Here is a 68,244-nt window from a genome sequence, read left to right as displayed (position 1 = left end):
TTTCAGGTAATTTTTGTCTCGGCGTGGTTTCATAACCATTCTTATTTTCTGCCGATGTAGCTCAGGACGAACCTAACAATTGGAGTTAAATTGTCGGCGATGGAAGATGACTCGATTCTTGGTAGACTCCGATACCCCGATATCGCCCACTATGATTCAACTCAGGCTTGCCTAGAAGGCACTAGGGTCGATCTCATTGAACATATTATGGCCTGGTGTCGTAACACCGCGGATAGCGAGAATCGGCTGGCATTGCTGAGCGCTGTGGCCGGCGCTGGCAAGACTTCGATTGCGCACACGATTGCAGAACGATGTGCAAGGGAGCGTTCCCTATTGCTAAGCTTCTTTTTCAAGGCGGGCGAACAGTCGCGGCCTGATTGTCTGTTCAGCGGGATGGCTCGAGCGTTAGCAAAGCGCGATCAGGTTTATCGCTCCTCCATTATCTCTGCCCTTCAGGACGACCCTACACTCTCAACAGCACCATTCGCGATGCAATTCAAGAGATTGGTGGCTTCACCCCTCCTGCATAAGCCTCCACTTTCGGACCATCCTCTGGTGGTCATCATCGATGCTTTAGATGAATGTGACGATGAAGCATTTGAGTCCCTTGCAAATATTCTTCGGGAAGAAGTTCCTAAATTACCATCCCCCATAAAGTTCTTTATCACATCGAGACAATTCGATCGTGTCAATCGCTTCCTCTCATCCCATTTCCCTATCGATCGTCTTTCCATTGATCTCTTGGATGACGCAAACGTGCAGGACTGCGCTACATACATACGTTCCCAGCTGCAAACGCTGAAGAATTGTCATCCCGATATGCAGCATAAGCTTGAGGACGAGGAGAAAACGGTAAAGGGAATCTTGGAACAAGCAGGTGGCCTGTTTATTTGGATCAGTACCATTTTTCGCTACATGAGGAAGGCCAGCAAGGACCCTATTCGGACGCTGGAGGGGCTGCTCGGCACAGGGGTGAAGGAATCGGCGGTTTCTGCTGAGGGAATGATGGATCGGTTGTATTCAAGCATTCTAAAAAAGTGTGGTTGGGAAGATGAAGATTTTGGGCACGACTATCCGGTTGTGATGGGGGCAATCTTCGTTGCACAACAGCCTCTGTCTGTTGCAGCTTGGGATGCAATTTTGTCACCGTTCTTGAAGTCGTCAGTTCGATATACGTTGGCTGAACTTGCACCTCTCCTGTCAGGACTTGAGGATCCTGACAATCCGATTCGCATCTTACACCAATCTTTCCGCGACTTTATACTAGAACGGATCGATCCCCAATCAATCAGCCTTCGTTGCAGTCCGGTAGATGTGGGACAGGAGAATGCGAGAATTGCCCTCCGATGTACTGAGATTCTGAATCAGGATCTCTCCTCTTTAGAGGGCCTTGGACTGATTGAGGACTTGTACGAAAAGGATGAACTGCCGCGCATTCCCCCAGAGAAGTTATCCAAGCACTTGCATTACGCATGTCGTTACATAGTTTATCACCTCAGTGAAGTCCAGGAACGGTCGCAGGAGCTGGATAAATCAGTTTGCATATTTCTCAGTCAGGAAGCCACTCGCTGGGTTGAAGTCTGCGTAAGAATGGAAGGCTACATCAGCATCTCGATACTCCCTGACTGGCCTAAGGTGTGGATTATCAATTGTGTTAATTAAAAATCAGCTCACGTTTTCCTGGCAGTTGGTGGTTGACCAAAGGTCAAAAGATGCTATCCGCATGCTGGCCAATGTGCTTATCTGGCTCCAGTCGAACCTGCAATTCTTTTCAAGATTCAGGGAGGCATATGAGGTAGCAAAGGATTCAGTTGTACTTTGCCGTTGCCTTGTTTCCATGGACTCAGAGTCCTACACCCCGGAATTGGCCATGTCACTTGGCACTTTATATTTAGCTCTTTCGGATCTCGGACGGCACTTGGAGGCGCTCCCATTCATCGAGGAGAGCGTCAAACTCTGCCGCCAGCTCGTTGCTGTTCACCCAGGATCATACGCCCCAGATTTGGCTTTGTCTCTCAATAATCTATATAGCGCTCTTTCGAAACTTGGACGGCACTTGGAGGCGCTCCCATTCATTGAGGAGAGCGTCAAACTCTGGCGCGACCTAGTTGCCATTCACCCAGGATCATACAACGCAGATTTGGCTTGGTCACTCAACAGTCTATATATCGCTCTTTCGAAGCTCGGACGGCACTCGGAGGCACTCCCATTCATTGAGGAAAGCGTCAAACTCCGGCGCGACCTAGTTGCCGTTCACCCACGATCATACAATGCAGATTTGGCTTGGTCACTCAACAGTCTATATCTCGCTCTTTCGAATCTCGGACGGCACTCGGAGGCACTCCCATTCATCGAGGAAAGCGTCAAACTCCGGCGCGACCTAGTTGCTGTTCACCCAGGATCATACACCCCAGATTTGGCTTTGTCACTCAACAGTCTATATCAAGCTCTTTCGAAGCTCGGACGGCACTTGGAGGCACTCCCATTCATTGAGGAAAGCATCAAACTCCGGCGTGACCTAGTTGCCGTTCACCCAGGATCATACAACGCATATTTGGCTCGGTCACTCAGCAGTCTATATATTGCTCTTTCGAAGCTCGGACGGCACTTGGAGGCACTCCCATTCATCGAGGAAAGCGTCAAACTCCAGCGCGACCTAGTTGCCGTTCACCCAGGATCATACACCCCGGATTTGGCTGGGTCACTCAGCAATTTGTATCTCTCTCTTTCGAATCTCGGACGGCACTCGGAGGCGCTCCCATTCATTGAGGAGAGCGTCAAACTCTGCCGCCAGCTCGTTGCTGTTCACCCAGGATCATACACCCCAGATTTGGCTTTGTCACTCAATAATCTATATAACGCTCTTTCGAAACTTGGACGGCACTTGGAGGCGCTCCCATTCGTCGAGGAAAGCGTCAAACTCTGGCGCGACCTAGCTGCCGTTCACCCAGGATCATACAACGCAGATTTGGCTTGGTCACTCAGCAGTCTATATCTCGCTCTTTCAAACCTCAGACGGCACTCGGAGGCACTCCCATTCATCGAGGAAAGCGTCAAACTCCGGCGCGACCTAGTTGCTGTTCACCCAGGATCATACACTCCGAATTTGGCTTGGTCACTCAACAGTCTATATGGCGCTCTTTCGAATCTTGGACGGCACTCGGAGGCGCTCCCATTCATCCAGGAAAGTGTCAAACTCTACCGTGAGCTGGTTTCCATCAACCCAGGATTACACACCTCGGATTTGGATAGGTCACTCAACACACTACGCACCGCTCTTTCTAACCTCGGACGTGATTCCGGGGCACTAATCTGAACAACTTGGGTCCCCCTGAGACCTTGGACCTTCCTATTTCCCTTTTCATTGCATTCCCTTGTTTGCTACTTGTAGTGCACACAGCTCAGTTTGGGGGGTTGACATTGATTTTTGGTTTGGGACTATTGATGAAACGTTTACGGGTTTTCTACAACTTTCTGTAGCACGTCATAAGCTTCAATTGGATAGGTTATGTCCTGACACCACAATCAAGTAGTTCGTAGAACGAATGTCTGTGGAGCCACATTGTCATTGCATTTGAGTGAAGTGGGAAGTCCGAACCATGGGGTAGATCGATTATGATGTTCCAGTTTGACTCATGGACGTCAGAGAATGACAAGTAGTTGTTCGACTCTTCGGCACATATCCTCGACAAGACTCCACAATCTGCGCTCTTCGAGCTGACTACCGTTCAGTGTCTACAGCCTACTACCACCAATTCCGTGGCATAATCAATGCTGCCACTATATATACACTTTGGCAATATGACCCAGCTAGACCAACAGCCGCACTTCCGATCTATCTGCTCCTTCGAAAACCTGCTACATAGTTTCATCCCAATCATTTGCCTTGCTATTCCTGCCTGCATCTCTGGGAGGCTGCATTACCTTGATCTTTTCACCAAAGCTATCATCAGTCAATGGATCGTTCTTCCCTCCAACTCTTTCATATTGTCACGGAGCAAACCTCGTATGCTGGTATCATGACCCCGTGGTGGATAGTGTGAGCGAGCTTAAGAAGTGGGGGCGCACAGAGCTCTTGCCCGGGCTGCAGAATGTCACGGTCGTTACACATATGGAAATCTGATTACATGAGTATGCACCGAGTCACCATAAAATTGCAGCGTTAATTACTGCTGGTGCCAATTTTTGTGACATTCCCCAGCCCTCGTACCCCTTTGAATGTTTAAAGGTAAAGGTTATTATGACGCCTGGTCCTGTTTATACACGAACTACGTCGCTGACGTGTCTCACCGCATGTAAAAGGCGCACAAAGGGTAAAAAGAGGGGGGAGGCCCAAACCTCACTCCGCTGTCAGTAGTGAGATATTGCTTGTGTCTCGGCAAGCGTCTCTCGTCACCCCAAAAAGAAAAATCCACCACTTGTCACTCGGATGTCGGGACCGGTTGTTGAAATTCCAACATGAACATCTCTTGGCACCCCATTTTCATGTGCAACTACACCCCGACCCCGATGATGGTCGGGATTGCATCCAACTAGCTGAGCCATTGCCAAGGATAATACAGCATAATTTATTATTCCGCAGCGAAATATGGGCCATCTCAGCCAATAAGTCCCCAGGTAAAGAGAGTTTCGAGGAGGAATGCCTCTTCAAAGCTATTGCTCAGGAACCGCGCAAAAGTCGCTGCCATTCCGTGAACTACTTTTGAAAATGCCATTGCTCTTTTCCGCTCCTCGACTCAATGAATGGAGGGAGCAGAGCCGGCGACTCAGAATTACTCTCTCTCGGGAGTGTAGATGAGCAGTGCTATAATCCTACACCCGCCTCGTTTTCAGTGGCATCGTCACCTGTGTGAGTGGTGAGGTAGGCTGCGTCTCCGCCATTTCACCTACTGCACTTGCAAACGAAGCACTAGGGCAGTGGTGAGATCGCGACGCCAGTGATGAATGCCGACATACCAGTTGAAATAATCTCAGGGACCTCGAGAGTAAGGATTTGCCGCGTTGTCGCCGGTGCTCGGCCGCAGGCATGCCAAGAGGGCTTGGTTCGTGATCGTATTGAGCCTTGATTCATTCATAGTAGTTCAGATTCCTTGGCGCCTGCATTTTTCATGTGCGACTGAGCCTCGGTCTGATCCGGTAAACTACTGCAGAGTGTGCGACTAGATGGGCGCCGAAAGAGTGGTGTCCCGACAGCCCCGACAACCGCTGAGGTCTCTGAATTCGCAAGCAACCTGGATTAAATACACTGAGGTGGAGATCGGGATTCGAATGGTGGCGGAAAACAAAAACAACACGCAATCAGCGAACAGAGTGAAGAACAGGAAAGAGCCAAAAAAGTAAATACACGGGATGCTTCCTGCCAAAGGTAACACACCCTGGCACAAATTATTTATTGCTCTTTCCCTCTCGTCGCGCTCTTGTTGCTAATAGGGAAACGATGTCTCGGTGAGGTGAAAAATTCTCCATGACCACGTCGTTCAAGCAGCTTAATTGGTCGACTCTTCGTACTCGATAAATAGGTATGCACCCATTGGCATGTCGTGAGCCGATACGCGCAAAGGGCTTCCATGCATATATTCACATAGTGAGATGAGAAATCTCACGTACATGCGTGTGCGTTTAGCGTTGTCGATGCACACATCAAAGGTGTGACTATCATAACCGAGCCTTGTCATGATATATCCCCGACTATCCTGCTTATGTGGAAGGGTCGGGAACGCGTCTTTCACCTGAGTCGGTAGGTCATGTGGTGCTGCTCTGATCGTGTTTTTTGCATCCCACAATAATGTATTAAGCAGTGCAGCGTTCACACTCGGAGCGTAAGATGAGTATGATGGCTGCTCCTCGCAAGCAGCCGAAGGCGTCTGCGTTCCTGAATCATTAGTATGTAAGATGTGTGTACTGGACCAATATGCCAAGGCTCTCAAGTTTCACGAGGGCGGAATATTGGAATGACTCCGCAAACCATGAGGATTAATATGATGACTCGGGAGCTACATCCGAGAGAGATGTGAGAGACGAGGCGCGGATCCTCAGCAGGTGTAGAAGGGAAGTCATTCAAGCTCATCCCCAAGCTTGGGCAGGCCAGGGAATAATACCGAAGTATGAAACCGGGCTGACAGCACCCCATTTTCATGTGGAACCGCGGTGCCCCGATGGTCCGGATTGCATTCAACGAGCTAAGCCACCGCCAAAGACGATGAATCGTTCCGCAGCAAAATATATTACCGCCTAGGCCATCTGAGTCAAAAAGAGGCAGAGGCAAATATCGATAGAGTTGGGAGGAATGCCTCTTCAAATGCTGTTGCCCAGGAACCTCGTAAAGGTCGCTGCTATTATGTGAACTACTTTGCACACGTTGCTCTTTTCCGTGAATGTTCCTCGACCAAACGAATGGAGAGGCCGGCGACTTGGGATCACTCTCTCTTGGGAGTGTAATGGCTATCTCGAACGATGCGACGATGAGCAATGCTAGAATCCTGCACCCGCATGTCAAGCCCTGGGCCTCCAATGCTTCAGATCAATTGTCCCAGCCATCAGTGCCCCCATGGGCTAAATGTGAGGATTCCGCTTTCGCGTCTCCGGGAGTCAGCATTCGTATTCAGGGACCGTCTATTCCACAACTTGAATGTTGGATTTTCAGAACTCCCTAGGTCAGATTCGTTCTCGACCGTCATGCCTCTATGAAAGACCCAGGCAGATCGAATTCGAATCGGGAGACCATTCTATCACTTACTGGACTGTGTCGCTGAACGAGATCAAAAATGAACAATTTCTATCCCATCCGACCAATACTCGACTCGTAGTACCCGATACCATCGAATTTGAGATGTCTTTTCAAGGAAACCGAGAAGTCTGGTTTCACACAACTCGTCCTCATGTTTGATGTGTCGAGTCGAGGAATGTTTGTACATGAAACATCACGCGACGGCCCTGGTGTTGCTCTTCTCTGTATATCTGTCGCAGTAATCGCTATTGGATCGATGATGTTATTGTCGATTCTAGCCGCAGAGGAAAGGGCGAAAAACGACAGGGGCTGATTGTGATGAAGATTTAACGGTGGGAGGCCCAGGGCCGCCCCTTACTGACCCCAAAGAAGCGCACAATTGAACGAGGCGCTTACGATGCCCAGAGGTTTTATCAGCAGACAAGAAGACAATCATATAAATCAGCTAGTTGGGCATCGACGAGGCTGACGATAGAACCTTGACGGACCTATCTGCGCTCCATGACTCCCTGAACTCTCTGATCGCAGCAAAAAAGGGTCGTTCCTCTATTGGGGCCCACAACCGGGAGACGTTCCAGGAATGTGTCAGAAACGAAAGTACAAGTATGCACGAATCGTCCAGAACCTGCAAGCAACGGAGAGTACGGCGCAATATCTCGATGAGCGATCTTGCCCGTCCAGCAAGTGGAAGTCAATCCCGCATAGGCACGGATATCATTCGTTTGAACATGACATTAATGTGACCAAATCATCTTGTACGAGGACCTGCCATAAAATTGCAGCACTGTTACTGGTGATCAGGGTACATGTGCCTAGAGGAGTTTGTTTCCGCGATCGGTGTTTGGTCCTATGCCAAGAAAAAACTGACGAAGAACTGAGGGTGTGTTGCAGTGGTTTATTTAAATTTGGAACATTCCTTGGCACACGCGTTTTTCATGTGCGATGCTCCCGGGTCTGGTTCAGATTGCAGTCAACTACTGCTAAGGATAGACAATTGATTAGTCCGGTCCTTGTTTCCAATTACACATTACCACACATACATAATGTTCTGCCCAGAGTCCGGATCAACCAATTCGTACAATCCCACTAAACTATGCTTAGCTGAGCTTCGCTGGGTTAAGCGGGTGCATAGTGATAACACTTCACTTCAATATAACGCAAGCGACGAGCTGAGTGCGAATGCATATTCCACCCATCACCGTATATGTGCCCGCAAAGGAACACGCATAATACAAGTGGGGAACGGAAGGTGTCGAAACTAAAGCTAGTATTGTAGGTGTAATTATATATATTCACTGATTGGCAAGCGTTCAACTAATGCAATAGAATGACGCGTCCACAGGGAGACATCGGGGGGGACGGTTACGGAATGCCTGCAGAGGGCACTTCCAGGGTGTACTTAGTCCAAAAACAGGCGCTTAATGAAAAGAAAAGAACATCGAAGGCAGAGAACGACTTCAATGAATCGAGAGACGGTGGCGCTGATGACACAGTAAGATCCCACCGGCGCTTGCCGCTGAGCCTCACGGTGCAATCCGTTTCTTGCTAGCTCGTATGGAGTTTTTATTCGGTGCTCAGTCTGCTTGCATTTCTGAGGGGCCTGATTCCGGTCCTCATACACTCGATCGTTATGATCATCTGCCCCCCCAATAATTAAATGCCCACACGGATAGACGGCCCTGGGTATTCACTAGCTCAATGCATCCAAGTATCCTTCCATAATCGTACAAAGGCCTCATGGGCCTTGAGCATTTAGGGGTTCACCACGTGTGTTGAATGCCCAAAGATCTCTCTCCTCCATCCACTTATCAACATTGACCATCATGTCACTGCGACAAAAAGCTGAAGGTCTCAGGCGAAAGATCGATGAGATCATCGCAGCGGGAGGCGATATGGCGATACCAATTCTCACAGCCATCAACGTTGCGGCTGATATGTGCCCTCCTCTAAAGAGCGCGACTAGCGGCGCACTCTTCATCATTAGCGAGGTTCAAGTTAGTAATTATTCATGCTGGGTTCGCGCGAACAAAGGCTCATGGTTTGGGTCGGGTAGAAGTTCAAGGAGAATAATAAGGAATGGGAGGACTTTGGGAAATATGTTGTGGACAACGTGGCTGAAGTAGTTGCAGCCATAAAGTCCTATGATCCGTCAACGGAAGAGGCAAAGCCATGGGTGGAGAGCGCTAAAAAGCTCGATCGGTAAGTTTCATCCATTTTTGACAGTCTTCGTGTTCACATCAAGCCCCAGCGTGTTACAGAGGATCAAGTCGGAAATCGAACAAAGACGCACAAAAATAGAGAAGCGGTCAGCTTTTATCAATGCATTATCGCACTTGAGAGATCCGGGAAGGATTGATTCCCTAAAGAAGGATCTTGACAAAGCATTGGCGTCGTTTCAGGTAATTGTCCTCACGGTATCGTTCCATGATCCCTCTGATTTTTCCTGATGCAGCTTAGAACGAATTTAACGGTTGGAGTGAAGTTGTCGGCCATCAAAGATGACTTGATTCTTGGCAGACTCCGATACCCTGATGTCGCGCACCATGACTCAACTCAGGCATGCCTAGAAGGCACTAGGGTGGGTCTTACGGAGCGGATCATGGCCTGGTGCCACGACACTAGGGACAGCGGGAACCGTGTCATGCTACTCACTGCTGTGGCCGGTGCTGGGAAGACTTCGATTGCGCACACGATTGCGGAACGATGCGCAAGGGAGCGTTCCCTATTGCTAAGTTTCTTTTTCAAGGCGGGCGAACAGTCGCGGCCTGATTGTCTGTTCAGCGGGATGGCTCGAGCGTTAGCAAAGCGGGATCAGGTTTATCGCTCCTCCATTATCTCTGCTCTTCAGGACGACCCTACACTCTCAACAGCACCATTCGCGATGCAATTCAAGAGATTGGTGGCTTCACCCCTCCTGCATAAGCCTCCACTTTCGGACCATCCTCTGGTGGTCATCATCGATGCTTTAGATGAATGTGACGATGAAGCATTTGAGTCCCTTGCAAATATTCTTCGGGAAGAAGTTCCTAAATTACCATCCCCCATAAAGTTCTTTATCACATCGAGACAATTCGATCGTGTCAATCGCTTCCTCTCATCCCATTTCCCTATCGATCGTCTTTCCATTGATCTCTTGGATGACGCAAACGTGCAGGACTGCGCTACATACATACGTTCCCAGCTGCAAACGCTGAAGAATTGTCATCCCGATATGCAGCATAAGCTTGAGGACGAGGAGAAAACGGTAAAGGGAATCTTGGAACAAGCAGGTGGCCTGTTTATTTGGATCAGTACCATTTTTCGCTACATGAGGAAGGCCAGCAAGGACCCTATTCGGACGCTGGAGGGGCTGCTCAGCACAGGGGTGAAGGAATCGGCGGTTTCTGCTGAGGGAATGATGGATCGGTTGTATTCAAGCATTCTAAAAAAGTGTGGTTGGGAAGATGAAGATTTTGGGCGCGACTATCCGGTTGTGATGGGGGCAATCTTCGTTGCACAACAGCCTCTGTCTGTTGCAGCTTGGGATGCAATTTTGTCACCGTTCTTGAAGTCGTCAGTTCGATATACGTTGGCTGAACTTGCGCCTCTCCTGTCAGGACTTGAGGATCCTGACAATCCGATTCGCATCTTACACCAATCTTTCCGCGACTTTATACTAGAACGGATCAATCCCCAATCAATCAGCCTTCGTTGCAGTCCGGTAGATGTGGGACGGGAGAATGCGAGAATTGCCCTCCGATGTACTGAGATTCTGAATCAGGATCTCTCCTCTTTAGAGGGCCTTGGACTGATTGAGGACTTGTACGAAAAGGATGAACTGCCGCGCATTCCCCCAGAGAAGTTATCCAAGCACTTGCATTACGCATGTCGTTACATAGTTTATCACCTCAGTGAAGTCCAGGAACGGTCGCAGGAGCTGGATAAATCAGTTTGCATATTTCTCAGTCAGGAAGCCACTCGCTGGGTTGAAGTCTGCGTAAGAATGGAAGGCTACATCAGCATCTCGATACTCCCTGACTGGCCTAAGGTGTGGATTATCAATTGTGTTAATTAAAAATCAGCTCACGTTTTCCTGGCAGTTGGTGGTTGACCAAAGGTCAAAAGATGCTATCCGCATGCTGGCCAATGTGCTTATCTGGCTCCAGTCGAACCTGCAATTCTTTTCAAGATTCAGGGAGGCATATGAGGTAGCAAAGGATTCAGTTGTACTTTGCCGTTGCCTTGTTTCCATGGACTCAGAGTCCTACACCCCGGAATTGGCCATGTCACTTGGCACTTTATATTTAGCTCTTTCGGATCTCGGACGGCACTTGGAGGCGCTCCCATTCATCGAGGAGAGCGTCAAACTCTGCCGCCAGCTCGTTGCTGTTCACCCAGGATCATACGCCCCAGATTTGGCTTTGTCTCTCAATAATCTATATAGCGCTCTTTCGAAACTTGGACGGCACTTGGAGGCGCTCCCATTCATTGAGGAGAGCGTCAAACTCTGGCGCGACCTAGTTGCCATTCACCCAGGATCATACAACGCAGATTTGGCTTGGTCACTCAACAGTCTATATATCGCTCTTTCGAAGCTCGGACGGCACTCGGAGGCACTCCCATTCATTGAGGAAAGCGTCAAACTCCGGCGCGACCTAGTTGCCGTTCACCCACGATCATACAATGCAGATTTGGCTTGGTCACTCAACAGTCTATATCTCGCTCTTTCGAATCTCGGACGGCACTCGGAGGCACTCCCATTCATCGAGGAAAGCGTCAAACTCCGGCGCGACCTGGTTGCTGTTCACCCAGGATCATACACCCCAGATTTGGCTTTGTCACTCAACAGTCTATATCAAGCTCTTTCGAAGCTCGGACGGCACTTGGAGGCACTCCCATTCATTGAGGAAAGCATCAAACTCCGGCGTGACCTAGTTGCCGTTCACCCAGGATCATACAACGCATATTTGGCTCGGTCACTCAGCAGTCTATATATTGCTCTTTCGAAGCTCGGACGGCACTTGGAGGCACTCCCATTCATCGAGGAAAGCGTCAAACTCCAGCGCGACCTAGTTGCCGTTCACCCAGGATCATACACCCCGGATTTGGCTGGGTCACTCAGCAATTTGTATCTCTCTCTTTCGAATCTCGGACGGCACTCGGAGGCGCTCCCATTCATTGAGGAGAGCGTCAAACTCTGCCGCCAGCTCGTTGCTGTTCACCCAGGATCATACACCCCAGATTTGGCTTTGTCACTCAATAATCTATATAACGCTCTTTCGAAACTTGGACGGCACTTGGAGGCGCTCCCATTCGTCGAGGAAAGCGTCAAACTCTGGCGCGACCTAGCTGCTGTTCACCCAGGATCATACAACGCAGATTTGGCTTGGTCACTCAGCAGTCTATATCTCGCTCTTTCAAACCTCAGACGGCACTCGGAGGCACTCCCATTCATCGAGGAAAGCGTCAAACTCCGGCGCGACCTAGTTGCTGTTCACCCAGGATCATACACTCCGAATTTGGCTTGGTCACTCAACAGTCTATATGGCGCTCTTTCGAATCTTGGACGGCACTCGGAGGCGCTCCCATTCATCCAGGAAAGTGTCAAACTCTACCGTGAGCTGGTTTCCATCAACCCAGGATTACACACCTCGGATTTGGATAGGTCACTCAACACACTACGCACCGCTCTTTCTAACCTCGGACGTGATTCCGGGGCACTAATCTGAACAACTTGGGTCCCCCTGAGACCTTGGACCTTCCTATTTCCCTTTTCATTGCATTCCCTTGTTTGCTACTTGTAGTGCACACAGCTCAGTTTGGGGGTTGACATTGATTTTTGGTTTGGGACTATTGATGAAACGTTTACGGGTTTTCTACAACTTTCTGTAGCACGTCATAAGCTTCAATTGGATAGGTTATGTCCTGACACCACAATCAAGTAGTTCGTAGAACGAATGTCTGTGGAGCCACATTGTCATTGCATTTGAGTGAAGTGGGAAGTCCGAACCATGGGGTAGATCGATTATGATGTTCCAGTTTGACTCATGGACGTCAGAGAATGACAAGTAGTTGTTCGACTCTTCGGCACATATCCTCGACAAGACTCCACAATCTGCGCTCTTCGAGCTGACTACCGTTCAGTATCTACAGCCTACTACCACCAATTCCGTGGCATAATCAATGCTGCCACTATATATACACTTTGGCAATATGACCCAGCAAGACCAACAGCCGCACTTCCGATCTATCTGCTCCTTCGAAAACCTGCTACATAGTTTCATCCCAATCATTTGCCTTGCTATTCCTGCCTGCATCTCTGGGAGGCTGCATTACCTTGATCTTTTCACCAAAGCTATCATCAGTCAATGGATCGTTCTTCCCTCCAACTCTTTCATATTGTCACGGAGCAAACCTCGTATGCTGGCATCATGACCCCGTGGTGGATAGTGTGAGCGAGCTTAAGAAGTGGGGGCGCACAGAGCTCTTGCCCGGGCTGCAGAATGTCACGGTCGTTACACATATGGAAATCTGATTACATGAGTATGCACCGAGTCACCATAAAATTGCAGCGTTAATTACTGCTGGTGCCAATTTTTGTGACATTCCCCAGCCCTCGTACCCCTTTGAATGTTTAAAGGTAAAGGTTATTATGACGCCTGGTCCTGTTTATACACGAACTACGTCGCTGACGTGTCTCACCGCATGTAAAAGGCGCACAAAGGGTAAAAAGAGGGGGGAGGCCCAAACCTCACTCCGCTGTCAGTAGTGAGATATTGCTTGTGTCTCGGCAAGCGTCTCTCGTCACCCCAAAAAGAAAAATCCACCACTTGTCACTCGGATGTCGGGACCGGTTGTTGAAATTCCAACATGAACATCTCTTGGCACCCCATTTTCATGTGCAACTACACCCCGACCCCGATGATGGTCGGGATTGCATTCAACTAGCTGAGCAATTGCCAAGGATAATACAGCATAATTTATTATTCCGCAGCGAAATATGTACCACTTGGGCCATTAGCCAATAAGTCCCCAGGTAAAGAGAGTTTCGAGGAGGAGTGCCTCTTCAAAGCTATTGCTCAGGAACCGCGCAAAAGTCGCTGCCATTCCGTGAATTACTTTTGAAAATGCCATTGCTCTTTTCCGCTCCTCGACTCAATGAATGGAGGGAGCAGAGCCGGCGACTCAGAATTACTCTCCCTCGGGAGTGTAGATGAGCAGTGCTATAATCCTACACCCGCCTCGTTTTCAGTGGCATCGTCACCTGTGTGAGCGGTGAGGTAGGCTGCGTCTCCGCCATTTCACCTACTGCACTAATTGCGAGCGAAGCACTAGGGCAGCGGTGAGATCGCGACGTCAGTGATGAATGCCGACATACCAGTTGAAATCATCTCAGGGACCTCGAGAGTAAGGATTTGCCGTGTTGTCGCCGGTGCTCGGCGGCAGGCATGCCAAGAGGGCTTGGTTCATGATCGTATTGAGCCTTGATTCATTCGTAGTGGTTCAGATTCCTTGGCACCTGCATTTTTCATGGGCGACTGAGCCTCGGTCTGATCCGGACTGCATTCAACTGGCTAAACTACCGCAGAGTGTGCGACTAGATGGGCGCCGAAAGAGTGGTGTCCCAACAGCCCCGACAACCGCTGAGGTCTCTGAATTCGCAAGCAACCTGGATTAAATACACTGAGGTGGAGATCGGGATTTGAATGGTGGCGGAAAACAAAAACAACACGCAATCAGCGAACAGAGTGAAGAACAGGAAAGAGCCAAAAAACAAAGACACAGTGGATGCTACCCGCCAAAGGTAACATACCCTGGCACAAATTATTTATTGCTCTTTCCCTCTCGTCGCGCTCTTGTTGCTAATAGGGAAACGATGTCTCAATAAAGTGAAAGACTCGCCATGATCACGTCGTTCAAGCAGCTTAATTGGTCGACTCTTCGTACTCGATAAATAGGTATGCACCCATTGGCATGTCGTGAGCCGATACGCGCGAAGGGCTTCCATGCATATATTCACATACTGAGATGAGAAATCTCACATGCGTGTGCGTTTAGCGTTGTTGATGCACACATCAACGGTGTGACTATCATAACCGAACCTTGTCATGATAGGAGGGAGATATTAAGAGCATTCCCCGATGATGGGACTATCCTGCTTATGTGGAAGGGTCGGGAACGCGTCTTTCACCTGGGTCGGTAGGTCATGTGGACCGTGGTGCTTGCTCTGATCGTGTTTTTGCATCCCACAATAATGTATTAAGCAATGCAGCGTTCAAACTCGGAGCGTAAGATGAGTAGGATGGCTGCTCCTCACAAGCAGCCGAAGGCGTCTGCGTTCCTGAATCATTAGTAAGATGTGTGTACTGGACCAATATGCCAAGGCTCTCAAGTTTCACGAGGGCGGAGTGTTAGAATGACTCCGCAAACCATGAGGATTAATATGATGGCTCGGGAGCTACATCTGAGAGAGATGTGAGAGATGAGGCGCGGATCCTCAGCAGGTGTATGCAGAAGGGAAGTCATTCAAACTCATCCCCAAGCTTGGGTAGGCCAGGGAATAATACCAAGACACGAAACCGGGATGACAGCACCCCATTTTCATGTGGAACCGCGGTGCTCCGATGGTCCGGATTGCATTCAACGAGCTAAGCCACCGCCAAAGACGATTCATCGTTCCGCAGCAAAAATATATTACCGCCTAGGCCATCTGAGTCAAAAAGAGGCAGAGGCAAATATCGATAGAGTTTGGAGGAATGCCTCTTCAAATGCTATTGCCCAGGAACCTCGCAAAGGCCGCTGTTAACTGCTTTGCAGTTGCGCTTTTATCTCGAACGATGCGACGATGAGCAATGCTAGAATCCTGCACCCGCCTGTTAAGCCCTGGGCCTCCAATGCTTCAGATCAATTGCCCCAGCCATCAGTGCCCCCATGGGCTGAATGTGAGGATTCCGCTTTCGCGACTCCGGGAGTCAGCATTCGTATTCAGGGACTGTCTATTCCTTAACTTGAATGCTGGATTTTCAGAACTCCCTGGGTCAAATCCGTTCTCGACCGTCATGCCTCCATGAAAGACTCAGGCAGATCGAATTCGGATCGGGAGACCATTCTATCACTTACTGGACTGTGTCGCTGAACGAGATCAAAAAATGAACAATTTCTATCCCATCCGACCAACACTCGACTCGTAGTACCCAATACCATCGAATTTGAGATGTCTTTTCAAGGAAACCAAGAAGTCTGGTTTCACACAACTCGTCCTCATGTTTGATGTGTCGAGTCGAGGAATGTTTGTACATGAAACATCACGCGACGGCCCTGGTGTTGCTCTTCTCTGTATATCTGTCGCAGTAATCGCTATTGGATCGATGATGTTATTGTCGATTCTAGCCGCAGAGGAAAGGGCGAAAAACGACAGGGGCTGATTGTGATGAAGGCTTAACGGTGGGAGGCCCAGGGCCGCCCCTTACTGACCCCAAAGAAGCGCACAATTGAACGAGGCGCTTACGATGCCCAGAGGTTTTATCAGCAGACAAGAAGACAATCATATAAATCAGCTAGTTGGGCATCGACGAGGCTGACGATAGAACCTTGACGGACCTATCTGCGCTCCATGACTCCCTGAACTCTCTGATCGCAGCAAAAAAGGATTGTTCCTCTATTGGGGCCCACAACCGGGAGACGTTCCAGGAATGTGTCAGAAACGAAAATACAAGTACGCACGAACCGTCCGGAACCTACAAGCAGCGGAGAGTACGGCACCATATCTAGTGTTACTGCAATGAGCGATCTTGCCTGGAAGTCGATCCCGCATGGCACGGGTATCATTCGTTTGAACATGACATAAATGTACTGGTGATCAGGGTACATGTGCCTAGAGGAGTTTGTTTCCGCGATCGGTTTTTGGTCCTATGCCAAGAAAAAACTGACAAAGAACTGTGGGTGTGTTGCAGTGGTTTATTTAAATTTGGAACATTCCTTGGCACACGCGTTTTTCATGTGCGATGCTCCCGGGTCTGGTCCAGATTGCATTCAACAGGGTCAACTACTGCTGAGGATAGACAATTGATTACTCCGGTCCTTTGTTTCCAATTACGCATTACCACATAATGTTCTTCCCAGAATCCAGATCAACCAATTCGTACAATCCCCAGGAGCTATGGATTGTGGTGACTACTAAGCTATGCTTAGCTGAACTTCGCCAGGTGGTGCATCTTAAGCGGGTGCATAGTGATGGCGGTTCACTTCTATATAACACAAGCGACGAGCTGAGTGCGAATGCATATCCCCCATCACCGTATATGTGCCCACAAAGGAACACGCATCATACAGCTGGGGAACGGAAGGTGTCGAAATTGAAGTACTGTAGGTGTGATTATATATATTCACTGATTGGCAAATGTTCAACCAATGCAATAAAATGACGCATCCACAGGGGAGGCAACCAAGTGGAACCGTGTTGGAAGCACCCTGACCAACACTGGCCATGAAATAACAGCCCGAGAGCGGAATGAGACATCGGGGGGGACGGTTACGGAACGTCTGCAGTGGGCACTTCCAGGGCGTACTTAGTCCAAAAACAGGCGCTTAATGAAAATCGAAGGCAGAGAACGACTTCAGTGAATCGAGAGACGGTGGCCCTTTTGTACTTAGTATGACAGCTGATGGCATGCAACGATGAGCGATGAGAAGGGTTAAGATCCCACCGGCGTTTGCCACTGAGCCTCACGGTGCAATCCTTTCCTCCGGTTTCTTGCTAGCTCGTACGGAATTTCTATTCGGTGCTCAGTCTGCTTGCATTTCTGAGGGGCCTGATTCTGGTACACTCGATCGTTATGATCATCCGTCCCCCAATAATTAAATGCCCACACGGATAAGCGGCCCCGATATTATTGGGTATTCACTAGCTCAATGCATCCAAGTATCCTTCCATAATCGCACAAAGGCCTCATGGGCCTTGAGCATTTAGGGGCTCACCACGTGTGTTGAATGCCCAAAGATCTCTCTCCTCCATCCACTTGTCAACATCGATCATGCCACTGCGACAAGGTCTCAGGCAAAAGATCGATGAGATCCTCGCAGCGGGAGGCGATATGGCGATACCAATTCTCACAGCCGTCAACGCTGCGGCTGATATGTTCCCTCCTCTAAAGAGCGCGACTAACGGCGCACTATTTATCATCAGCGAGGTTCAAGTTAGTAATTATTCATGCTGGGTTCGTGCGGACAAAGGCTGATGGTTCGGGTCGGGTAGAAGTTCAAGGAGAATAAGAAAGAATGGGAGGATTTTGGGAGATATGTTGTGGACAACGTGGCCGAAGTAGTTGCAGCCATAAAGTCGTATGATCCGTCAACGGAAGAGGCAAAGCCATGGGTGGAGAGCGCTGAAAAGCTCGATCGGTAAGTTTCATCCATTTTTGACAGTCTTCGTGTTCACATCAAGCCCCAGCGTGCTGCAGAGGATCAAGTCCGAAATCGAACAAAGACACACAAAAATAGAGAAGCGGTCGGCTTTTATCAATGCGTTGTCTCACTTCAGAGATCCGGGAAGAATCGATGCCTTAAAGAAAGATCTTGACAAGGCACTAGCGTCGTTTCAGGTAATTGTCCTCATGGTATCGTTCCATAATCCCCCTGATTTCCTGATGCAGCTTAGAACGAATTTAACGGTTGGAGTGAAATTGTCGGTCATCGAAGATGACTTGATTCTTGGCAGACTCCGATACCCTGATGTCGCGCACCATGACTCAACTCAGGCGTGCCTAGAAGGCACTAGGGTCGGTCTTACGGAGCGTATCATGGCCTGGTGCCACAACACTAGGGACAGCGGGAACCGTGTGATGCTACTCACTGCTGTGGCCGGTGCTGGAAAGACTTCGATTGCGCACACGATTGCAGAACAATGCGCAAAGGAGCGTTCCCTGTTGCTAAGCTTCTTTTTTAAGGCTGGCGAACAGTCGCGGCCTGATTGTCTGTTCAGCGGGATGGCTCGAGCATTAGCACAGCGGGATCAGGTTTATCGCTCCTCCATTATCTCTGCTCTTCAGGACGACCCTACACTCTCAACAGCACCATTCGCGATGCAATTCAAGAGATTGGTGGCTCCACCCCTCCTGCATAAGCCTCCACTTTCGGACCATCCTCTGGTGGTCATCGTCGATGCTTTAGATGAATGTGACGATGAACCATTTGAGTCCCTTGCGAATATTCTTCGAGAAGAAGTGCCTAAATTACCATCCTCCATAAAGTTCTTCATCACATCAAGACAATTCGATCGTGTCAATCGCTTCCTCTCATCCCGTTTCCCAATCGATCGTCTTTCCATTGATCTCTCGGATAATGCAAACGTGCACGATTGCGCTACATATATACGTTCCCAGCTGGAAACGGTGAAGGATTGTCACCCCGATATGCAGCATAAGCTTGAGGACGAGGAGAAAATGGTAGAGGGAATCTTGGAACGAGCAGGTGGCTTATTTATTTGGATCAGCACCATTTTTCGCTACATGAGGAAGGCCAGCAAGGACCCTATGAGGACGCTGGAGGGGCTTCTCGGTACAGGGGTGAAGGGATCGGCGGTTTCTGCTGAGGGAATGATGGATCGGTTGTATACAAGCATTCTGAAGAAGTGTGGTTGGGAAGATGAAGATTTTGCGCAAGACTATCCGGTTGTGATGGGGGCAATCTTCGTTGCACAACAGCCTCTGTCTGTCGCAGCTTGGGATGCAATTTTGTCACCGTTCTTGAAGTCGTCAGTTCGATATACGTTGGCCGAACTTGCACCTCTCCTGTCAGGCCTTGAGGATCCTGACAATCCAATTCGCATCTTACACCAATCTTTCCGCGACTTTATTCTAGAACGGATTGATCCCCAATTAATCAGCCTTCGTTGCGGTCCAGTAGATGTGGGACGGGAGAATGCGAGAATTGCCCTCCGATGTACTGAGATTCTGAATCAGGATCTCTCCTCTTTAGAGGGCCTTGGACTGATTCAGGACTTGTACGAAAAAGATGAACTGCCGCGCATTCCCCCAGAGGAGTTATCTGAGCACTTGCATTACGCATGCCGCCACACAGTTTATCACCTCGGTGAAGTCCAGGAACGGTTGCAGGAGCTGGATAAATCAGTTTGCATATTTCTCAGTCAGCAAGCCACTCGCTGGGTTGAAGTCTGCGTGAGAATGGAAGGCTACATCAGCATCTCGATACTCCCTGACTGGCCTAAGGTGTGGACTATCAATTGTGTTAATGAAATTAGCTCATGTTTTCCCAGTTGGTGGTTGACCAAAGGTCAAAAGATGCTGTCTGCATGCTGGCCAATGTGCTTATCGATCTCCGGTTGAACCTGGGATTTTTTTTAAGATTCAGGGAGGCATATGAGGCAGCAAAGGATTCAGTTGTACTTTTCCGTTACCTTGTTTCTGTGGACTCAGAGTCCTACACCCCGGAATTGGCCATGTCACTTGGCACTTTATATTTAGCTCTTTCGGATCTCGGACGGCACTTGGAGGCACTCCCATTCATTGAGGAGAGCGTCAAACTCTACCGCCAGCTCGTTGCTGTTCACCCAGAATCATACACCCCAGATTTGGCTTGGTCACTCAACAATCTATATTCCTCTCTTTCGAAACTCGGGCGGCACTTAGAGGCACTCCCATTCATTGAGGAAAGCGTCAAACTCCGGCGCAACCTAGTTGCTGTTCACCCAGGATCATACACCCCAGATTTGGCTTGGTCACTCAACAGTCTATATCACGCTCTTTCGAATCTCGGACGGCACTTGGAGGCGCTCCCATTCGTCGAGGAAAGCGTCAAACTCCGGCGCGACCTAGTTGCTGTTCACTCAGGATCATACAATGCAGATTTGGCTTGGTCACTCAACAGTCTATATGCCGCTCTTTCGAATCTCGGACGGCACTCGGAGGCGCTCCCATTCATTGAGGAGAGTGTCAAACTCTGCCGCCAGCTCGTTGCTGTTCACCCAGGATCATACACCCCAGATTTGGCTTTGTCACTCAATAATCTATATAACGCTCTTTCGAAACTTGGACGGCACTCGGAGGCGCTCCCATTCATTGAGGAGAGTGTCAAACTCTGCCGCCAGCTCGTTGTTGTTCACCCAGGATCATACACCCCACATTTGGCTTTGTCTCTCAAGAATCTATATCTCGCTCTTTCGAATCTCGGACAGCACTTGGAGGCACTCCCATTCATCGAGGAAAGCGTCAAACTCCGGCGCGACCTAGTTGCTGTTCACCCAGGATCATACAATGCAGATTTGGCTTGGTCACTCAATAATCTATATCACGCTCTTTCGACACTTGGACGGCACTTGGAGGCGCTCCCATTCGTCGAGGAAAGCGTCAAACTCCAGCGCGACCTAGTTGCCATTCACCCAGGATCATACAACGCAAATTTGGCTTGGTCACTCAGCAATCTATATCTCGCTCTTTCGAATCTCGGACGGCACTTGGAGGCACTCCCATTCATCGAGGAAAGCGTCAAACTCCGGCGCGACCTGGTTGCTGTTCACCCAGGATCATACACCCCATTTTTGGCTGGGTCACTCAGCAATCTATATCTCTCTCTTTCGAATCTCGGACGGCACTCGGAGGCGCTCCCATTCATTGAGGAGAGCATCAAACTCTGCCGCCAGCTCGTTGCTGTTCACCCAGGATCATACACCCCAGATTTGGCTCGGTCACTCAGCAGTCTATATCAGGCTCTTTCGGATCTCGGACGGCACTCCGAGGCGCTCCCATTCGTTGAGGAAAGCGTCAAACTCCGGCGTGACCTAGTTGCTATTCACCCAGGATCATACACCCCAGATTTGGCTCGGTCACTCAACAATCTATATCAGGCTCTTTCGAATCTCGGACGGCACTCCGAGGCGCTCCCATTCGTTGAGGAAAGCGTCAAACTCCGGCGTGAGCTTGTCGCTGTTCACCCAGGATCATACACTCCAGATTTGGCTCGGTCACTCAACAATCTATATCTTTCTCTTTCAAATCTCGGACGGCACTCGGAGGCGCTCCCATTCATTGAGGAAAGCGTCAAACTCTACCACGAGCTGGCTGCCATTAACCCAGGATTACACACCTCCAATTTGGATAGGTCACTCAACACACTACGCACTGCTCGTTCTGACCTCGGATGTGATTCCGAGCCACTAATTTGAACAACCTGGGACCTTGGACCTTCCCATTTCCCATTCCCTCGTTTCCTACTTGTAGTGCACACAGCCCAGTTGGGTGCTCAGTTTGGGAATACTGGGGGGTTGACATCGATTTTTGGTTTGGAACTTCTGATGAAATGTTTACGGGTTTTCTTGGCTATTCCGCTCACAACTAATCATGATCGTAACTTGACAATTACAAGAACACTCGTTTGTACCCCTATTGCCCATGTTTCCATGCACCACTGCACGCAATGAAGCCGAGACTTGGAATATGGGGTGGGTACTATCCCAACACCACAGGTAATTTGTGGAACGTATGCCTGTCGAGCCATCGTGTTTGAGTGGAGTGGGAAGTCCGAAGCATGGGTAAATCGATTATGTTCTAGCTTGAGTCATTGACGACAAGTAGTTGGAGCACCCATTCGGCTCTGAGTCGGTCTTGATTCGGCAAACTCGTCACACATACCCATGACAATATCTGCGCTCTTCGAGCTGACCACTACCGTCCAGTGCCTACTGCATGCTACCACCAATTCCATAGCATAATCACATATCCTGGCTCACTCCTTCGAAAACCCGCTACATAGTTTCATCCTGATCATTCGCCTTGGGCGCCTGTGCCTCTAGGAGGCTCCGTAACCTTCATCTTTCCACCATAGCTATCGTCGGTCAATGGATAGTTTCCCTCCAACTCTTCCTCTTCTTACCATTCGTATCTAGCCCTAGTTCATAGGACGTTTGTCATCGTGGCTTGATTTCGAAAGGAGCAGAAGAGCAAGGAGACGCAATGTAGGGTGGGATCTGACTATTCTGTGCATTTTCCCGCTCTTCTTCTCCCTCATCGCTTTGCCTTCAAATGAAGCCTCTTCCCACGTACGTTGGTGAATGGGCTCAACCCATCAATTGCATAGGTGACTACAAAGGCACAACGTTCTTTTTTGTACCCTTCCCATGTTCCATGCACCCATCCTTGCACCCAGCTCGCCAAATACTCGGAGTGCCATGTGTATTTCTCTTGGGATGGTCGTTCCGTCGATTGTACGAATCCGTGTGAGGTTCCACCATGCCGCTTACCATGTATATTGGAATTTTGTTCACAGCAGAGTGAGACATGCCATATACCCGAGGGGTTTCATCCCACCTATTTCGCCTGAGCCATTTTTGACCCGATGAAGCACTATTTTTTCACGCACGGATTAGAATTACGTAGATTCGCATCCGCTTAAGTTTTTCCTGGCTTTGGATCTGCGCTATCGTATCTCATACCGGATGACGCAATGCTAGACACTCGATGCACGAGCAATTCCAATCGCAATTTTTCGAAGGAAAGGATAGTTGGTTGGTTGGTAGGTTGGGTTTGTGAATAAGTATTGTCACAGTAAAAAAAAACTCGTATGCTGGTATCATGGCCCCATTGTGGATAGTGAGAGTGAGCTTAGGAGGCCGAGGCACACCGTGACAGTGGTTACATAGTGTCATGGTTGTTCCACGCGCACACATGGAAACCCGAGTCACCATAAAATTGTAAGCGCTAACCTCTGATGGTGTTGCGCCAAGAAAGTTCTGTTCTGCGACCAGTGAATGCCCTTCGTACTCATCTGAATTTGGAACATCTCTTGGCACCTCACTTTCATGTGCAACTGCACTGATTGCATTCAATTAACTAGTTAAGCCACTGCCAAGGACGATGCATTGTTCCGCAGCAAAATACATAGTGCCTGGGCCATCTCAACCAATTATAAATCCCCAGGCAAATATCGATGGTGGCTTTAAGGAGTTTCGAGGAATTAATGCCTATTGCTCAGGAACCATGCAGAGGTCACTGCTGTTACGTGAAGTGCTTTGCAAATGTTGATCTTTCCCATGGACGCTCCTCGACTAAACGAACGGAGGGAGCAGCGCTGGTGACTCGGAATTACTCTCCCTCGGGAGTGTAATGGCCATCTCGAACGATGTGACGGTGAGAATTCTGCCACATCCACCTGTTAGCCCTGGGTCTCAATGCATCAGATCGATTGCCCTTGGCCCATCAGTGCCCCATGAGCTAAATTTGAGGATTCCGCTTTTGCCTCTCTGGAGTCCACATTCGTATTTGGGGCCCGTATGGCCCCACTGCGTACAAAGGACTCAAAATGTTTATTCCTCAGTGTTAGATCTCCATAACCCCCCGGGTCAGACCAGTTACCGCCCCCTATGCCTCTTAGGATTGTTGATCAGCGTTTCAAGTGTCGGTTTTCGAGCTTCGCGCCTCTACGGAACGACCCAGGCAGAACAATGGGAGTTCACATTCGAATCAGGAGACCATTCTATGGCTTACTGGACTGTGTCGCTGAACGAGATCGATAATAAACAATTTCTATCCCATCTGACGATATTTCTCGATGCTCGACTCGTAGCACTCAATACCGTCGTTCCCTCCGAATTTGAGATGACTCTTCAAGGGAACCAAGAAGTTCGGTTTCACATAACTCCCCCCTCATGGTTTGATGTATCAAATTATCAACGTCGAGGAATGTGGGTGTTATACAAGCCGGGTAGCCTCGCAACACGCAACAGATACGGTACGCACTGAATAACCCATAGGAACATCTCCTGACGGCCCCGGTGTTGCTCTTCTATCTATATCTGTCGCAGTAATCGCCATTGAATTGATGATGTTATCGTAGATTCCAGCCGCAGAGGAAAAGGTGAAAAACGACAGGGGTTGATTGTGATGAAGGTTTAACAATCGGTGGGAGACCAAGGGTCGCCCCATACCGACCCCAAAGAAGAGGTTTTATCAGCGAACAAGAAAACAATGATATAAATCAGCAAGCTAGGGATCGACGAGGCTGGCGATAGAACCTTGACGAACCTATCTACGTTCCGTGACTCCCTGAATTCTCCGATCGCAGCAAAAAGGACCGTTCCTCTATCGGGGCCCACAACCGGGAGACGTTCCAGGAATGTGTCAGAATCGACAATCCAAGTATGCATCTCACCGTGTGAATGTGAGGCAGCTGCACGAACCGTCCAGAACCTATAAGCAGCGGGGAGCACGGGCCATATCTAGTGTTGCTACGAAGGCCTGTCCAGCAAGTGGCGCATAGACACAGGCATTGTTTGTTTCACCGTGAATGCCCTGTAAATGTGACCAAATCATCTTGTAACATACGGCTACAATGTGGATTCTCGTACATGATGGACAGGGTCACGGAGTTCTGGGTCCTCGCAATTGGGAAGTCGAATGGCCATCCCGAGAAATATGTTCCGTAGTGACTGGGGCACTTGGCGCAATGGGCAGCACAACACGAACCCTGTGCCTTCGTATTCCCAGCGACCTTGTGTTCTCGTCACTGTGATTGGCGAGGTAAGGGGGCGTCTCTATGATTTCATACACCTACTGCAGTTTGAAAATGAACAATTGCACTCTGAAGTGCTAGGGAAGAAATGAGATCATGAGGGTGTGTTGGGGTGGTTTAAATTTGGAACATTCCTTGGCACACGCATTTTTCATGTGCGATGCGGATTGCATTCAACAGGGTAAACTATTGCTAAGGATAAATGCAACAAGGAGATTGATGTTCCACAGTGATGTAATCGGGCCCACTCTTCTTCGTCAAACCCAGTGCTCCTTGATTCCAGTTACGCTATACCATACGATGTTCTTCCCAGGTCCGGATCAACCAATTAGTTGTGCAATCCCGAGGGTTTTATGTGGAGCTAGAGCTAGGGATTGGGGTGACTACTAAACCATGCTTAGCTGAGCTTCGCCGGCTGGGGTACTGCATCTTAAGCGGGCGCATAAGTAATGGCAGTTCACTACGCATAGCACATTTATATAACACAAGCAACGAGCTGAGTGTGAATGGACATTCCACAACCACACCCCATCGCTATAAACGTGCCCATGAAGGAAAACGCATCATACAAGGTGGGGAACGGAAAAAGTCGAACTTAGAGTATGGCAACCAAGCTAGTGGATCCGTGTTGGAAGCACCCTGTCACTGGAATAACAGCCCAAGAGCGGAGCGAAACATCGGGGGTCACGGAACGTCTGCAATGCGCACTTCCATAGTCCAAAAACAGGTGCTTGATGAAAAGAAAGAAGATCGAAGGCAGAGAACCACTTCAATGAATCGGGAGACGGCAAGCCAGCAAGGGAACCGGCGCTTGCCGCTACACGAGCAGAGTGACCGTGGCAATCCTTTCCTTGCTAGCTCGTACGGAGTTCGTATTCAGTGCTCAGTCCGCTTGCTTTTCTAAAGGCCTAATACTGTTCCTCATACACTCGATGGTTATCATTATCTATCCCCCAAATAATTAAATGCCCCCACGGATAAGCGGCCACGATATGATTGGGCACACTAAATGCATCTATCCTTCCATAATTGTACAAATGCTTCGTGGGCCTTGAGCTTTTAGGGGCTGTGTATTGAGCGCCCAAAGACCTCTCTCCTCCATCCACTTGTCAACATCAACCATGTCACTGCGACAAAAGGCTGAGGGTCTCAGGCGAAAGGTCGATGATATCCTCGCAGCGGGAGGCGATATGGCGATACCAATTCTCACAGCCGTCGATTCTGCGGCTAGTGTATGCCCTCCTCTAAAGAGCGCGACTGGCGGCGCACTATTCATCATCAGCGAAGTTCAAGTTAGTAATTATTCATGTTGGCTTCGCGCGAACGAAGCGCTAATAGTTTGGGTTGGGTAGAAGTTCAAAGAGAATAAGAAAGAATGGGTGAATTTTGGGAGATATGTCGTGGACAACGTGGCCGAAGTAGTTGCAGCCATAAAGTCCTATGATCCGTCAACGGAAGAGGCAAAGCCATGGGTGGAGAGCGCTGAAAAGCTTGATCGGTAAGTTTCATCCATTCTTGATAGTCTTTGTGTTTACATCAAGTCCCAGTGCGCTACAGAAGATCAAGTCCGAAATAGAACAAAGACGCACAAAAATAGAGAAGCGGTCGGCTTTAATCAATGCGTTGTCCCACTTGAGAGATCCGGGAAGGATTGATTCCCTAAAGAAGGATCTTGACAAAGCATTGGCGTCGTTTCAGGTAATGTTTGTCTCGGCGTCGTTTCATAACCATTCTTATTTTCTGCCGATGTAGCTCAGGACGAGCCTAATAATTGGAGTTAAATTGTCGGCGATGGAAGATGACTCGATTCTTGGTAGACTCCGATACCCCGATATCGCCCACTACGATTCAACTCAGGCTTGCCTAGAAGGCACTAGGGTCGATCTCATTGAACGTATTATGGCCTGGTGTCGTAACACCGCGGATAGCGAGAATCGGCTGGCGTTGCTGAGCGCTGTGGCCGGTGCTGGAAAGACTTCCATCGCACACACGATTGCGGAACGATGTGCAATGGAACGTGTGTTATTGCTAAGCTTCTTTTTCAAGGCAGGCGAACAGTCGCGGCCTGATTATCTGTTCAGTGGGATGGCTCGAACGTTGGCAAAGCGCGATCGAGTTTATCACTCCTCAATTATCTCTGCTCTTCAGGACGATCCTACACTCTCAACAGCACCGTTTACGATGCAATTCAGGAGATTGGTGGCTCCACCCCTCCTGCATAACCCTCCGCTTTCGGACCGTCCTATGGTGGTCATCATTGATGCTTTGGATGAATGTGACGATGAAGCATTTGAGCCCCTTGCGAATATTCTTCGGGAAGAAGTGCCTAAATTACCATCCTCCATAAAGTTCTTTATCACATCAAGACAATTCGATCGTGTCAATCGCTTCCTCTCATCCCATTTCCATATCGATCGTCTTACCATAGATCTCTCGGATGATGCAAACGTGCAGGACTGTGCTACGTACATACGTTCCCAACTGCAGACGCTGAAGAATTGGCATCCCGATATACGGCATAAACTCGAGGACGAAGAGAAAGCAGTAGAGGGAATCTTGGAACGAGCAGGTGGCTTGTTTATTTGGATCAGCACTATTTTTCGCTACATGAGGAAGGCTAGCAAGGACCCCATGAGGACGTTGGAGGGACTGCTCGGCACAGGGGTGAAGGGATCGGCGGCTTCTGCTGAGGGAATGATGGATCGGTTGTATACAAGCATTCTGAAGAAGTGTGGTTGGGAAGATAAAGATTTTGGGCGCGACTATCCGGTTGTGATGGGAGCAATCCTCGTTGCACAACAACCTCTATCTGTTGCAGCTTGGGATGCAATTTTGTCACCGTTCTTGAAGTCGTCGGTTCGATATACGTTGGCCGAACTTGCACCTCTCCTGTCAGGCCTTGAGGATCCTGACAATCCAATTCGCATCTTACACCAATCCTTCCGCGACTTTATTCTAGAACGGATCAATACCCAATTAGTCAGCCTTCATTGCAATCCAGTAGATGTGGGACGGGAGAATGCGAGAATTGCCCTCCGATGTACTGAGATTCTGAATCGGGATCTCTCCTCTTTAGAGGGCCTTGGACTGATTAAGGACTTGCAGAGACAAGATGTACTGCCGCGCATTCCTCCAGAGAAGTTATCCGAGCATTTGCATTACGCATGTCGTAACACTGTTTATCACCTCAGTGGAGTTCAGGAACGGTCGCAGGGGCTCGATAAATCAGTTGGTATATTTCTCAGTCAGCAAGCCACTTGCTGGGTGGAAGTGTGTGTGAGAATGGAAGGCTACATCAGTATTTCGATACTCCCTGAGTGGCCTAAGGTGTGGATTATCAATTGTGTGAACGACATTAGCTCATGTTTTCTCAGCTGGTGGTTGACCAAAGGTCAAAAGCTGCTGTCTGCATGCTGGCCAATCTGCTTATCCGGCTCCAGTTGAACCTGGGATTTTTTTTAAGATTCAGGGAGGCATATGAGGCAGCAAAGGATTCAGTTGTACTTTGCCGTTGCCTTGTTTCCGTGGACTCAGAGTCCTACACCCCGGAATTGGCCAGGTCACTTGGCGCTTTATATTTAGCTCTTTCGGATCTCGGACGGCACTCGGAGGCACTCCTGTTCATCGAGGAGAGGGTCAAACTCTACCGCCAGCTCGTTGCTGTTCACCCAGGATCATACATCCTATATTTAGCTTCGTCACTCAACAATCTATTTTCTTCTCTTTCGAAACTCGGACGGCACTTAGAGGCACTCCCATTCATTGAGGAAAGCGTCAAACTTCAGCGCGCCCTAGTTGCCATTCGCCCAGGCTTATATAACGCGGATTTGGCTTGGTCACTCAACAGTCTATATGGTGCTCTTTCGAATCTCGGACAGCACTTGGAGGCGCTCCCATTCATTGAGGAAAGCGTCAAACTTCGGCGCGACCTAGTTGCTGTTCACCCAGGATCATACAACGCAGATTTGGCTTTTTCACTCAACAGTCTATATGATGCTCTTTCGAAACTTGGACGGCATTCGGAGGCGCTCCCATTCATTGAGGAAAGCGTCAAACTCCGGCGCGAGCTGGTTGCCATTCACCCAGGATCATACACCCCACATTTGGCTCGGTCACTCAACAATCTATATCTCTCTCTTTCAAATCTCGGACGGCACTCGGAGGCGCTCCCATTCATCGAGGAATGCGTCAAACTTCAGCGCGAGTTAGTTGCTGTTCACCCAGGATCATACACCCCAGATTTGGCTTTATCACTTGGCAGTCTATATTCCGCTCTTTCGAATCTCGGACGGGACTTGGAGGCGCTCCCATTCATTGAGGAAAGCGTTAAACTTCGGCGCGACCTAGTTGCTGTCCACCCAAGATCATACAACGCTGATTTGGCTTGGTCACTCAACAAACTATATGCCGCTCTTGCGAATCTCGGACGGCACTCGGAGGCGCTCCCATTTGTTGAGGAAAGCGTCAAACTCCAGCGCGAGCTCGTTGCCATTCACCCAGGATCATACACCCCGGATTTGGCTCGGTCACTCAACAGTCTATATGAAGCTCTTTCGAATCTTGAACGGCACTCGGAGGCGCTCTCATTCATCCAGGAAGCTGTCAAACTTCAGCTCGAGTTAGTTACCGTTCTCCCAGGATCATACACCCCAGATTTGGCTTTGTCACTCAACAGTCTACATAACGCTCTTTCGAATCTTGGACGGCACTCGGAGGCACTCCCATTCATTCAGGAAACCGTCAAACTCCAGCGCGAGTTAGTTGCCATTCACCCGGGATCCTACACCCTAGATTTGGCTTTGTCACTCGGCAGTCTATATTCCTCTCTTTCGAATCTCGGACGGCATTTGGAGGCGCTCCCATTCATTGAGGAAAGCGTCAAACTCCGTCGCAACCTAGTTGCTGTTCACCCAGGATCATACAACGCAAATTTGGCTTGGTCACTCAACCAACTATATGCCGCTCTTTCAAATCTCGGACGGCACTCAGAGGCGCTCCCATTCATCCAGGAAAGCGTCAAACTCTACCGTGAGCTGGTTGTCGTCAACCCAGGATTACACACCTCGAACTTGGATAGGTCACTCAACACACTACGCACCGCTCTTTCTGACCTCGGACGCGATTCCGAGGCACTAATTTGAACAACCCGGGTCCCCTGAGACCTTGGACCTTCCTATTGCCCATTTCATTGCATTCCCTTGCTACTTGCAGTGCACACAGCTCAGTTCGAGAATACTTGGGGGTTGACATGGATTTTTGGTTTGGGACTATTGATGAAACATTTGCGGATTTTCTTGGCTGTTCGGCTCCACAACTGGTCGTGATCCTAACTTAATAATATCATGATATCAAAAACACTATTTGTGCCTGCCACTATTGCCCATGTTCTGTGCGGGCAAGTAACCCAACTGTATACAACTCCATGTAATTGCCTTCGATCGGATAGGTTATATCCTGACACCACAATCAGGTAGTTCGTGGAACGAATGCTTGTGGTGCCATTGCCATTGCATTTGAGTGAAGTGGGGAGTCCTCAGCATGGGGTAGATTGATTATGATGTTCTAGCTTGAGTCATTAATGTCAAGGAGTGACAAGTAGTTGGACCACCCGTACCCATTTCAGCTCGATCTTTACTGCTTGGCACATATCCTTGACAAGACTCCGCAATCTGTGCTCTTCGAGCTGACTACCGTTCAGTTGTCTAAAGCCTACTACCACCAATTTCGTGGCATAATGTCGCCACTATATATACACTTTGGTAATGCCCATGACCCAGCTACTATATGGACCAACAGCCGCACTTCCGATCTATCTGCTCCTTCGAAAACCGGCTAGATAGTTTCATCCCAATCATTTGCCTTGCTATTCCTGCCTGCGCCTCTGGGAGGTTGCATTACCTTCATCTTTCCACCGAAGCTGTCGTCGGTCAATGGATCGTTCTTCCTTCCATTTTCCTCCAACTCTTCCATATTGTCACGGAGCAAACGTCGTATGCTGGTATCATCACCCTGTTGTGAGTGAGCTTAAGTCGAGGTGCACAGAGCTCTTTCCCGGGCTTCAGAGTGTCACGGTCGTTCCACACATATGGAAATCGAGTTACATGAGTATGCACCGAGTCTTGCAGCGCTAAGTACTGCTGGTGCTAAGCAGAATACCAGCCTCGGCCCCATGGACACAATTTGAGAATTCCGCATTTGCATCTCCGGGAGTCGGTATTGGTATTCAAGGACTGTATGACCCCACTGCGAAGGCCTCAAAATGATTATGCTTCAGTGGCCTACTTACTGTGCCACTTAGAATTTTCAATCAGTGTTTTTTGAATTTCACGCCCCTAGGGAACGACCCAGGCAGAAGAATAGAGGTTCGGTTGAATTCGAATCGGCACCGAGAGACCACTATCGCTTAGTGGAACTGCATTGCTGAACGAAATCGAAAATGAAAGATCAGTATTTATATCCCATCTAATGATACTTCTCAACGCTCGACTCAACACCATTGCTCCCTCCGAATTTGAGATGTCCCTTGGAAATTGAGAAATTCGGTTTCGTGCGAGCCCAGTTCACTGTTTGTGATATCGAATTGGTAACGTCGAGGAGCTAGTCAGCTTTGCAATATGCAACAGATACGCTTCGCGCTGAATCAATGACCCACATTGAGCCACCTAACGAACCTGGTGATGCTCTGCTGTGTATATCTGTCGTAATCGCCATAGAATCGATGATGATATTGTAGATTCTGGCCGCGAAGGAAAGGGTGATGAAAAAATAACAGGGATCGTGATAACAATCGGTGGGAGGCCCGGAGTCACCTCATACTGTCCTCAAAGAAGCGGCCCTATAACATATCCGCAGGTCAGACGGAGGCCTTGCGATGGCGCAAACACCTACCATAAGATAACCGGACATAAAACTAGTAAATCGGTACTCAGGATCAACACTTGGCGATAGAAGTTGATGAACCTATCGGGGCTTCAATAACTCCATAAGCTTCTCTGACCGTAGCAGCAAAGTTTGTTCCTGTGTCGGGGCGCACAACCAAGAGTGCATCTGCATCTCTGGAAATGCCGTTGGAGATTATTGTTGATGTGCACAACAGTAGTGGACAAAAATATGATTGCTGAGTACAATACACCCGTGCATCTGGACGACCTGTCCAGAAATGGAGAATCTAAGGCCAAGTCTTGTGCTGTTGGATGAGTAATCTGGCGAATGACTGCCTGTTTAGCAAGTGGAAGTCGATCTCGCGGCATAAATACCGATCGACCCCACGCCTTGATGGCAATGTAACCAAGCCCGCTCCTACATAAAGAGCGATGCTGCAGCGGTGATAGCTCCCTTGCACATGTTGAGTGGGGTGCCGGGGACCGGGGGAAAATGACCATCCCGAGAAATATATCCAATGGTGCTTTGAGTACTTGGCAAAACGGAGTGATGCTTAGAACATGGGCGCTGTGCCTCATTCTTAGTGAGATGTGAGTGGTGAGGTAGGCTGCGTCTCCGCCATTTCACCCGCTGCACTTACGAATGAAGCAAGTGGGCAGCGGCAAGATCATGACGCCAGTAATGCCCGTTGAAATCACCCCGGGGACTCGAGGGTACGAATCTATCATAAAATTGCCACATTGTCGCCGGTGCTCGGCCGCGCGCGGGCATACCAAGAGGGCTGAGCCTTGGTCTGATCCGGACTGCAGGGAAGAGTGGTGTGGCGACAGCCCCGACAATCTGAATTCGCAAGCAACCTAGATTAAATACATTGAAGTGGAGATCGAGGATGCTGCCAAAGAGAAAAAAAAAAACAGATAATAGCAAGTTAGCAACACGCAAGCAGTGAAAAGACTGAAAGAGCCCCCCCCCCAAAGAGAACAGTAGAACAATGGCGCCGATACGTAAAACACGGGATGCTACCCGCCGAAAGTAACCGAAGGCCATAACACCTTCACCTTCAGCGAGACCGAATGCTCACAATCGGTACCACACTCGAAGGCAGCAGAGAGTCAAGCTAGCATGAATAAATTAGATCCCAATGGCATATGAGCCGAAGCATACGGCAGACGCCAAGGCAAGATAGACAGAATATAAACAGAATAGTCACGGACAGCGGACGCGAAACAAAGAAAGAAGGCACTGAGGCCGATGCGTGCAGCTGACACGAGGAAGAAAAAGGATTGAAATAACATACCGAAAATGAAGCAACTTGAGACCACCAGACCTGAAAACTGACCATACGTGGATGATCAGTGTGCAGAAAGTCATGGGCAGCCTGAGGTACGGCGTACGAGAGGACAGCCAGATATCCCGAAGCCTGCAGCGGATGCGAGGGAAAAGATAGGAGTACGGGGCCGGGCGCACCCGAGGATTTTATGTGGAGCTAGGGATTGTGTCGCCATTTAGCTGAGCTTCGCCAGCTGGGCACTGCATCTTAAGCGGGTGCACAAGTAACGACAATTCGCTACGCATGCACATAACACAAGCGCCCATATACGAGCTGAGCGCGAATGCACATGCCACAACCACACCCCATTGCTGTGTATGTACCTGCGAAGGAACATGCATTATACACGGATGTGGGGAATGGAAGAAGTCAGACCCAGAGACCTGGTTTTAATTGATTCGAGTCCGGTTTGTTAGCTGATTGGTAGCCGTTCAGCGGTGACTAATGCACCAAAATGACGCGTCCACAGGGCGACAACCAAGTGAATCCGTGTTGGAAGGACCCTGATTGACACTGCAATAGCAGCCCGAGAGTGGAATGAGACATCAGGAGGACCGTTACGGAACGTCTTCAGTGGGAACTTGCAGCGTGCGGAGTTCAAAAACAGGCGTTTAATGAATAGAAAAGGCAGAGAACAACTTCAATGGATCGAGAGACAGTGGGCCGTTTGTACTTAATATGGCATGCAGCGACGAGCAATGAGATTCAGAAGGAGAAGAGTAGGTAAGATCCCGCCGGCGCTTGCCGCTGAACCTCACATGATCATCTGCCCCAATAATTAAATGCCCACACGGATAAGCGGCCCCGATAATATTCTAAGTATCCTTCCATAGCCGCACAAAGACCTTGGCATTTAGAAGCTTGCCACGACCATGTCACTGCGACAAGAGGCTGAAGGTCTCAGGCGAAAGATCGATGAGATCCTTGCAGCGGGAGGCGATATGGCGATACCAATTCTCACAGCCGTCAACACTGCGGCTGATATGTTCCCTCCTCTAAAGAGCGCGACTAACGGCGCACTCTTCATCATCAGCGAGGTTCAAGTTAGTAATTCTTTATGTTGGGTTCGCGCGAACGAAAGCTAACGGTTCGGGTCGGGTAGAAGTTCAAAGAGAATAAGAAAGAATGGGAGGACTTTGGGAAATACGTCGTTGACAATGTGGCTGAAGTAGTTGCAGCCATAAAGTCGTATGATCCGTCAACGGAAGAGGCAAAGCCAGGGGTGGAGAGCGCCAAAAAGCTTGATCGGTAAGTTTCATCTAGTTTTTGACAGTCTTCGCGTTTACATCAAGTCCCAGTGTACTACAGAGGATCAAGTCCGAAATCGAACAAAGACGTACAAAAATAGAGAAGCGGTCGGCTTTTGTCAATGCATTGTCCCACTTGAGAGATCCGGGAAGGATTGATTCACTAAAGAAGGATCTTGACAAAGCATTGGCGTCGTTTCAGGTAATGTTTGTCTCGGCGTCGTTTCATAACCATTCTTATTTTCTGCCGATGTAGCTCAGGACGAGCCTAACAATTGGAGTTAAATTGTCGGCGATGGAAGATGACTCGATTCTTGGTAGACTCCGATACCCCGATATCGCCCACTATGATTCAACTCAGGCTTGCCTAGAAGGCACTAGGGTCGATCTCATTGAACGTATTATGGCCTGGTGTCGTAACACCGCGGATAGCGAGAATCGGCTGGCATTGCTGAGCGCTGTGGCCGGCGCTGGCAAGACTTCGATTGCGCACACGATTGCGGAACAATGCGCAAGGGAGCGTGTCTTATTGCTAAGCTTCTTTTTCAAGGCAGGCGAACAGTCGCGGCCTGATTATCTGTTCAGTGGGATGGCTCGAGCGTTAGCAAAGCGCGATCGGGTTTATCACTCCTCCATTATCTCTGCTCTTCAGGACGATCCTACACTCTCAACAGCACCGTTTGTGATGCAATTCAAGAGATTGGTGGCTCCACTCCTCCTGCATAAACCCCCACTTTCCGACCATCCTATGGTGGTCATCATCGATGCTTTAGATGAATGTGATGACGAAGCATTTGAGCCCCTTGCGAATATTCTTCGGGAAGAAGTGCCTAAATTACCGTCGTCCATAAAGTTCTTTATCACATCAAGACAATTCGATCGTGTCAATCGCTTCCTCTCATCCCATTTCCCCATCGATCGTCTTACCATAGATCTCTTGGATGATGCAAACGTGCGGGACTGCACTATGTACATACGTTCCCAACTGCAGACGCTGAAGAGTTGGCATCCCGATATACGGCATAAACTCGAGGACGAAGAGAAAGCAGTAGAAGGGATCTTGGAACGAGCAGGTGGCTTGTTTATTTGGATCAGCACTATTTTTCGCTACATGAGGAAGGCCAGCAAGGACCCCATGAGGACGCTGAAGGGGCTGCTCGGCACAGGGGCAAAGCGATCGGCGGTTTCTGCTGAGGGAATGATGGATCGGTTGTATACAAGCATTCTGAAGAAGTGTAGCTGGGAAGATGAAGATTTTGCGTGTGACTATCCGGTTGTGATGGGGGCAATCTTCGTTGCACAACAACCTCTGTCTGCCGCAGCTTGGGATGCGATTTTGTCACCTTTCTTGAAGTCGTCGGTTCGATATACGTTGGCTGAACTTGCACCTCTCCTGTCGGGCCTTGAGGATCCTGACAATCCGATTCGCATCTTACATCAATCATTCCGCGACTTTATTCTAGAACGGATCGATCCCCAATTCATCAGCCTTCGTTGCAGTCCAGTAGATGTAGGATGCGAGAATGCGAGAATTGCCCTCCGATGTACTGAGATTCTGAATCAGGATCTCTCCTCTTTGAAGGGCCTTGGACTGATTAAGGACTTGTACGAAAAAGCTGAACTGCCGCGCATTCCCCCAGAGGAGTTATCCGAGCACTTGCATTACGCATGTCGCTACATTGTTTATCACCTCAGTGGAGTCCAGGAACGATTGCAGGAGCTCGAAAAATCAGTTGGCATATTTCTGAGTCAGCAAGCCACTCACTGGGTGGAAGTCTGTTTGAGGATGGAAGGCTACATCAGTATTTCGATACTCCCTGAGTGGCCTAAGGTGTGGACTATTAATTGTGTTAATGAAATTAGCTCATGTTTCCCTAGTTGGTGGTTGACCAGAGGTCAAAAGCTGCTGTCTGCATGCTGGCCAATCTGCTAATCCGGCTCCCGTTGAACCTGGGATTTTTTTTAAGATTCAGGGAGGCATATGAGGCAGCAAAGGATTCAGTTGTTCTTTGCCGTTGCCTTGTTTCCATGGACCCAGAGTCCTACACCCCAGAATTGGCCAGGTCACTTGGCACTTTATATTTAGCTCTTTCGGGTCTCGGACAGCGCTCGGAAGCGCTTCCATTGATCGAGGAGAGCGTCAAACTCTACCGCCAGCTCGTTGCTGTTCACCCAGGATCATACACCCCAGATTTGGCTTGGTCACTCAACAATCTATATTCCTCTCTTTCGAAACTCGGGCGGCACTTTGAGGCACTCCCATTCATCGAGGAAAGCGTCAAACTTCGGCGCGACCTAGTTTCTGTTCACTCAGCATCATGCAACGCAGATTTGGCTTGGTCACTCAACAGTCTATATAACGCTCTTTCCAATCTCGGACGACACTCAGAGGCGCACCCATTCATTGAGGAAAGCGTCAAACTCCAGCGTGAGCTTGTTGCCGTTCACCCAGGATCATACACCCCAGATTTGGCTTTGTCACTCAACAATCTATATCACGCTCTTTCGAAACTCGGACGGCACTCGGAGGCGCTCCCATTCATCAAGGAAAGCGTCAAACTCCGGCGCGAGCTTGTTGCCATTCACCCACGACCATACAACGCAGATTTGGCTTGGTCACTCAACAGTCTATATGGTGCTCTGTCGAATCTCGGACAGCACTCAGAGGCACTCCCATTCATCAAGGAAAGTGTCAAACTCCGGCGCGAGCTGGTTGCCATTCACCCAGGATCATACACCCCAGATTTGGCTATTTCACTCAACAATCTATATCACGCTCTTTCGAATCTCGGACAGCACTTAGAGGCGCTCCCATTCATTGAGGAAAGCGTCAAACTCCAGCGCAACCTAGTTGCCGTTCACCTAGGATCATACGACGCAGATTTGGCCTGGTCACTCAACGGTCTCTATGGTGCTCTTTCGAATCTCGGACGGCACTCGGAGGCACTCTCATTCATTGAAGAAAGCGTCAAACTCCGGCGCGAGCTTGTCGCCGTTCACCCAGGATCATACGCCCCTGATTTGGCTTTGTCACTCAACAATCTATATCACGCTCTTTCGAATCTCGGACGCCACTCGGAAGCGCTCCCATTCATTGAGGAAAGCGTCAAACTCCGGCGCGACCTAGTTGCCGTTCACCCAGAATCATACAACGCAGATTTGGCTTGGTCACTCAACAGTCTATATGGCGCTCTCTCGAATCTCGGACGGCACTCGGAGGCGCTCCCATTCATTGAGGAAAGCGTCAAACTCCGGCGTGAGCTTGTTGCCGTTCACCCTGGATCATACAACGCAGATTTTATTGAAATTATGAACTAGTCGCGTATAAGCGCTCAGTTCCAAGTACGTGAACTTATAAGATTGATAATCACCTAGTCGCGTATAAGCGCTAGGGTAGTATGTACAATCATCAGAAAGACATACAAGACGCAAAGAGATAGATATCTCACCTCAGTTCCAAGTACGTGAACTGAGGAGAGAAGAGGGAAAAATTGCGCGAGGCGGCTTTTAAGCCATCCTCGACTGCGTCCATCAACATGGTCGCCATAAACGGTAGCATCGGGCAATCCTACAAGGAAATGTCCGTGCGCAAGAAATATAGTCCGTTGTATTCAATGGTCGGTCCACAGCGTACCAAGAAACAAGAATTTCAACAGATTTGGCTTGGTCACTCAACAGTCTATATAACGCTCTTTCAAATCTCGGATGGTACTCGGAAGCGCTCCCATTCATTGAGGAAAGCGTCAAACTCTGGCGCGAGCTTGTTGCCGTTCACCGAGGATCATACACCCCAGATTTAGCTGTGTCACTCAACGGTCTATATCACGCTCTTTCCAATCTTGGACGGCACTCGGAAGCGCTCTCATTCATCGAGGAGAGCGTTACACTCTACCATGAGCTGGTTGCCATCAACCCAGGATTACACACCTCCAATTTGGATAGGTCACTCAACACACTACGCACCGCTCTTTCTGACCTCGGACGTGATTCCGAGGCACTCATTTGAACAATTCAGGTCCCCTGAGATCTTGGACCTTCCCATTTCATTGTATTTCCTCGTTTGCTGCTTGTAGTGCACACAGTGCTTGCTCAGTTTGGAAGTACTGGGGGGTTGATTTTTGGTTTGGAACCATTGATGAAACGTTTACGGGTTTTCTGCTCACAACTGATCATGATCGTAGCTGAATAATGTCAAGAACACTCATTTGTTTGTACCTGCCACTATGTTTCCGCGCACCACTGTACGCAATGAAGCCGAGACTTGGGATATGGGGTACGCCAGTGTATACGTATGTAGCACGGAAATAAGTTTTAATCGGATAGGTAATATCCAGATACCACAGGTAGTTCATAGAACGTAGGTCGAGCTCCCATCTCGCCTCGGCGTAGACTCAGCAATTAGACTCGGCACACGTACACGTCCTCGATACGACTCCACAATCTGCGCTCTTCGAGGTGCTCGCGCTAACTTACGGCCTTTTCCTGGATTGGAGATCTCAAAGTAGGCCGGAGTCCTTCTGCTGGCGGTGTTTCTCATGCGCCCCTATCCCTCAACTGCAGGAACCATCAAGCATGCAAACCAATGCCACGGCAGAGAATGACGGGGATATAAATGATGTTGGCATACATAAATGAGTACGTGACGATAACGGACACAGTATATAAAAAACTCTGACTCACCTCAGTCCGCTAGCTGTGCGTGAACTGAGGAGAAGTCGAGTGGTCCAAAAATTCATGTTTTATAGTCAGGCGCTATGAATGCGCAACTGACGTTGGCAGCGAGTATTCCAAGAAAGGAAACAGGAGTGGATCATGAGTGCCGCAAGACTCAACAAAAACGTGAGTTGGCCTTGAGCTCAGCGTACGCAACAATCCTAGGATCGATATTCTCCTGGCTTGCCTCAAGGAACTGAATTAGGCGCTCAGTCAGTGCCTCTCCAGCACATTGGCAGCTAAATCAGTGAGTGATGTGCATCCATGTGCGCGGCTGCTGAACCGCCTTGGAGCCAAATGGCGAAACTTAGCGGTGACGTGAAACATATTGTCGACGTCGTCAAATTAACATCTATATATCGTCTGGTTCAAATATCGTGAGAGCTGCTTGACTTCGGTTTTCCACATTCTGGCTAACACCGCTTTCCCATCATCGAGTGCTGGACCGAAGACGCAGCCGCCGGATCAGCCATCGCCCCTACCTGGGCGCCGGCGGTACAAGTCATCCATTATCTTCGCGATATGGGCAACTCAAGGATTCTCCTCTGAGCCTTCAGAAGTTTCGTCAAGGTATTGATGCTTGTGCATATTCCAGCGCACTAATTTCGGTCGTTGTACTGGTTTGAAATGTAGTTGTACTCGTAGTTTATGTGTTAATATTTGTCCATGTCATCGTTATCCAAGTGTGCCATTATGATTATCCAGACTATGTACGCCCTGGCACAAATTATTTATTATATTGCTCGTCGCGCTCTTGTTGCTAATAGGGAAACAATGCTCGGTGAGGTGAAAAATTCTCCATGACCATGTCGTCCAAGCAGCTTGGTCGACTCTTCGTACTCGATAAATAGGTATGCACCCATTGGCATGTCGTGAGCCGATACGCGCGAAGGGTTTCCATATATCATAACCGAGCCTTGTAATGATAGGAGGAAGATATTAAGAGCATTCCTCGATGATGAGACTATCCTGCTTATATGGAAGGGTCGGAAACGCATCTTCCACCTGGGCATGTGGTACTGCTTTAATCGTGTTTTTACATCCCACTATGTATCAAGCAGTGCGGCGTCCGCACCCGGAGCTATACGAAGTCATAGAGGCTGGAGTCCTGCCTAACCCGGAGCGTAAGATGAGTAAGATGCGTCTGCGTTCCTAAATCAGTGTGCACTGGACCAATATGCCAAGGCTCTCAAGTTTAACGAGGGCGGAGTATTGGAATGACTCCGCAAACCATGAGGATTAGTGTGATGACGAAACTGGCTGACACAAGATGTACAGAAGAAGGGAGCAACTTATGTCGGATTGGTTTCGGGCTTTCAGCGACAACTTGAAGGTTGGGAAACCGTCCACTACAAGAGCCGCCGAAAATAGGCAGATGGAAGCAATTCCTGGAGACAGTAATGCTATTGCATCTGCGCCAATTGGGTGACTAGGCACATGGGTCGGGGGCACCCCGGGGTCGGGAAAGTGTGTGGGTGATTAATCCGTGCACCCGCTCGTCCTCTAGAGGCATCCCATATCATTCTGTGTACGGTTCCCATCATAGCGTCTATATATTATTACGAAGTCATACTTGTGCCTAATCATGGCGAATTCGGTTGCAAATGATCTACTGCACTGCCACATCTAAAAAATGGACTCCGAGTCCACCCCTCGAATAGACACACTTATCCTTGATACGGGGCCGCTAGTTCATGAGGTAGCCCTTAGGGGAATAGCTAAGGCATATGTGACGGTGCCTCAGGTTATCACTGAGGTGCAATCGTCACATGCCAGAGCGTACCTCGAAAGACTTCCGCTGCTAGGCATCGACATCAAAGTTGTCAACCCAAATCTCTTATCATTCCATAAAGGCGCGGAAATATGGTGTTTTTTGGGCGTTCCCTACTGATGTTTCTTTTATAGTTTCCGAGGCGGCGAAGAAATCTGGGGACTACGGTGTCCTCTCCAGCACGGATTTGCTTGTGTTGGCCTTGGCACATACCGTTCACACCAAAGCATCATCTGAGGCTGACTCCACTACTTCTACATCCAACTTTCCAGAGAAATCTGTGAGTCTAATCTAGGCCTTGCGGATTATGTCTTGAATGATTCTGTCTTTAGGGATCAAACCCCGAACGGCCAGAACCCACCCAAAAGGAGCCTGGATCCTACCTGGAAAGTAATGCGACAAATAATCCCGACCCCTCGTCCTTGGAGCCTTCGGGCATTGATACTAACGATGCGGACGATGGCGACGCAAACCCAAACGAGGACAACCATGGAGATGAGGATTCTCTAGATTTGTCTGGTCTTCAGATATCAGAACTCCCAGAAGAGCCCTCTGGATCTCGCCCTCCGGCTCTTGAAGTGGCCCCCCTTTTCGAGGACCCTCCCTCTGATGACGACGGGGAGGGCGAATGGATCACACCTGATAACGTCTCAACAATAAAGGCTCGTGATAAATTTCCGGGGGAGTTTAACGCCGATCTCGGGGACGAGCAGGCTCGCCTGAAAGCGGCATGCATGACTGCTGATTATGCCATGCAAAATGTCCTAATGCACCTCCATCTTCCTCTCATTAGCTTTGAAGGGAGGCAACTCATGGAAGCGTCAACAAAGATGCTGAGATGTCATGCTTGCTGCACGTAAGTGGAATCTATATTCCTTATCGATAAGCCCCTGATGTTCTGCACAGCCTAGTTAAGGATCCGACAAAAAAGTTCTGTCCAAAGTGCGGGAACGCAACTCTCACTCGAGTATCCGTTTCTACGGCAGCACCACCTCCTGGGTCTCCCTCAGGCACTGCTCCCACTGTCCACGTCCATCTGAAGAAAAATTACAAACATAACCTTCGAGGAACGATATATTCGATACCACTGCCGAAACCAGGTAGTAGGGGTACGAATAATATAATTCTGCGCGAGGATCAGATAGAATTCCAGCGCGCGGTGAAAAGGGTGCGAGCCCAAACCAAGAAAATGGAGCAGAAAATGAAGAGTGCGGTTGCTGCAGCGCAGGGCAAGGACGGCTGGGCAGATCCTGATTGGATGCCAAACATGCTACTCGGGGTATCGACCAAACCGATCCCAACACTGCCTGAGATTGGGTATGGTAGACGAAATCCACATGGAGCTAGGAGGAAGAAATAGGATCCCGCAGTCCTTCGTTCAAGCTTCCCCATTACGTACAGATCTATGTATCCTGCACCATTTTCGGGCCTTCATTCCATTCATTTCACATATGCTTTCGAGTCTAACAACATCTTTTGAGTCGACGAGTCGTCGCTCTCGTCTTTGTTTTTGAGTTTGGTAACGGTACCGGATCCAATTGCATGCTACAATTTGCAACCCCCCGCCACAGCTCTCGCCACCTTCATCGCCATCCTCGCGCGTCAATTTACCGTTGCGCTGACCCGCGTCCGATCCGTAGACGTGATGGCAGCTGCTGTCGCGTCCCTGCCGTCTTTTTTTGATGCATCATCTAGAGAGATTCCTAGCGATAAGCTGGCCCAAATGCCCTCAGAGCCTTCAAACCCTGGACCCTCCATTGGAAATGGCATCTCAAACCTATCCGGAAGCCTTCAGAAAAACCTTATAAGTGCTTTGATTGCAACCCCTATTGCTTTTAGGGAAGCAGAGGATGCGAATCCAACCATCCAACCCACGGCTAACATGATCCTACTTGACGATACCAAGCTCTCTGAGAGTTCTTCAGAGCCCCATTTTAAGGTAGATAAGTCTATATGTGCAGGATTCCTACCAAGCTAGAAAAATTCGCAGGATGCTTTGACGCCTGGCGCTGGGCGGCTTAATGCTCAAAATCCTCTGGCCCCTGTTATACATTCTGTTTCGGGTGGGTCGAACGCACCCGAAGCACCAAAATCCCTTTATCCCATCGAAATCCCCAATGAATGGGTCCATAGAACGAGGAACGTTGGCGTTGGCCTCAATAATGTCGGCAATACTTGCTTCTTGAATTCTGTGTTACAATGCCTTCTGCATACGCCTGCTCTGATATGGGTAGCTAGCAAGCACACCTCTAGTCAACGTTGTCCAGCAAGTGTGGGCACATTTTGCATGACATGTAAATTCAAAGATCTGGCTACGAAGACGATAACCGCCAATGTGGGACCATCTTCATACACACCGATTCCTGTACTGCAGAACCTAAAAAGCATCGCCAAAAGTCTTCGGCATGGGAGACAAGAAGATGCCCACGAATTTCTACGCTACACCGTAGATGCGTTCCAGAGAAGTGCTCTTCATGGAACGGACCCGTATGTTCGCCCGATTATGTGCGTCTATCTTTGTTGCTGAAGTGACTTCTTATTGCAGAAAGTTACCGCATGGTATAAAGGAAACTACCTGGGTACATCAGATCTTCGGAGGTCGCTTGCGGTCACGAGTGACCTGTCGTTCATGCAGCCACCCTTCAGATACTTTTGACTCTCTGCTCGACCTCAGTATTGACGTCGCAAGGCGGCCCTCTATTCGTGCTGCCCTGGACTCATTCGTTGCCATTGATGTATTGGCTGGCGCGGACAAGTATAAGTGCGAGAAATGCAAGAAACCTGTCGAGGCGGAGAAGCAGTTCACCATCCATGATGCCCCCCAAATCCTTACAATACACCTAAAGCGGTTTACTCCACTAGGAAGAAAAGTGTCACATTCTGTTAGATACGAAGAGCACCTCTCACTTCACAAGTATATGAGTGCGGGTCAGGTACGTTTCTGAATTGGTTCTTCGTCATGACGATAACTCAAGTTCATGCCAGTTTGGACCCCGATATTCCTTGTATGCCGTCATCTCTCACTTTGGTTCTGGGCCCAATTCGGGTCATTATCTCGCTCATGTGAAGGGTAAGAATGGCCGTTGGTACGAAATGAACGATGATTCTGTGGAACAGTGCTCCCGCATTCCCCTCGATCTCAAAAATGCCTATGTATTATTCTACGCGCAGGACGCCGGTCAGGCTTTGGAGGCCGCCATATCTGCCTCAGGCCTTGCCGCTCCAGCGGAGATCCTTCCCAGAAAATCCGTGCAGAATCAAGGGCAGAAAAAGAGAAAAGCAATGTTTGACGATGATGATGAAGAGGACCTTGGGACGAAGGTCTCTCCCCCAGATACCGAAGCGAAGATAAAGGTATCACCCACATTCGAGAAGCCTGATCTTCTAGGCCATAAAGCTCCAGAAACCCCCTCCAAGGATCCAGCAGCTATAAAGTTAGCTGCTAGGATTACTGCAGCGACAAAGGGAAAATCCATCACGTTATCGTCATCGGCGCTTCTGGCTCTATCTGAGTACACGAACGATTCTTCGGAGGCAGAAACCAACGACGGTGGTTCGGAGAGAGATACTCAAGTACCAGGATTATCTTTGTCTTCCTCATCCACACTTGTCAACACCACTTCCACTCCATCCATTGAGAAGGATGATGAAACGGTACCTCGAAGATCTGATCCTGTCTTAGAATCACCACCATCTGACAGTATCGACCCTTCTCCATCCAAATCTTTTGATACCCCAATTCCGCAGTCTTCGTTCTACGGCGCTCCGCAGAAGAAACGGCGTCATTCTCATCTCGATGAAAACTCAGCCCGTTTCCCTCCGCGGTTCAACCGATCCAAGAAGCACGACCATAAACGAAGGCACAAGCACACTCCGTTTTCTCGAGACGCATTGCGAAGCAATCTCCATGAGGATCGTTCAAATCAGGACCAGCGAACGAGCATGGCAAGCCGCATGAAACCCAAAATGAACAAGAGAATCTTAACATAATCCTAGTCTCTTTTTTTCGTTTGTGTGTTTGGACGACTTCGGTAGACATTATATTACTCATTAAAGATCGTACATGGACGACCATCGCATGTTTCAGCTGTAAATTATACCGCTTTTCACCCTTGCCCATGCATCACAACTTTGCTTTGACTATTTCAGCCTGAGGGTTCGATTTCTCATACCATATGACCGTCACTGTGACATCGTCTCTGAAGTTCCTCGCCATCCCTAGAGGAATGGAGATTTTCTTGTCCAAGCGATCTCGGTCTGCACCACCAAACGCATTGCGTATGACATGCGTTCCAACATGGTCATCAACAAATGCCCATTCTCCAGTTTCCCGCTGCCGTTGCTTTTTCTCGGAGACGGATGCAGATTTACCTTCCACCCCCATAGCACCTTCCGTATCACGAACCGTCTCGATGAGAGCGGTTTTTGGCACGGACCCCTTCAGGCCGGCTAGGTGACCGCCGACAAGAGAAACGACCTCGGAGGACGAAAGTTCGTCCCACAGTCCATCTGTTGCAAGCACGACGAACCTTAAAGTGGATTTCGGCTTTGCTGGAGTCGTCGATACCGAGGTAGAAGAGGGATCTGATATGAAATCCAACTTGCGGTGGGTGATGACAGGCTCGGATGTAACGTACGGAGGAGTCTTCAAGTCTTTGGGGGCTTTTCGAAATGGTGTGTTAGGTGGAAGCAAGTTCTGCACAAGACTACATTCGAATGAGGCAAAGTGAAAAGAGTGGACCGATGTGGGGTTCATCTCACCTCTCCTGGATGTCTCTGGCCCATTTGTAGCGAGCATCTCCAAAGGCTCGAGTTGGCTCAAGCCCACCTAATACACGGCCTCTTTGGATAACAGTGTCAGCCTCGTCCGCAGGATGTTCGGATTGCATTCTAATCAACGATTAACCAAAGGAGACATCAACTATCCCCGAAATTGTTTACCGTTTCAGCTCATTGGGATTCCGGCCAGTTTGATCCTCCGTTAGAACCTCCGCTCTCCAGTAACCGGGACTGCCGTCAGCTGGCTCATCCCAATATCCAGCAACAGCCCGACTATCACCTGTGCACGCAACATACATGTCTCTTCTTGCTGTATCGAGCAAAGCGAAAAGAGCACATGAGCCTGACATCGCTGGAAGCATTAAGGGCGTAGACATTAGATCTTCATGAGGTGCTACGTCAGATTTCTGGGACTGTAGACGTTTTAAGTGTCCAATTGGGGCATTGATAATCTGGTGATCGAGCTTGACAAAGGCATTCTTTATGGCCTCCGAAACATTGGATGGGTCCACGCCGTGGATCTGATTCTTCTGCGGGGAAGACAAGTATGGGACGAAGCGTTTGAAGTAGTTCAAAACCAATTTTGAGTGTGGCGAAGCGGCTGGCAGTGGGGAACTAATAAGGGATGCGAGTTCAAACGCCACGGACGGTATGAGCGTGCGGGAGAGAAGTCTGGAAGTATGAGGGCCTGCATGGCCATCCATTACCTATTCGCATGTGCAAAAATTAGCTCGGGACAAGGCTGGTATGCAATTACACGTACCGCAAAAAAGAGCAAATCACCCGGTGGCGCCTTTGAGCTTATGTCCTGTTCCACCAATGCTTGAGAGTGCGCATCTTCAATACCATCATTAGCGGCCAGAAAGGCGGTCTGGTACTTCCAGGCTGATACAACGCGAAGATGAGCATGCAACTCTCAATGCCTGCTCCATTGATACATACTCAATCCGCCATACCGACGAACAGTTTGTCCGTACGCGTGTTCCCGCAGCTTTGCGTCCACCTCAGCCTCGCTCAAGCGAGGCAGAGAGTGCATTTTAAGCACAGGTTTCCCATCTGCACCACGCTCCTTGAGATGGACTTCAAACGTCTTAGACCCTGACATGAAGTCTCTGATCGACGGATAATTATACCAGGCAATGCCGGCAGTAGCGACAGGAAGTGTCAGGAAAGCCGCGCGCCTCAGTGGTGAGCCAAGTCGCTGCATATGATCAGAATCAGGGGATGAGAAAAACCCTGTGCGACACCGGCGTGTTTTGCACACGATACTAGCACCCGTGTTTGCTAGGAGGCGCGCGCTTAACAAAGTAAGACTCAACCTTTCCTTGGTGAGTCGAGGCCGCCCCCCAACTGAATTAAAATAGGCAATCCGACGCCAACAACAGGATCACAGGGATGGAATAGTAAAAATACAATTACATAGCTCTAACTCCAATTCTCAATTCACAATAGTCCAATAAGAGCACTGCACAGTTTCTCGGCAATGTCATTGGGATCTTGGCGAGCCATCTCAATCACGCTGAGGAGCTTCTTAATGCCCACGTTGAGACGCCCTTCATGGCCAAAACCTGCCTGCTCGAGCAACGCCAGCGCTCTGCCTCTTTCAGTCCGTGAGGGGAAGAGCTTCACTTCGTCCAAGACACGATCTAATGCACGAAGACTAGTGATCGGTGGGACTCGTATCTCCGCATCAAATATGTCATTCATCTGCATCTCGGTCAGCATGGGCCGCAGAGATGTGGTAGTGAGCACCAGCAACCGCCTCCCCTACAGAGATGTTAGCTAGAGGATTGCAACCACATCGGCTGGGCGCACCTTAGGAGGACGCTTCCCCATCAATACCATCAGGGCTTGGAGTACACCATTAGAGAATCGAGGACCGATAGGTACCCAATCTGCGATGAGAATTTAAGGTTCCAATGAAGATTCAAAACTTTCAATGCCTCTCACCTAACAATCGCTCCAAGTTGTCAACAACAATGACACTAATTGGACTCTTGTAGCTATCCGTGAATACTTTGCTTATTGCGGCAATCTTCTGTCCCTCTGAAAACCCGACCATGGATTCAGGCGAGATTAATTTAATGAACGGGAACTGAGAGCTCTGAGCAATAGTTGCGGCAAGCGCGGTTTTTCCGGAGCCAGGTGGTCCTACAATCACATCGGATATCGATCGGGACTCAGCGGTTATTTAGTGACGTACCATGCAACAGAACGGAGACCAAGGGTGTTCGAGTACTCGTTTTGACTTGCTCCACAAAGAGCTGCCCATCCCGCAACAATGTCTAAGATGATTTCGAATCAGGAGTCCTAAGCAAATGAGGATCGCCGTAACTAACATCGACATTGGTCTCGTAGTGGATAATCCCGTTCTGGACTACAGCCTCCAATTCTTCCTCTGACACACCGAAGAGCGGGCGGACCTCTTCCAGAGCATGCATAAAATCGTCTCGGTTAACGCGAAGGTTCTCGACATCATCAGAAATGCCAGCCATTGTCCCCACCTAAAGAAAACATAAGCATTTACTTCGGATCGCAGGGTACACCTACTTTGACGTGGCGATTAAAAGCGAAGCTGGCGGCACTCTTAACCAAACCATTAATTTCTGCGCCAGAAAAATTCTTTGTTACAGAAGCAAGTTCTGGAAGACCGACGTCGCGGTCCATTATCCCATTATTGCGCATCTTGGCGGTATGAATGGTCAGGATTTGAAGACGACCGTGCTCATCGGGAAGAGAGATTTCCATGTGAACTTCGAGTCGGCCAGGTCGAAGGAGTGCCTCATCAATCATATCCTTCCGGTTTGTCATACCAATGACAAGAATATTGTTGAGTTGATCCACACCATCCATCTAACCAAGTAACTCAGACAAAGTTCTTCACTCTCAAAACAGTCACTCGCCTTGGACAAAAGTTGGTTGACGACAGTGTCCCCAACTCCAGTGCCACCGGCACTCCCAGTGCCCCGTTGCCTACATATGGCGTCCAATTCATCGAAGATAATGATGTGAAGCCCACTCTCATCGCCTTTTGACTTATACTATGAAAACCCATCCGTTAGTGGGCGATAAATGAGACAAAGTATTAACAAACCTCCGCCTCAGCATCAGCAAAAAGCTTTCGAATGTTCTCCTCGCTCTTCCCAACAAATTTGTCCAAAATCTCGGGCCCATTAACGATCTTCGGCTCTCTGGCATTCAGCATCTTTCCAATTTGGCGCGCCATGAGTGTCTTCCCTGTCCCAGGAGGGCCGTACAACAGCAGCCCTTTGACATGTTGAATGCCCAGTTTCTCGACCAACCCTGGCGGAAACACTCGACTGGCAAAGGCTCGGCGGAATATTGAGGCGAACTCTGCGTCCAAACCACCAATACCCATATCTTCGAACTTGAAGTTTGGCGCCAGAATTGCATTTGGAGGTGCCCTACGGATCTGTTAGAGGCGGTTCCGAGACCATTACTGCAAAGCCCAACTTTTTGGAGCTTCCCTTGATCTTAATGGAGCTATCGGAGGCTTTGATGAACGTAATGTCCGTTTTTTCCATCAGAAGACCCATGGGCCCAAGTGGGTTTCCACCTTTCCCAAGGTCGAAGAGAGATATCCCTGTCACAGTAGCTCGTAGAGTTTGACCATGATACTCAAAAACCACAATTTGACCGGGCGAGAAAACTTGGTTGCTATAGTTCTTGATGAGGACTCGACTCATATCTTCAGAGTCGAACACTTCAATTGCTTGGGCATTCTTCTTGTTAAAGCCAACCTGCAGTGGCGTCAGAGCCTCCGCGTGACTAAGAGAATGAGCATTATACTGGCCTCCAGGTCGAGCGAGCCAAGCCACTCATCCCCTAGATCTATTGTTTCGATTTGAATGACGTCTCCAGGGCTAAGCCCGATCCATTGTCGGTGAAACATGCTGACGCCAAGGCTTCCCGGCTCTATGTGGCCAGCAACCATCGATGGAGTTGTGTCGTGTCTAAGGGGTTTTCGTTCATTGTGAGCACACAGCACGGTAAGGGGGACATCAATGAGGTATCTATTGCTGACCTAACTGTGACGGGGAAGCGTCTATTAACTCGAACTTGTTGTCCATGTTGCAGAAAATCGGTGGGGCTCGCGATCAAACAGTTTGTGAGCCCTAACTCGTTATTAGGGGCATTGGCAACGGTCATACTAAATTGCCGTATATCAACTGTCAACATGTTTACTCGAAGTGCCTGTAAAGGAATATTGCTGACTTAGCGGATTGCGGTCGAGATCGGTGCGTTATCTTTTCAAGGAAGGTTTCATTTCCACGCTGAGGGGGAGGAGGGGGAGGAGGACGCGGTCCCCTTGATGACTGATTGGAGTCTGAATTAATTCTCGTGTACGGACTTGGACTGCTAGAATTGGAGGATCGAAAGAAGCTGGCCATCTAGTTAAGCTGAAGAATGATGTAAAGAAAGGTCTGAGAGCTAAGAATAATTAGCTTGTCCCAGAAAACTGTTAATATTCAACGTGTCAAATGTTGAGATTGTGGTGCAAATTGGTTGCGTGTCGACTTCGGAGTACTTACATCGCCACACAATTGGACGTCAGCATTGATGACACACCACATTTCCAGAATGATCAACGACAATGGATCAAAAAATACATCGCCCAAATCCTCACTCGAGAAAATTATTCTAGGTAGATGCAGGAGCCTCCTTAGCAAGGTCGCCATGAACTGGAGGTCCAGTGGGAGCAGGTTGTGCCGACTTCCGTGCACTTTCCACCACCTCCAACACGCCAATAAGATTCGTCCTCCAGGAGCTCAATTTCTCTTCCAATAATTTCCAATCAGGCTTTTGGAACGCGCGTGTTATGGACCGTGTAACACAGAAAGTTTGGGTCAACTGGGAGAGCTTTCCTGCTAAGAGGTTTGATCTGACCGCTATAGATATCGAACAACAGTCAGCATCATGACCACGGATAGTTCAACCTCATCGTTACCATTGATAACCCAGAGCTCAACATCAGATTCAGGTACTTGTATTGTGGACGCAATCTTCGAATAACTAATTTCCTTCCCGACATAATCCGAAGCCAGTGTAGCCAATGTCAAGAAGCGGATTTTTTTTTCCACGGCGGCCGCATCCAGCCCTGATAGCGCGCATGTTCATATCGCACATCAGAAGAGGAAAAAGCAGACGGATTCACCTGATTTACTCAGAACCTGTTGATTGCCACTCTCCCATTGTTTGTAGTCCTTCAGATCACCTTGCGCGATAATCCGAAGTAAAGCGAACAGTGGGCGATCCTTCACTATTTCGAGCCGGCTCGTTTTTAGCAGCTTGTTTAGATCGAATACAGTCGGTAACCGAAGAGCTGCGATTATCACATCAATAGCTGCTTGCTCTGCCTCCGAGGATCCATCTGGAAGCACTTCCAGTCGAGAAAACAGATAGGAGTACGAGGTGGTACTATAAGAACAGTGCCAAAATGAGCAACGTCGTAAACAGCCCGGACGCACTCACGCATCGCCCGCTTGTTCAAAAGCGATCGCTAACGACTTCAGGAATGTGCCTTTCTCATCAGGAGAAACATCCCACTCTGAAAGCCAGCGGTCAACCGTAGATTTATTGACTTGTATTGTGTCTAACTCTTTGTTCGACGTCGCCAAAGAAAACAAGGCATTGTACACCTGCAATCGGATTGGAGATTGTCGTGGAAGAGCATTGAAAATATTAGAGAGACTGTAAATGAGTGAGTCAGGGCTATTACGCGGTAGATGGCAAACGTACATTCTATACTTGATAACAGAGCTTTCAGACGCGGACGATGTGATGACTGCAATTAACGGTTCAATTTGGCCTTTTGCACTCGATGTATCCGTGAAGAGGGTCAGTACGTGCGATATTAAAAGGTTGAAAAATCCTTCAATCTCTGCCAAATTGAGACCTCATGTCAGCACCACATGACAATACGATAGGCTTCACATTTTCTTGCCTCGTTCCGATCCTTGCCCAAGAGTTTTGGTTTCGGCGATGACCATGGATATAACTTTTTTTTTTCGTTCCGCGTCCTTATTTAGTGGCGTCCGACCGCTGCGGGTAATGAACAACTCTTGGAAAGGTTTTATAGCGGTTGTTCTGCTTTCATCGGAAAGCCCTCGGACAATATAGTTGACAAGATCTTGGACCTATGCCAAAGTAAGGAAGCTATCCCCGTCAGCTTAGTAATCCATATGCACCTGCTCCTCGAAAGTCCCCTCAGCGAAGAGGGCGATAGTGTCTGATTCGGACATTTTTAGTGAATTAGGCGTCGAGAAATGTGAATTGCGGCTCCTGCCGGGTGCATATCCTTCCTAGGAAACCAGCGCTTGATGTCACTGAAGGTACAATTGCAAGAATGCACAGAAGAACAGCAAGACGGTATTTAACAAAGATAAATACTAATCAAAATGGCTATTTGAGCCACTGCTCACTATCTCCTCATTCGCTTTTTGAAACGTTCCATAGCCTTTGCATCGCACAGAATGAGAGTGAGCCAAAGGTATAGGCACAAGCAACGCACCTGTTCATCTGTGGCCACATCCCGTCGGTCATTCTTTGGACGTTTGGTCTCTGGCTCCACGTGAATTCCCTGAGCTTCCAATCTCGCTCGTCGTAGAGCTTCTGCATCAGACTCCTGTGGGTGCTGATTTGGTCGAAAGACTGAACGGCCCATTCCGATGTCAGCGTTCGTAGCGCCAACAGCGATAATGAATGGTTGGACGAACATCGTGTAGATCCAAGATCTGGCTCATTGTGTTGACCTTGATGAAAGCGCGCTCGACGTTGCTCTGCAACATGTCTTTTCGCTTTCTCCGTTTCCTCTATGTTCCTGAGACGAACACTGAGTGGAATCGTCAGAAAGAATGATATAAAATGTCCAATATAGTCACTCACTCCATCCCAAGATCCACTTCGGGAATGGCAGTCAACATTGCTAAACTGTTCGTGACGTTCCCTTCCTCCTCAAGTGTTTTAGGCTTTGCCCGGTATTTTTCATCAAATTTAAAGAGCGCCTCTTGAGGATCGTGGGGTTTTTCATCTTCAAGTTCGTCATCAAGATCCCTACCAGCCCCTCGCTTCTTCATGTTCTCTTCAATGTAAGCCATCCTATTAAGCCTAAGCTACAAAACAAACAATTCAACTTTAACTACTTACATGTGCTTATCCACATCAAGTGCGTTGGTTTGCTGGGTGAAATTGTTCGAGCGTACTATCTTGCGAGCCTTCGATTCTTCGTCATCTGGATCACTGGAATTGATTTCGATGCTTGAACCTGTCTCACAAAGTAAACAACTGACTCATCATCATCTTGATGTGTATCGCCTTTCCGCGGCTGAAGACCGTACGTCGGCTCTTCTTTCGGCTTGCGCCTCTTTTGTGGAGCACCTTGGTTGAGCTTCGTATAATCAATACCCTGCTTCGGCCTCTGGAGTCTACGTATCGCTAGAAGGTCCTGTAAGCTATATACTGGCAAAATTCCTGAGACAGAAGGGCTGAGAGAGCTAAGTTTCCACTCACTCTACTTTCTCCTCTTCGTTGTCATATTGGCTAGCATCCCGAGAGTCCCCGAGAACCTCTGGCTCCTGCGATGCCTCCTTCTTCCTTGGCTTAGTCTTGACAGTGCGCTTCTTGAACATAGTGGGGCTACTGACGGCCAGCGGCCTTGTGGCAGTCCACCAGTTTCCCACGCATAAGTTCGATACAGTGTTGAACTTGCTTGTCACGTAACCACATGGGTTTTGTTGAAACAGCACGCATGAAGGGCGTTGGCCTTCCGTTTGATACTTGCTCATTTTGAATCTCGGCGATTCGATGTACACTCAAGGGATCCATTCTGATGTTCATCGCCCGTGTTCAGTCCCACGCTTCTCTAGCAACACTGCAGGAGAATGCCCTCATCCATTTTCAGCTTTGCGCCGACACCCGGACATGGGCCCTATATATGCGGGTCGCACATGTCGGAAGCGATGCAGGAGGCAGTAATAATATTGATTGGCCGAGCTTGCGAGGCGTTTGTATTAATGTAGATGGCGGCAAGTGCTGGGGCGTGTGCTGGATGAGCCATGACGATGCGCCTATCATGCTCATATCAGTTATTGATATGATGCCCTTTCGTCCATGTTTCACTCTTGCCTACGTGCCAGATGTAGTGCTTATTCGCATCTGATTTCGATCTTTATCACTTTTGTCTGATATCTTGTCATTACCATAGCTACTTATGCCGCTGGCGTGGTTACATCTGGAGAGGTGCCCTTGTCCCACGTGCACTTGCGCTATGCTTCGCCTACGAACTATTAGAATTATGAACTAGCGCCGTATGAGCGCTAAAAAAGTATTTACATTATCAGAACATCTAAGACTAGGTTCCAAAGATAAAGCGGATCTCACCTCAGTTCCAAGTATGCGAACTGAGGAGAGAGGAGAAAAAATGTGCGAAGTGGCAAGTTTTAAGCCATCCTCGACTGCGTCCATCAACATGGACGGAAGCATGGGGCAATCCTGTCCGTGCGCAAGAAGTACATTCCGCAGGACTCAAATTCACTATGTACAAATCAAGAAACTTCAACACGAACAACTCATCAACATATCATGTATATACATACATCACTTAGGTTATGGTGATGCATGCATATAATAATTAAGTAAGTATGTAATGTAGTATGCTCAAAGGAAGAGGGGAAAGAACACCCGCGACAGCTTAATAAAGGTGCGATGGGAGAAAGAAGTGCAGAACGATATTACCAATTTGATGGAAAGATCGACGTGACAGCCATATTCCATAATTGACATGACATGCGGACTCAAGCACATGTTGCCAAAGCGGCAATATCATATCGTTCGTCACTCGAAACGGACAGCATCAAAGCACCGCCTGGCCAAGAGCCTCCAGCAAATGGCAAGGCTATTCCGGTCAGCATATATACCGGGAACATCAATATTAAGGTCTCTCTCTGGTTCATCATATCTTATTCATTTGTACCAATCCCGAACTTCCGGCCATTTGGGACAATGTCTATGCAGCACTGTCGAGCATATCGGAAGCAATTCAGGAAGCGGCAAGTGTTGAAGGACTACCAATGTTACAAATATGGGTCGTGGTACCCTGTGTTTCGTAACAATACGATTGTACTGTCCGGCGTTTCTAGTTTGTCTTCGCACCAGAGACTTCCTCTCTCGCCATGCCATCGTTTCTAGAGTATAACTATCGCATCCACCTCCTACTGGTGCTCGCAAGGTATTTCATCCCACCTCTCCTTATCGCCTCTGCTCTCCTCTCGTTCCTTCCATCACTGCTCTCCGATGGATTCTTCTTACGGAGCCTCTGGCACCTATTGATATGTCTTGCATACTGGATGGTGAACGTCAAGTACGCAGACTGGAAGAATCATAACGAGGCCAGGAAAATGGGTGGGGTGTACCTTCCTAGGCTAAAGGGGAAATGGCCCGGAAACTTGGATATTGCTTTATCGTACGTTGCCTTTCACTCATCTGCTAGGACTTCGTACTGAAAAGATTACTATCCTATAATGTTATACTTGAATTCCCAATATGCATAAAGACTGGCACAACCCTCCGAGGAAGGATATGTTCTGGAGGATTTTGAGCGTATGTTTACATCGCTTGGAAGCGGAGATGAAGTGACAACGTTTAACCTTGGAACGCTTTGGGAGGATACCTATGTAACAAGGGACCATAGGGTCATGCAGACGATGCTAGCTACAAGGTTTGATGACTTTTGGAAAGGTCATGAACTGCGAATGAGGTGGGAATTCCTCTCTGAGCCTTCGCTTCGCCTTTTACGACCAATTTTCTTTGGCTGCCTTGCATATAGGACCAAAGGGTCGTTCGGTGACGGGATCTTCGGAGTGGACGGTGCCAAGGCAAAAGCCCACAGGGCCTTGACACGCCCCTTCTTTGGTTTGTCTCCCTCACCTCGATATATCGTTAATACTCACATTCCACCCCCCTTTTTTTCTCCATATGAAATACAGCTCGTGAACGTGTCCAAAATTTCAATACCTTCGAACGGTACACTGAAAAGGTCCTCGCCCATCTCCTTGCTCGATTCAACAGCTCCCAAGCCATAGACATCCAGGACATTTTTTCCCGATTCACCATGGATGCAGCAGGCGAATTTCTCTTCGGCAGCACAACTTTCAACACACTTGACCTTCCCCTTCCTCCCCCCAACAAAAAATCCAAACTGGGTCCCAAAGGAACCGAGCTTGAGGGTTCCTATGGTTCTTTCATTTACGCGTTCGAGAAGTTGCAGGAAATCGTGATTATTCGAAGTCTGAGAGGGAGTGCGAAGGTTTGGGGGTTGATGGAATTCTGGAAAGATGAGACGAAGATCCATAGCTTAGCTGTTGATGCGTTTATCAATCCTCTTATCATGGAGGCTTTGAAGGAAAAAAGGAAGAGAGGGACGGAGCAGTGTGATCCTGATGAAGGAAATTTGGTGGATCATTTGGTGGATATGACGAATGACTTGAAGTTGGTCAGGGATGAGGTAAAACACACCTACATCCTCGTTTCCATGACAGACCCTGATTCGTTTTATACAATAGCTGTTCAACATCTTTGCGGCAGCCAGGGATACAACTGCTACGCTGCTAACATTCACCACATACCTGCTTTGCTTACATCCGGATGTAATGGCGACATTGCGAAAGGAGGTACTGACGTATGTTCCCAATGGGCCCCCGACTTTCGATGACGTCCGAAAGATGAGATATTGTGAGTGATTCTTCCATCTCCCCCTTCTGGTTCAATTCCTTGAATCAAACAGTGCGCGCTGTTCTCAATGAAACACTCCGCCTCTTCCCGCCTGCCCCACTAAACCTTCGCTCATCGAGATTATCGACACTCCTTCCTCCTGACCAGACCACCAATGAGAAACCCATCTACATCCCTGGCGGCACGACAGTCTTGTACTTTCCACTTCTCATGCAGCGTCGGAAAGATTTATGGGGCCCTGATGCGGACGAATTCGATCCTGAAAGGTGGATTGACAAGGAGAGGGTGAAGAAGATGACTGATGATCCATTTATGTTCATACCTTTTAACGCTGGGCCAAGGATTTGTCTGGGTCAGGTGGGTGCGGTTGTGCCGATAACAGTGCTACATTTGGGATCCGAATGGATGGTTGTTTATCGCTGCTTCTTCCCTTACAGAACTTCGCGTATAACCAAGCAAGCTTTAGTATGCCGTTCCATACACCCTGACCTTCTGCCTGATTTTCTCATGAACTTCATCCTCTTGCCGATAGTAATGATTCGAATACTCCAAACATTTGACACATTCACCCTCCGCCAACAAGAAGATGCGCCTGACGGTTCATGCCCGCCCGCATCATGGAGAGGCGCACCAGGTAGGAAGGGAATCGAAGCAATATGGCCGAAAATGGCTGTTAGTTTGTTCATTAAAGTGCGTCAGTTCTTTGTGAAGTTGAACTCGCCTTCTGATTGGGCGTAACAGGGAGGATGCTGGGTCCATATGAGTATTGCGGATAGCTAGATTGAAGCTTTTTCAGTTGCCTGATTTCCAAGGCAGCCAAACTGCAAGATTGAATTTTCAATGAGAGAATTGCGTGTATAGAAGGGAGGCTCGCCGGTCTCACTGGCCCAGCACTGTTTGTCAAGATCGGTAACTGTACCCTCAACACAAATGAGTATTCGACGGACAGTAGTTCAATGTCGCTTGTCCATGCATGTCCACTTCACGGCTGAGCCTCAGAGTTGTGCGATCCCGACATATATTCACAATTGACTAGCGTAAATATTTGCAGCCTTGGTTGCACTTCCCCAAGTTTCTATGTGTTGGATTGGGTACGGTACAACGACTACATGGGTTTATCAAAACTCCAAATACACCTGTCTCGCGAAAGCTGCTGGGGTTCCACTAAAACTTTTCAGTAAACAAAAAACATTATGCGGTCAATAACTGGTGGACACCGCCTGACGCGGCAGGTCCCGCCACTCTTCTGTCCTCCTACCGCAGCGAACGAGACACAATAGAGCACAACGCAAAAAGATCAGCACGTCAGATGAACCAATGATATTCAATTTCCATGACCCACACTGAATTGTTGAGGTCATTGGCCCTTCCAATCTCGGACGTCTCAATGCGCGACCAAAATTGGGTGAACAACAATAATATTTGAATGGGCATACAGAGGAGAGCAAAAAGGTAAGTACATTATGAAGATATCTGTCATAATCTGGAAATCGGATGCAAAGATGGACGCACACGGAGGCCCGATGGGAATTTGGTAACAGTCGCCAAACAGAATATGCGCAAGTAGGTGATCACGAATATGCGGCACAGTACAAACAGTGGAGGAACTGGAAGGTAGCGGTGGTCCGGAGAGCATGAAAGAAGCAGCACAGTGGGACGATAGTACAAAGAGCGGCAGAGTAAACGGTACGAGAGTGGTGCGGTATAAGAGAAATTGGTTAGTGAGTTGGGAGGACCCTGGGTTATCAATAATAGAGGACCTTGTCATCAAACGCATTCAATCAGGGTCGAAAAATTTACAAGACCCGCTACAGAGTAGCGGGAATGGGGCAATGTTGTTCTAGTAAACCTAACTACACCACCCGGTGAGTGAAGCGGGAGGTCATGTGCCAGAAAAAAAAATGGGTAGCAATTCATTTCGAAACCAGCCAACGGTCACTATTACAAATCAAGTATTGCACCGCCATCCAACCCAAAAAATAGACACATACCCACCACCCAAACCCCCGACTAAACTCTCAACCCCCGACCCGACACCCAACCCCCCTTTACATTAAAAATAGACACATACCCAATACACAACCACCAACCCCAAATCCCCAACCCCCAACCCAAACCCCCAACCCCCGACCCAAAAACCCAACCCCTAACCACAACCCCCTGACCCAAACCCCCAACCCGACAACCCGGAAAAAAAAAAAAGTCAGACCCACCCATGAATCGAACCGGAGCCTAACAACTAAACAACATAAACCCACGCCGGCATTAGCCATCAGGCTAATGCATCAATGACAAAGTCACCGCACTTGATTTGTAGATAGCACTTTAATATTCCAAATATAGAAATCTGGAATCAGATTGCAGAATTAATTTTCTAAATTAATCCTATTTTTTTTTCACTCACATGACCTCCCGCTTCACTGACCGGGTGGTGTAGTTAGGTTTACTATGTAGTTGTTCTGTCCGATTGCGGCTTGCATCTAGGATGCAAACTGGTCACGAGTTTGAAAAGAGTCATCACGGGCTCTGCGGCGTAGGGTGTCCTGCGCCGCAACCGACTTCTTACAGACATCCATGGACATCCGAGTCGCAAGTGCCTATTGCGCCTGGCGGGTGGCTTTCTTTCATGGACAACATCAATTAATTATTTAATAGCAATAAATCCAGTAATGACCCGACGCCTGGAGACCGGGCACTCAAACGAGTACCCTATCTTGCCACACTTGTAGCATAGAGGGTTTCTCGATGGAGGGGATCTTCATAATCCATCTCCAGAACCAGCCGTCCACGGCACCGCTAGCCAGAGTGATCACGTCCTCGCCGGCTTTCGAGATTATTGCGTAATTTCTCATTCAGCACATCGCGTTCAGCATCACTCATCATTGTCTCAAGATCTTGGGTTGCTTGTTGTAAATGTTTAGCTGCCGAGGGATTTCCGCAATGCAGGTGATGTTCATCACGGACTCGGGTACTGACATCATCGCGGCATGCTGGATGGACTGTAACTCTAGGTTACAAAACTCGCAAACTTTCATTCCTTGACCTAAATTAGGAATCAGTATACAATTACACGCAATACGACACTCACAAGTTGAATGTTGTTCCCTGCACCGAGGATGTGCACCGTTGTGATCCATCAGTGCATAGCATGGAATATATGGACGATGCGTTCCTCTGGGGAGTCAGTGGTTCTTGGATACTCAACAACTGCTCCAAGCGGCCAATTAACAGTATAATCGGTGAATAATTTCCGTGTGACTCTGGTTACTTTATGGAGAGATGACTGATGGCTAAAACTGTCAAAGGGAAGGGGGGGATGCGGCAGATGTTGTGTAGGCAGGGTCGGAATGTCGATAATTTCAGTTGTGAGCCCTTTCTCCTCTTCATCAAGAAGCTGGGAGAGTTTTCGGGAAAGAGCTATCGGGATGAGGAGGTCACCATCATGGCTTATTTTAACATGAGGAAATGTCCCAAGACGGTCCCAAATGGTGCGAGCCGAAACGAGTCCCTCTGCACTGTTGTCCTTCAGGGCCATGAGATGCCGAGCTGAAGGAAGTCCTCTTACATGTCCTTGCTCATTCTCTTCAAGAGAGATCGGTGATGAGAGGCAAGGGGCTCAATTCAACCAGGAAACATGATTGTACTTACTGCATTACGTGCTTCCCTAGGCAGATTAGCAGCCTCTATTAGTATAGAGTGCTTCCCATACTTTGGAGGAACATACATAATAGCGGTGGGCTGATGATACATGGAGGTCAGTGGTTCCGCGTCAGAAATACCTGCATGATGAAGGGAGGGCGGAGTAGCGGCTTCGTGGCTATACTAAAGCCAGCTGGTTTTGAAACCACGTGAGTGCGGGAATTATGTACAGAAGTCCCCTTTTGGATTTTAATTACCTAAGAATTTGTACCTTATTTAATGCAATTTGAAATTTAGCTCCTATTCAGTTGGTCGAGTCCATCATGCCCTTAATTCATTTGCACCAGACTTTCGTAGGCAGGATCCCAACCTCTACTAAAGTAGAGACTTTCGACCATCTGGACAACGTCCGTGCAGCACTGCCGGAGGCAAATGTTGGGGGTTTGAGGGACTGATCACCCTATCTTTCATAATACCAATATGATTATCCTATTTGGCGTTTCTAGTCTTCGCACCAGTGTTGGTAAGAGACTTCTGTACATTCAGTCAGCACTATATATTCTGCGCCTTTTCTGCTGTGCGTGCAGTCTCAGAGGCATAGTTCCAGCCTCGCCTCGCTGATGCCATCGATTCTAAACTATAACTATCGCATCCACCTCCTACTGGAGCTCGCAAGGGATTTCATCCCTCCTCTCCTTATCGCCTCTGTTCTGCCCTCGTTCCTTCCGTCTCTGCTCTCCGATGGGTTCTTCTTACGAAGTCTCTGGCGCCTCTTGATATGTCTTGCATATTGGACGGTGAACGTCAAATACGCAGACTGGAAGAATCATAACGAGGCAAAGAAAATGGGTGGGGTGTACCTTCCTAGGCTGAAGGGAAAATGGCCCGGGAATTTGGATATTGCTTTATCGTATGTTGCTTTTTACTCATCTGCCATGCCAGAAATATTACTATCATATGTGAATTCCCGACATGCATAAAGACAGGCACAACTCTCCGAGGAAGGATATGTTCTGGAGAATTTTGAGCGTATGTTTACGTCGCTTGGAACCGGAGATGAAGTGACAACGTTCAACCTTGGAACGCTTTGGGAGGATATCTATGTAACAAGGGACCATAGGGTCATGCAGACGATGCTAGCTACAAGGTCCGATGACTTTTGGAAAGGACCTGACCTGCGAATCAAGTGAGCTGGTTTCAATCCCCTCCAAGCCTTCGCTTCCTCCTGCTTGCCTTTGGCTAATTAATTTTTGCCTTTCTTTGGCGGTCTTCCATATAGGACCCAAGGGTCATTCGGTGACGGGATCTTCGTAGTGGACGGTGCCGAGGCAAAGGCCCACAGAGCCTTGACACGCCCCTTCTTTGGTTTGTCATCCTCACCTCGATATGCCGTTAATAATTACATTCCGCCCTCTGTATGAAATACAGCCCGTGAACGTGTCCAAGACTTCAACATTTTCGGACGGTACACTGAGAAGGTTCTCGCCCATCTCCTTACTCGATTCAACAGCTCCCAAGCCATAGACATCCAGGACATTTTTTCTCGATTCACCATGGATGCAGCAGGCGAATTTCTCTTCGGCAGTACAACTTTCAACACACTTGACCTTCCCCTTCCTCCCCCCAACAAAAAATCCAAACTGGGTCCAAAAGGAACTGAGCCTGAGGGTTCCTATGGTTCTTTCGCTTACCCCTTTGAGAAGTTGCAGGAAGTCACGCTTATTCGAAACCTGAGAGGGCCTTTGAAGGTTTGGGGGTTGATGGAATTCTGGAAAGATGAGACGAAGATCCATAGGTTAGCTGTTGATGCATTTATTGATCCTCTTATCGAGGATGCTTTGAAGGAAAAAAGGAAGAGGGGGATGAAGCAGCGTGATCCTGATGAAGGAAATCTAGTAGATCATTTGGTGGATATGACGAATGACTTGAAGTTGATTAGGGATGAGGTAAAACACACCTACATCCTCATTTTCATGACAAACCCTGATTCATTTTGTACGATAGCTGATCAACATCCTTACGGCAGCTCGGGATACAACTGCTGCGCTGCTAACATTCACCACATACCTGCTTTGTTTACATCCAGATGTAATGGCGACATTGCGAAAAGAAGTACTGACATATGTCCCTAATGGGCCCCCGACTTTCGATGACGTCCGAAAGATGAGATATCGTAAGTGAATTTTTCCACCTTCCCCCTTTTGATTCAATCTTTGAATCAAACAGTGCGTGCTGTTCTCAACGAAACACTCCGTCTCTTCCCTCCCGCCCCACTAAACATTCGCTCATCGAGATTATCGACACTCCTTCCTCCTGACCAAACCACCAATGGAAAACCCATCTACATTCCTGGTGGTACGACAGTCTTGTTCACGCCACTACTCATGCAGCGTCGGAAAGATTTATGGGGCTCTGATGCGGACGAATTCGATCCTGAAAGGTGGATTGACAAGGAGAGGGTGAAGAAGATGACTGATGATCCATCTATGTTCATACCTTTTGGCGCTGGGCCAAGGATTTGTCTGGGTCGGGTGGGTACAGTTGTGCCGATAACAATGTTACATTTGGAATCCGAATGGGTGGTTGTTTATTGCTGCTCTTTCCCTTACAGAACTTCGCGTACAACCAAGCAAGTTTTAGTATGCCGTTTCGTACACCTTGGCCTTCTGCCTGATTTTCTCATGGACTTCATCCTCTTTCCGATAGTAATGATTCGAATACTCCAAACATTTGACACATTCACCCTCCGTCAACAAGAAGATGCGCCTGATGGTTCATGCCCGCCCGCATCATGGAGAGGCGCACCAGGTAGAAAGGGGATAGAGACGATATGGCCGAAAATGTGTATTAGTTTGTTCATCAAAGTGCGTCGGTTCTTTGTGAAGTTGAACGCAACCTCTGATTGATTGTAACAGGGAGGATGCTGGGTCCATATGAGTATCGCGGATAGCTAGATTTGAGCTCTTTCAGCTGCCTGATTTTCCAGCAGAATGAACGAATTGTTGATATGGCATTCCGATGCCCTTTGTGCCGATGGTTGGCTAGTCAACAATACGTTTCCACCATTGAGACAAAGCTAAGGTTTTCATTGTTGCTAGCGCTTTTGTCCCTCAGAGATCTATATAAGTGCATTGTGTGAGCTGAGAGTACGATATCTAATGACACTGATGTCGTGCTCAGTGTGTCCGGCTGCAATGCCGCTATTATAACACGAATTTTCAAGGGAGGCTAGTCGGCCCGATTGGGCCTGCGTAAGACCGGTAATTGTACCCTCAACACAAATGAGTATTTAACGGACAGTGATTCAATGTTACTTGTCCATGCATGTCCGCTTCATAGCTGAGCTCCAGTGCTGTGATGGATCGCCGATCCTACCCACACGACCAATTACCGGTCACGCATCACACGCACCTTCCGGTCCGGCTGTAAGTGGGACGTTCCGGTTGAATGATCCTTGTCGGCTGTGTGAAATCGAATTAAATTCAATGAAAACAAAAGCCGTCTGCAAGGAAGTAGTTTTTTTTGGTGTAAAATGTATCAAAACGAAAATTTGCCAGTTGGACATTTCCAGCGCCACTGTGGCTGGTGTCACACCAACCTTGCCACCTCTTCCGGTTGCTTGTCACAGGTCACAAGGAGAAGCCGGTTGACTATTTTGTGTCACGCTCGGAACCTCAGTTGTGTGGATTCACAGCTGACTAGCGTAAATCACTTCCTACCATTACCCTTGCCCTCAACCATGCCCACCGTACGGAATACAAACAGTGATGCCAGGATCAACACCTACAACTCACGACTCCGACCCGCCTAAGCGAATGGCTGCGGATTAATTTCTGCATTATCTAAGTACCAATTAATTCTCGTCATTTAATTAGATCAGACAATCAATCATCTAGGGTAAAAGAATGATTACCTGTGGGCACTGTGCGAGAGAACGTGTGAAGAACGTGAAAGGGGAAAGATGAACACGCATTACAAATGCCAACACAGCCGTTTTCGGCTTAGTTGTCACGTGGTTTTTTTGGGTTCCGCCCTTGCTCGTTGCCCGAAAACAGGCACCATATCTCAGCAACCACATAAGCTAGTCACTTGCGGTTTGCTGAAAAAGGTTTGTATATTTATTATGCCTGGAATTTTCTTAGCGATAACGATAATTTCCATTTTTCATGATTTTAGGTTTTACCCCTTTTACACGATTTTCTCGACAATGGCTGGATAGAATGGGCCGTAAATTGGGCAGAAATAAGTCTCAATGTGCCCCTCGGGACTTTTTTGTTTTCAAGTTAATTGGTTGCATTTTTGTTTTTTTATCATTTGCACATTCCCCGCGGTTATACATGCTCATGCCAGCGGAAAAAGCAACCGATTAACTTGAAAAAAAGGTATCCTGAGATATATAACTCAAGTGCGTTCAACATAAGTTTCATCGTATTCCACGCAGTGGTTATTGAGAAAACTCTGTACAACGGATTTCCATTACCAAAGAAAACGTTTGAGTGATAAAAACCTCAAAATGCAACATATTTACTAAAGAAAAAAAAAGGTCCCAAGGGGCACATTGAGACTTATTTCTGCCCAATTTACGGCCCATTCTATCCAGCCATTGTTGAGAAGATCGTGTAAAAGGGGTAAAACCTAAAATCATGAAAAATAAAAATTATCGTTATCGCTAAGAAAGTTCCGGGCGTAATAAATATACAAACGTTTTTCAGCAAACCGCAAGTGATTAGCTTATGTAGTTGCTGAGATATGGTGCACTCTTTGTTGAGCCTTGTCTTCGGGCAACGAGCAACAAACCGGATCACGTGACAACCAAGCCAAAAACGGCTGTAACGCTACTGTGCGTGTGACTCGGGGGCTCCACATTACCGCCGGCCCGGTCTGCGCAAGCGCCCTTAATTCATCTGGCCGTTTGGCCGTCTACCCAATCGCTGGTAGACAAGACAATCGGACTTTCAACCATTCGAGGCAGCGTCTGTCAGAATGATGATTGAAGCAGTTTATTTTTCGTGCCCGCATGACTGTCCTGTCCGTTTCTGGACGCCCTTTGCACCCATGGCAGTCAGAGGCCTTCTGTACATTTAATCAGCATATATATATCGTGATCCCTCTAGGGCATAGTTCCGTCTCCCCAATGTCATCCAGTCTAAAGTATAACTACCGCGTCCAACTCATACTAGAGCTCGCAAAGGATTTCATCCCACCTCTCCTCATCGCCTCTCTTCTCCTCTCGTTCCTTCCATCTCTGCTCACGGACGGGTTGTTCTTACAAAGCCTCTGGCGCCTCTCGATATGTATTGCATATTGGACGGTGAACGTCAAGTATACAGACTGGAAGAATGGTAACGAGGCGAAGAAAACGGGTGGGGTGTATCTTCCTAGGCTGAAGGGGAAGTGGCCTGGAAACTTGGATATCGCTTTATCGTACGTTGCTACCCACTTATCTGCCAACACTTTTATTCTCATATTCGAAATTTCAATATGCAATAAAGATTGGCAAAATTCTCCGAGGAAGGATATGTTCTGGAAAGCTTTGAGCGCCTGTTTGCGTCGCCTGGAGGTGGGGATGAAGTGACGACGTTTAACCTTGGAACGCTCTGGAGAGATACCTATGTAACAAGGGATCATAGGGTTATGCAGGCAGTTCTAGCTACGGAATTCGATAACTTCTGGAAGGGACCTGAGTTCCGAATGAGGTGAGCCAGTTTCATTCACCCTGCCAGTCCGAGAAAGTTCCTTTCGCCTTCCGCTAACTACTTACGACCAATATTTATCTGCCTTATAGGACCAGACGGTCGTTCGGTGATGGGATCGGGGGGGCTGACGGTGCGAGGCGAAAGCCCACAGAGCCATGACGCGCCCCTTTTTCGGTTTGTCCTCCGCATCTCATTATACACAATAGTATTAATCACATTCCACCCCTTTCGACTGTCTACATGAATCGCAGCCCGAGAACGTGTCCAGGATTTTGGCATCTTCGAACGATACACTGATAAAGTCCTCACCCATCTCCTCGCTCGTCCAACAGCTCCAAGCCATTGACATCCAGGATATCTTTTCCCGATTTACCATGGATGCGGCAGGCGAATTTTTCTTTGGCAGCACAACTTTCAACACACTTGACCTTCCCCTTCCTCCCCCCAACAAAAAATCCAAACTGGGTCCAAAAGGAACTGAGCCTGAGGGTTCATATGGTTCTTTCGCTTACCCCTTTGAGAAGTTGCAGGAAATCACGCTTATTCGAAACCTGAGAGGGCCTTTGAAGGTTTGGGGGTTGATGGAATTCTGGAAAGATGAGACGAAGATCCATAGGTTAGCTGTTGATGCATTTATTGATCCTCTTATCGAGGATGCTTTGAAGGAAAAAAGGAAGAGGGGGATGAAGCAGCGTGATCCTGATGAAGGAAATCTAGTAGATCATTTGGTGGATATGACGAATGACTTGAAGTTGATTAGGGATGAGGTAAAACACACCTACATCCTCATTTTCATGACAAACCCTGATTCATTTTGTACAATAGCTGATCAACATCCTTACGGCAGCCAGGGATACAACTGCTACGCTGCTAACATTTACCACATACCTGCTTTGCTTACATCCGGATGTAATGGCGACATTGCGAAAAGAAGTACTGACATATGTCCCCAATGGGCCCCCAACTTTCGATGACGTCCGAAAGATGAGATATCGTGAGTGAATTTTTCCACCTTCCCCCCTTTTGATTCAATCTTTGAATCAAACAGTGCGTGCTGTTCTCAACGAAACACTCCGTCTCTTCCCTCCCGCCCCACTAAACCTTCGCTCATCGAGATTATCGACACTCCTTCCTCCTGACCAAACCACCAATGGAAAACCCATCTACATTCCTGGTGGTACGACAGTCTTGTTCACGCCACTACTCATGCAGCGTCGGAAAGATTTATGGGGCTCTGATGCGGACGAATTCGATCCTGAAAGGTGGATTGACAAGGAGAGGGTGAAGAAGATGACTGATGATCCATTTATGTTCCTACCTTTTGGCGCTGGGCCAAGGATTTGTCTGGGTCGGGTGGGTGCGGTTGTGCCGATAACAATGTTACATTTGGAATCCGAATGGGTGGTTGCTTATTGCTGCTCCTTCCCTTACAGAACTTCGCGTACAACCAAGCAAGTTTTAGTATGCCGTTCCGTACACCCTGGCCTTCTGCCCTGATTTTCTCATGGACCTCGTCCTCTTTCCGATAGTAATGATTCGAATACTCCAAGCATTTGACACATTCACCCTCCGCCAACAAGAAGATGCGCCTGACGGTTCATGCCCGCCCGCATCATGGAGAGGCGCACCAGGTAGGAAGGGGATCGAGACGATATGGCCGAAAATGTGCATTAGTTTGTTCATCAAAGTGCGTCGGTTCTTTGTGAAGTTGAACGCACCTCCTGTTGATTGTAACAGGGAGGATGCTGGGTCCATATGAGTATTGCGGATAGCTAGATTCAAGCTCTTTCAGCTGCCTGATTTCCAGCAGAGTGAACGAATTTTCAACGAGAATTGCTTGTACAGAAGGGGGCTCGGTCCTATTGGGTTCGCGTAAGATCGGTAATTGTACCCTCAACACAAATGAGTATTCAACGGACAGTTACTTGTCCATGCTCCAGTGCTGTGATGGATCGCCGATCCTCACAGCTGACTAGCGTAAATCATTACCCTTGCCTTCCGCTCAACCCAACCCGGCCACTGGTGAAGCCTGGCAACCATGCCCCACCGTACGGAATCAAACAACGACGCCAGGATTACACATACAATTCAACTCACGACTCCGACCCACCTAAGTGAATGGCTGCGGATTAATTATCTAGTACCATAAGTACCAATTACTTAATTCTCGTCATCTAATTAGATCAGACAATCGGACTCTATCTAGGGTAATG

The 68,244-nt window shown here is 48.5% G+C and overlaps 12 protein-coding genes across 12 annotated transcripts in view; 7 read left to right on the top strand and 5 right to left on the bottom strand.

The window, feature by feature from the left end:
* EI90DRAFT_3092389 (uncharacterized protein) overlaps window positions 1–3,466 on the top strand; it is a 4,321-nt gene extending 855 nt beyond the window's left edge. The window contains 7 exon segments of the mRNA XM_039062440.1: window positions 1–6; window positions 61–1,635; window positions 1,688–1,752; window positions 1,777–2,914; window positions 3,029–3,320; window positions 3,331–3,363; window positions 3,408–3,466. The exon segment at window positions 1–6 is cut by the window's left edge and continues 145 nt beyond it. Coding sequence (XP_038908216.1) covers window positions 1–6; window positions 61–1,635; window positions 1,688–1,752; window positions 1,777–2,914; window positions 3,029–3,316 — 3,072 coding nt within the window. The 3' untranslated portion in view covers window positions 3,317–3,320; window positions 3,331–3,363; window positions 3,408–3,466.
* Window positions 3,467–8,264: 4,798 nt separating this feature from the next.
* Window positions 8,265–12,435, top strand: EI90DRAFT_3092373 (uncharacterized protein; the record flags this gene model as incomplete). Its single annotated transcript, XM_039062439.1, has 8 exons — window positions 8,265–8,721; window positions 8,781–8,926; window positions 8,976–9,126; window positions 9,180–10,754; window positions 10,807–10,871; window positions 10,896–10,942; window positions 10,967–11,129; window positions 11,151–12,435. The coding sequence occupies exons 1-8, from the start codon at window positions 8,551–8,553 to the stop codon at window positions 12,433–12,435; spliced, it is 3,603 nt and encodes a 1,200-aa protein (XP_038908215.1). The 5' UTR covers window positions 8,265–8,550.
* Window positions 12,436–41,002: 28,567 nt separating this feature from the next.
* On the top strand, window positions 41,003–42,632 carry EI90DRAFT_3092325 (Nin one binding Zn-ribbon like-domain-containing protein). Its single transcript, XM_039062438.1, has 4 exons — window positions 41,003–41,250; window positions 41,303–41,448; window positions 41,501–42,024; window positions 42,075–42,632. The coding sequence occupies exons 1-4, from the start codon at window positions 41,031–41,033 to the stop codon at window positions 42,526–42,528; spliced, it is 1,344 nt and encodes a 447-aa protein (XP_038908214.1). The 5' UTR covers window positions 41,003–41,030; the 3' UTR covers window positions 42,529–42,632.
* Window positions 42,633–42,684: 52 nt separating this feature from the next.
* EI90DRAFT_602233 (uncharacterized protein) lies at window positions 42,685–45,225 on the top strand. Its single transcript, XM_039067852.1, has 4 exons — window positions 42,685–43,107; window positions 43,159–43,655; window positions 43,714–44,101; window positions 44,154–45,225. Exons 1-4 carry the CDS (start codon window positions 42,814–42,816, stop codon window positions 45,156–45,158), a joined length of 2,184 nt encoding a protein of 727 aa, XP_038908213.1. The 5' UTR covers window positions 42,685–42,813; the 3' UTR covers window positions 45,159–45,225.
* On the bottom strand, window positions 44,947–47,195 carry EI90DRAFT_3092323 (phosphatase 2C-like domain-containing protein). The gene is made up of 5 exons (XM_039062437.1): window positions 46,890–47,195; window positions 46,711–46,832; window positions 46,110–46,654; window positions 45,930–46,058; window positions 44,947–45,874 (listed from the first exon to the last, which is right to left on the bottom strand). Exons 1-5 carry the CDS (start codon window positions 47,152–47,154, stop codon window positions 45,292–45,294), a joined length of 1,644 nt encoding a protein of 547 aa, XP_038908212.1. The 5' UTR covers window positions 47,155–47,195; the 3' UTR covers window positions 44,947–45,291.
* A 195-nt stretch (window positions 47,196–47,390) lies between these two features.
* EI90DRAFT_3147753 (AAA-domain-containing protein) lies at window positions 47,391–50,359 on the bottom strand (the record flags this gene model as incomplete). Its single annotated transcript, XM_039065551.1, has 12 exons — window positions 47,391–47,714; window positions 47,763–47,842; window positions 47,898–48,098; window positions 48,151–48,232; window positions 48,287–48,451; window positions 48,498–48,800; window positions 48,851–48,988; window positions 49,042–49,372; window positions 49,422–49,708; window positions 49,738–49,921; window positions 49,993–50,118; window positions 50,184–50,359. The coding sequence occupies 12 exons, from the start codon at window positions 50,357–50,359 to the stop codon at window positions 47,391–47,393; spliced, it is 2,397 nt and encodes a 798-aa protein (XP_038908211.1).
* A 250-nt stretch (window positions 50,360–50,609) lies between these two features.
* Window positions 50,610–52,210, bottom strand: EI90DRAFT_3147752 (uncharacterized protein; the record flags this gene model as incomplete). Its single annotated transcript, XM_039065550.1, has 7 exons — window positions 50,610–50,857; window positions 50,917–51,066; window positions 51,124–51,386; window positions 51,441–51,659; window positions 51,708–51,849; window positions 51,913–52,105; window positions 52,157–52,210. 7 exons carry the CDS (start codon window positions 52,208–52,210, stop codon window positions 50,610–50,612), a joined length of 1,269 nt encoding a protein of 422 aa, XP_038908210.1.
* Window positions 52,211–52,389: 179 nt separating this feature from the next.
* On the bottom strand, window positions 52,390–53,596 carry EI90DRAFT_2950354 (hepatocellular carcinoma-associated antigen 59-domain-containing protein; the record flags this gene model as incomplete). The annotated part of the gene is made up of 7 exons (XM_039055392.1): window positions 52,390–52,425; window positions 52,480–52,619; window positions 52,685–52,800; window positions 52,854–53,066; window positions 53,115–53,207; window positions 53,258–53,419; window positions 53,478–53,596. The coding sequence occupies 7 exons, from the start codon at window positions 53,594–53,596 to the stop codon at window positions 52,390–52,392; spliced, it is 879 nt and encodes a 292-aa protein (XP_038908209.1).
* A 1,542-nt stretch (window positions 53,597–55,138) lies between these two features.
* Window positions 55,139–57,508, top strand: EI90DRAFT_3092308 (cytochrome P450 monooxygenase CYP63; the record flags this gene model as incomplete). The annotated part of the gene is made up of 9 exons (XM_039062436.1): window positions 55,139–55,428; window positions 55,519–55,722; window positions 55,792–55,877; window positions 55,952–56,469; window positions 56,528–56,696; window positions 56,749–57,053; window positions 57,134–57,161; window positions 57,229–57,386; window positions 57,438–57,508. 9 exons carry the CDS (start codon window positions 55,139–55,141, stop codon window positions 57,474–57,476), a joined length of 1,797 nt encoding a protein of 598 aa, XP_038908208.1. The 3' UTR covers window positions 57,477–57,508.
* A 2,120-nt stretch (window positions 57,509–59,628) lies between these two features.
* On the bottom strand, window positions 59,629–60,732 carry EI90DRAFT_601626 (uncharacterized protein). Its single transcript, XM_039067851.1, has 5 exons — window positions 60,593–60,732; window positions 60,421–60,528; window positions 60,345–60,360; window positions 60,262–60,278; window positions 59,629–60,211 (listed from the first exon to the last, which is right to left on the bottom strand). Exons 2-5 carry the CDS (start codon window positions 60,444–60,446, stop codon window positions 59,833–59,835), a joined length of 438 nt encoding a protein of 145 aa, XP_038908207.1. The 5' UTR covers window positions 60,447–60,528; window positions 60,593–60,732; the 3' UTR covers window positions 59,629–59,832.
* Window positions 60,733–60,955: 223 nt separating this feature from the next.
* EI90DRAFT_3136874 (cytochrome P450) lies at window positions 60,956–63,289 on the top strand (the record flags this gene model as incomplete). The annotated part of the gene is made up of 9 exons (XM_039064823.1): window positions 60,956–61,245; window positions 61,318–61,521; window positions 61,615–61,700; window positions 61,764–62,281; window positions 62,340–62,508; window positions 62,562–62,866; window positions 62,947–62,974; window positions 63,042–63,199; window positions 63,251–63,289. The coding sequence occupies 9 exons, from the start codon at window positions 60,956–60,958 to the stop codon at window positions 63,287–63,289; spliced, it is 1,797 nt and encodes a 598-aa protein (XP_038908206.1).
* Window positions 63,290–65,469: 2,180 nt separating this feature from the next.
* On the top strand, window positions 65,470–67,807 carry EI90DRAFT_3022748 (cytochrome P450; the record flags this gene model as incomplete). The annotated part of the gene is made up of 10 exons (XM_039057808.1): window positions 65,470–65,759; window positions 65,828–66,031; window positions 66,121–66,161; window positions 66,283–66,332; window positions 66,364–66,798; window positions 66,857–67,025; window positions 67,080–67,384; window positions 67,465–67,492; window positions 67,561–67,718; window positions 67,769–67,807. 10 exons carry the CDS (start codon window positions 65,470–65,472, stop codon window positions 67,805–67,807), a joined length of 1,719 nt encoding a protein of 572 aa, XP_038908205.1.
* Between the last annotated feature and the right edge of the window lie 437 nt (window positions 67,808–68,244).

This window comes from Cantharellus anzutake, assembly GCF_015039405.1.
Source record: "Cantharellus anzutake strain C23 chromosome Unknown EI90scaffold_173, whole genome shotgun sequence".
In the NCBI taxonomy this organism is placed as follows: domain Eukaryota; kingdom Fungi; phylum Basidiomycota; class Agaricomycetes; order Cantharellales; family Hydnaceae; genus Cantharellus; species Cantharellus anzutake.
The sequence above is the reverse complement of the archived record's forward strand: the minus strand, read 5'-3'. Positions and strand labels throughout refer to the sequence as shown.

Excerpts from the sequence above, each read along its gene's own strand:
- EI90DRAFT_3092325 (XM_039062438.1), top strand. The coding sequence starts at position 41,031 with ATGGACTCCGAGTCCACCCCTCGAATAGACACACTTATCCTTGATACG. Across the intron at positions 41,251-41,302 it reads TCTCTTATCATTCCATAAAG|TTTCCGAGGCGGCGAAGAAA; the intron begins GCGCGGAAATAT and ends TTTCTTTTATAG. Across the intron at positions 41,449-41,500 it reads CCAACTTTCCAGAGAAATCT|GGATCAAACCCCGAACGGCC; the intron begins GTGAGTCTAATC and ends TTCTGTCTTTAG.
- EI90DRAFT_602233 (XM_039067852.1), top strand. The coding sequence starts at position 42,814 with ATGGCAGCTGCTGTCGCGTCCCTGCCGTCTTTTTTTGATGCATCATCT. Across the intron at positions 43,108-43,158 it reads CTTCAGAGCCCCATTTTAAG|GATGCTTTGACGCCTGGCGC; the intron begins GTAGATAAGTCT and ends AAAAATTCGCAG. Across the intron at positions 43,656-43,713 it reads GCTCTTCATGGAACGGACCC|AAAGTTACCGCATGGTATAA; the intron begins GTATGTTCGCCC and ends TTCTTATTGCAG.
- EI90DRAFT_3092323 (XM_039062437.1), bottom strand. The coding sequence starts at position 47,154 with ATGCAGCGACTTGGCTCACCACTGAGGCGCGCGGCTTTCCTGACACTT. Across the intron at positions 46,059-46,109 it reads AATCCCAATGAGCTGAAACG|AATGCAATCCGAACATCCTG; the intron begins GTAAACAATTTC and ends ATCGTTGATTAG. Across the intron at positions 45,875-45,929 it reads GCCAGAGACATCCAGGAGAG|TCTTGTGCAGAACTTGCTTC; the intron begins GTGAGATGAACC and ends ATTCGAATGTAG.
- EI90DRAFT_601626 (XM_039067851.1), bottom strand. The coding sequence starts at position 60,446 with ATGTATCATCAGCCCACCGCTATTAT.